The 72,089-nt window shown below is 40.0% G+C and overlaps 2 protein-coding genes and 1 pseudogene across 2 annotated transcripts; 1 reads left to right on the forward strand and 2 right to left on the reverse strand.

Moving 5' to 3' along the window:
- Window positions 1-14,099: 14,099 nt before the first annotated feature.
- On the reverse strand, window positions 14,100-16,150 carry LOC146608545 (uncharacterized). Its single transcript, XM_085348539.1, has 3 exons — window positions 16,049-16,150; window positions 15,794-15,856; window positions 14,100-15,443 (listed from the first exon to the last, which is right to left on the reverse strand). Exons 1-3 carry the CDS (start codon window positions 16,148-16,150, stop codon window positions 14,331-14,333), a joined length of 1,278 nt encoding a protein of 425 aa, XP_085204665.1. The 3' UTR covers window positions 14,100-14,330.
- A 1,697-nt stretch (window positions 16,151-17,847) lies between these two features.
- LOC146608546 (5-hydroxytryptamine receptor 3A-like) lies at window positions 17,848-23,119 on the forward strand (annotated as a pseudogene).
- A 3,039-nt stretch (window positions 23,120-26,158) lies between these two features.
- On the reverse strand, window positions 26,159-45,879 carry LOC146608547 (bile salt export pump-like). The gene is made up of 29 exons (XM_085348579.1): window positions 45,711-45,879; window positions 45,535-45,623; window positions 45,380-45,398; window positions 44,712-44,741; window positions 44,580-44,631; window positions 44,181-44,485; window positions 43,925-44,012; window positions 41,998-42,131; window positions 41,757-41,928; window positions 41,407-41,531; window positions 41,144-41,318; window positions 40,793-40,906; window positions 40,593-40,703; window positions 40,381-40,506; window positions 39,732-39,935; window positions 39,476-39,646; window positions 39,072-39,273; window positions 38,868-38,937; window positions 38,344-38,446; window positions 37,981-38,148; window positions 36,332-36,436; window positions 35,878-36,039; window positions 35,117-35,320; window positions 34,271-34,512; window positions 33,525-33,681; window positions 33,203-33,400; window positions 30,157-30,363; window positions 27,762-27,908; window positions 26,159-27,299 (listed from the first exon to the last, which is right to left on the reverse strand). The coding sequence occupies exons 2-29, from the start codon at window positions 45,611-45,613 to the stop codon at window positions 27,099-27,101; spliced, it is 4,071 nt and encodes a 1,356-aa protein (XP_085204705.1). The 5' UTR covers window positions 45,614-45,623; window positions 45,711-45,879; the 3' UTR covers window positions 26,159-27,098.
- Between the last annotated feature and the right edge of the window lie 26,210 nt (window positions 45,880-72,089).

Genomic DNA, 72,089 nt, shown 5'->3' on the forward strand with positions numbered 1-72,089 from the left:
AGGAGGACCCAATGTGCAGACACTCAGAGGCAGAACGTGAACTCAAAACAGCTTTAATGCTGAACTCAAAGGGCAACAAAACTAGGACTATAAAATGCACTTATGCAGACAGAACACACAGCTAGATTGGGGTAGATCACGACACCAACAAGCTGAAACACAAGGCTTAAATACACAGAGGGAGCAATCAGGGAATGAGTAACAGGGGGGAAACACAGCTGGGGCAAATCAGGCCTAACGAAATAGGGGAAGCAAAACCAGATACATTAACATCAGACATGGGCCTTCAAAATAAAACAGGAAACAACACAGATTGAACTAAAGACACAGACTCACACGCAGGCACTGCAACAGAAGGAACCGAGACGTAAACCATAAGACAGAACACAGACAAAGAGACCAAAGACTAGAAATGATAAATGATATAATAAACTCAAACCTCTGGGTCAAAGACCCAGGCATCCTAACAGTTTTGGAGACGCTATGACCCAGTTGTGTAGCCATTTCAATTTGGCCCTTGTCAGACTTACTCAAATCAATTCATCCACTTGCCCATTTGTTCTTGTTTGCAGAGACGGGTCTTCCAGCAGAATCTGCATGAATATGAAGATACTTATTAAGTTTCATGTCTTATTCCATGTTTGTTTAACAATGCCTGGTAACTCTTTGCCATGAACTCTGTGCCGTTGTCTGACCTGATACACTTTACCTTCCCGTGTGGGGCTGTATCGGCCAAAAAGATTTCAGTTGCTTGCATTGTTTCACTTTTGTTGTAAACAATAATGCATATCTGTGTCCATCTCATGATTCTGGATCTATCGGCCCTGCTAGATCCGTATGTACCAGCTCGAGACGTTTCTCGGCTCTTCTGTCAGGGTTTCTATTCCTAGACTGGACAAATTTTCCCTGGATACACACCTCACAGTTCAAACTTTGGTTGTCTGTTTTCCCCTTGATTTTCATACCTTCAACCACATTTTGTAACTTCAGAATGTCACTATGATTGCAATGTCCCAAAATTTCGTGCCATGTCTGCACATTAAGACAATTATTACACTTCTCATCATACTCACTTACAGTTTCAAGGTAATAAAGTCTGTTGTGCTCATGGATGTAGAACTATGTACCGTCTCTGTGTTGAAGGACGTTCCTTCCTTTCTTAAAGATGATAGTAGCTCCATTCACGGTGGCTGCTCTCACAGAGAAGATATTCTGTGGAAATGAGGGAATGTATAGAGCGTCTTTCAGTGTTGTTTTACACTGTCTCCCTCGGCTGTCAATCAAGCACACCTCTGCTTCTCCTCTGCCTTCAGCTACTCCTTTACACCTGGTGCCATCAGCTAATTCCACACAGTGTGTTCCCGGTTGGAAGTCGTCATTAAATTTCTTGAACGCTGTTTTATCATTCAGGATGTGTGATGTTGCGGCAGTATCCACCATCAGGCCTTTGGTCCTGATGTCCTGTTGCTGTTGAGGTTCCGCGTAGTCATTGCTCATCCGGAAGACATAGGTGTCGTCGCTCTCTGCGTTGCCGCCCTCCTCCGAGGCTGTGCGCGCTTCATCATTCCGTTGTCGTCTCCTGCAAGTCGACTCTCGATGAGTATTGCTTCTACAGTAACCGCACCTCTGTTTATAGCAGCATGCTCTGGCTAAGCCTCACCGAACACGCTGTACTTTGCGACTTTTCTGGTGGTAAACTTTCTCCTCTTCAGCCGCACTCGCCCCAACACTCCACACACTGCCCCACTTGGACAGGTCCGGTGATTCGGTCCAGAATCTACAGACAGAAGGTCAAGGTTAGTTCCACAACATAAAACACGCGTAAGCGATTCTTCTTTGAATATGCCGCGAGCACGAACTCAGGTGGTTCGACGTTCCAGCGGTGAGCTGCTCTGTGCCACTGCCTTAAATAAGCAGCTGGGGAAATCAGCCAGATCAGCCGCAGGTGGACACCATCCACAGGGGTGCGTGGGCCAAGAGTGAGAGCCCGTAATGAGCTCCACCCAGGCAGAGAGGAGGAGGAGAGACAAAAAACTAAAACTAACAACAACAAAACCTGTAGCCAGCGTGGGCCAACCAGAGAGACACGGGGACCGTGACACTTTCCCCTGGCGTAGCTTCAATATTTTCCTGGGCCCATAACCTGTTAGCAGAGATGGGTCTTCCAGCAGAATCTGCATGAATTTTGAAGATACTTATTATCTAGACGGAGGAATAATCACACGTGGAGCATCGGCTTTTACCGGAACATTCACACCAAAAGGTGACTTTGTTTACTGAACTCTGTGTATACTCTGCAGCATAACAGGAAGCATCCTTTCAAAATAAAATCACAACAGATGACAATGAGGGCATACCTATTAACTAGCTCAACAGTTCTACTTTTAACACACCAACTGAGAGATAAGAGATAATCACTTGGTGCATTCTCGGTAGGTACATTTCCAAGTAAAGTTAAGAAAATTATGTTAGTCAGGAAAGCTATTGGAATTTTTGTGGGGCCTCAGAATGAGAGTGACTGACAGTAATTTTCTCTTCCATTTGTGAACAGTTGTACTATAACAGCTGTCATTTTCTCAACCAGCTGCTTGCTGATGTTCTTGCAGCCCATTCCAACCTTTTGAAAGTCACCAATCTTTTCCCTGGCATCCTTAGACAGCTCTTTGGTCTTTCTGTGGTGGTGATGTTAATGATGTAGACATGTTAGGAGTGTAATTAAATACCCTTCAACAAAGTGGTGCAATTAACTGTGAAAGCTGGCTTGGTAACTGTTTATCCGTAAGTTGCTAGATTGTTTGCTTAAGCCAAATTCTTGCTAGTTTGTAATGGATCAAATAATGATTTTCCATACTAAGATGGACATTGATGTGTTATTGGTCCAGAATGTTTTTGTTTGCTTGATAGATTTATTAAATAAACATAGAAATTGGAAACTGATATTCATTATAAACAAAGTGTAACTCAACATCAACTTTAAATATGAACTATACTAAATATGTAAAAAAATAAATAAAAAAAAGTTTTGGAGCCCAGCCCACTCAGTTTTTTAAATCTCCAGGCATTTTTTTTGGGCATTGGCACTTCTCCACACCTGCCTCTCTGCTCTGTGCGTCATCAATTTTTACCTGTGACTGGACCAAATTTTCATGCCTTTTGATGTGTTGTGCTTCTCACACTCTTATTAATGGCTAACAAATTTAGGTCATTACATCCTGTCTGCTCTATTTCAGGCCCTTTGCCGTCCCTGTAGCCACAGTCACTCTGTTATTGCTGCTGTAATAATGATTATGATAATGAAAAGCTTTAACAGTAATGACTGCCATCATTAAAAGATTAAATTAGGCACATGTAATAGTGTAACTCCTTTTCACTTCCCCTTGGGTTAATGATACATTTTCAAGTAAGAATTTATTTTACAGTGACTGCTGTAATTTCACTTTTATGGCTCTCCCAGTGCTTGATCAAGACAGAGAAAAAAAAGGTGTGTAACCTAAGCAGTTTTTTATATGATCCTGTCCCATTACAGTTTTTTCAAGACACAAAGTACAGAGTCACTGTACAACTCTTCAGAAAACTAAAGTAATCACCAAACAAATGTCATGTAGCTCAGTTTTCACCAGCTGCCTTTTGCCTTTTAAAGGTCAGGCTTGTATGTTTAAAATTGATTTAATAATTCAAGTGAAGATGATACTTCAACAGATCTGTTGAAAGCATAACAAACTTTTAGTAAGAGTGAGTGTTTGAGTGAAGACACCCCGTGAGCTCATAATGAGAATATAACCTCCAACTGCGATCTCGGAGCCGGCATCTTTATGCTCTCTCTAACCTGAAGCCAAGTCTAATTTAACTTTCTTCTTTCTTTTTCCCCTGACTTGTGAACAAATTTAAATTCTGACTGAAGACATCACTGCCTTAAGGCCCTATTGACAAGGTGAAAAACAAGGGTCTCCTCCAGCTTATTTACTGCTCCTGTGAGCCAACCAATTTGCTGGCTATCCTCTCAGTGAGCTGTAATGGCTTCTTGGCTGTCAGCGTTTTAAATCCTTCAGAGACCCACAGTCTGGCAGTAGATGAGGCCAAGGTAGGAGGACAGTAAAACAAACTGTCCTCATCAGAGGTGTAGTCTTTCCACAGTCACAGCGATGTTCCGCCACTGTTTTTTCACCAGGAGAGGAAATAAAAATATTTAGTTAGCTCAAAGTTAAAAACAAAATGAGTAATCAAAGCTGTTGTCATGACGTCTAGAGCCAGATTCAGATTCGTGGGCTGCACCAGTGCAAAACCCTCTTTTGACATCAAAAAGCTATTGATTAGGTTTATCACAGAGGCCTGGTGTCAGTTTTATGACTGAAAGCCACCAGGCAAATTAATTTGATGTATTGCAAAAATGCACCCATGGGGATGAAAAGTTAAAGTTAATTTATATACAAAGATGCAATCAGTTCATTTCATCAATTACCTGCCAAGAGCAATACAAACTGGAGGCTTGGAAAGGAGCACAACCCATGAGAGGGATATGCAGTGTGAGGGAGCAGCTGTATGAAAATAATGCAGTGTAAGCGCAGGTTTTACGCCTGATTCTTTCTGGAAACAGAACGGCAGTTAAGATAAATCAGAAGAAGCTGAAGAAAATTCATCGTGGTTTCCTATAATGGTGAAGTCTTCTGTTAGAAATTGCTGGGAACTGTTTCAGATTCAGATGGAGTGCACAATTTATCCAGAGGCTAGCTGCGTCATTACAAACGACTCGATCTTAAACCTGAAATCTAACAGCTGGCGCGTGTGTGTGTAGAAAAAGACCAAACATTATTTACAGTGAGCTCCTGAGCCATTCCCGAAGATACTGTCTCTGCATGAATCTACTTTTTTTTTTATTTGTTTGCTTTTTAAAGCAGTAAAAACTTGTCTTGTTAAATCTAAAATGTCTTTAATTAATTACTTAATTATTTCGGTTCATTCCTTTTTGTGGTATGAATGGTATGAATCAGATAGTCTAAGATGCTGATTACCTTGGGGAGATCATTTGTTATGAACCAGGATTATGTGCCTGTTGTTTTGTTGGTGCTTGGGACATGGATATTCAAAGTTATCACAGAGTTTCCGAGCGTCAAGAACTGGAGTTAGAAGTATCATCAAAAAAATTCAAAGAGAGTCACACAGTACAGAACAAGCCTGGAAAAGCTAGGAAGCAAAACACTGAAAAAGAAAACTAAAGAGAGATGTGCCTAAAGACCCCAGGACAACTGCCAAGATACTAATGAATGACTTAGCCAACTGAGCAATTGTGGCCTCAAAGCAAATAACCGTGAGGTTAAAGAAAATCTCGACTTTTGCAGAAGAGACATCCTCAGCTCAGACTGAAGTAAGCTAAGAACAACTGGAGAAAGATTATTCAAACTGGAATGAGGTGCTTTGGTCAAATGAAACAAAACTAAAGCTATTTGTTCATAAAAATGTTGTTTATGTTTGGAGAAACAAGGGACAGGTGTATAAAAGAACCCTTTCCCCACGTTGAAACATGGTGGTGGGAGAATTATGCCCTGGGGTTCTTTCAGTACATCTGGACTCGGTAAAAGGAATCATGAAGAAAGAAGGACATGTTAAGGTTTTGAAAGTAAACCTTAAGAAGTTGGCAGCAAAACTGGGTCTCGGTCATCACTTTGTCTTCCAACAAGACAACCCAAAACATGCATTGCTTCTGATGAAGAACTACCTCCAGAAGACCAAAGTGAATGTTACTGAGTGTAATGTGCAAAGCCCTGACTTTGATCCCATTGAAAATATAAAGAGTAAAGACCAAGGTCCATACCAGAAGACCATCAAATCTAGAGGAGCTTGCCAAAGAAGAATGGGCTGAGATTGCTCACGAGATGTGTGATATTAATCTCTGGCTCTCTTCCACAGCATGTCCTTTATCCTGTCTTCCTTCTCTCACCCCAACCGGTCACAGCAGATGGTCCCGCCCCTCCCTGAGCCTGGTTCTGCTGGAGATTTCTTCCTGTTAAAAGGGAGTTTTTCCTTCCCACTGTCACCAAAGTGCTTGCTCATAGGGGGTCATATGATTATGGGGCGCCGTTTGTAAACTGAAACATGCCGAAATTAACAGCAACATTTTTCCACATTTAGCTCTAAATCTTACAAAAACATGTTTTTTCGAGTCATTTTTTACAACATTTAGTAAAATATTTGTAACTTTTCATATTTAAAACAGGATTTTAAATGTTAAATCTAAATGCTAAATGTTAAATCTAAATGTTAAATGTTAAATGTAAATATTATATTTAAATGTAAATGTTAAATGTAAATATTATATATAAATCTAAATGTTAAATGTTAAATCTAAATGTTATATATAAATCTAAATGTTAAATGTTAAATCTAAATGCTAAATGTTAATGGTTCCAACACCATCATTAAGTTTGCAGATGACACCATGGTGATTGGCCTCATCAGTGACAACGATGAGGCCGCCTACAGGGAGGAGGTGGATCGTCTGGCTGAGTGGTGCGACAGAAACAACCTGCTGCTTAACACCGAGAAGACCAAGGAGCTCATCGTGGACTACAGGAGGAATGCTGACCCACATCCACCCATCCACATTAAGGGGACGGCTGTGGAGCGTGTGAGCAGCTTCAAGTTCCTGGGAGTCCACATCTCCGAGGATCTCACCTGGGCGACCAACTGCTCCAAGCTGGTCAAGAAGGCTCACCAGCGCCTCTTCTTCTTGAGGACTCTGAGGAAGAACCACCTGTCCTCAGACATCCTGGTGAACTTCTATCACTGCACCATGGAGAGCATCCTGACCAACTGTATAACAGTCTGGTACGGGAACTGCTCTGCCTCGGACCGGAAGGCGTTGCAGAGGGTCGTGAAAACTGCCCAGCGCATCGCCGGAGCACCACTTCCTGCCATAAAAGACATCTACAGGAAGCGGTGTCTGAAAAGGGCTGGGAAAATCATCAAAGACCCCAGTCACCCATCACATGGACTCTTCACCCTCCTGCCCTCTGGGAGGCGCCACAGGAGCCTCCGGACTAAGACCACCAGGTACCGGAACAGCTTCTTCCCCACAGCTGTCAGACTCCTGAACTCTGCCTCCTGACATCTGACCCACGTTAAACTCATGGACTGAACATACACACACCCACAATGGACAACTGTACCCTCAAACACAATAATAACATGGACTGAACCACCACTCACAACCACTAGCACTTTATATAGCCTCTGTAGAAACTATCTACACCCTCACTTATCTTAACTGCACTACTGTATAGCTCTGTGTAAATAATCATTCTGTACATTCGATAATTTTTAATCCTACAACTGTTTACAACTTGCATAGTTCCCATTTCTGTATAGCTGTATATCCCAGATTCTGTAAAGTTATTTATTTCATATTCTGTATAGTTTTTCATATTTATATCCTGTTCATATCCTGTACATAGCTTGTACTCACTACAGCCTGTACATACTTATAGTTATAGAATATTCACAACATACTTCATACCGTGTACATTATAACATACCATAATAGACCCATTTCTGTAATATACTCACATATCTATATTATTGCTAATATATATTGTAATATATCTATATCACTAAAGCACTTCTGGATGGATGCAAACTGCATTTCGTTGCCCTGTACCTGTGCATGTGCAATGACAATAAAGTTGAATTCTATTCTAATTCTATTCTAAATGTAAATATTATATTTAAATGTAAATGTTAAATGTAAATATTATATTTAAATGTAAATGTTAAATGTAAATATTATATATAAATCTAAATGTTAAATGTTAAATCTAAATGTTATATATAAATCTAAATGTTAAATGTTAAATCTAAATGTTATATATAAATCTAAATGTTAAATGTTAAATCTAAATGTTACGGGAAACTAAATATTTAGCTAATATGCAAATTTATTGTACGGGTCAACGGAAATACCAAAATAAAAGCTTCAAGAAAACCTCCCGCGCTAAAGTGTGCCGGTCGCGGTCAGGTTCTGTGTTTGTGCTCCTCTTACGGTCACTTTTGACTGCCATGAGCTGCTTCGACTATTCCCTACCAGCATGTCCAGCGATTTAGCTGAAAACATTGGAAGAGCCGTTTTGTCGGCCATCCAACGATTCAGCGGTAATGCACCCTCGACCTCACAAACGCCGCAGCACTTGGTAAGTTTATTTTATAGCATTTTGGACGGGTTGATAGCAGTGTTAGCAAAACTAGCAAAGCTAAATTACTTAGCTAGTCCTCAATTATTTCATTTGGTAGGCAGCAGACAGAGATCGAACATCATACAACTCTATTTATTTATTTGGTAGGTAGGTAACAGTCGTTCTTGATGTAAATGTTTCCTTAGGAATCCAGCAATGCACCTGGACCAAGTAGACCTGCCGTCTCCACTGGGATACCATACTGCTCGGTAGGCCTTCTTACACATATCATTTAATTCATTTATCATGAAATTTCCCCTTGTGGGACTAATAAAGGTATGTTATCTTATCTTAGCTGACTGGTTTTGATATACAGTCAGGTTCATAAGTAGTTGGATACAGACACATTTTCTAATGTTGCTTCTGTACATTACCAGAATGAATTAAAAATGAAACTACTCCAATGCAGTTGAAGTGCAGACTTTAAGTTTTAATTCAGTGGGTTGGACTAAATGAATGCATAAAAATGTGAGAGGGAAAAATTAATTTGTAAACACAATCCTATCATTTCAGAGGCTCTAAAGTAATTAGACAAATTAAATAACTGAAAATAAAATGATAATTTCTATTACTTTATTCAAAACCCTTTGTTGGCAATGACAGCCTGAAGTCTTGAAGTCATGGACACCACCAGGTGCTGGCATTCCTCCTTACTAAGGCTCTGCCAGGCCTTTACTGCATTGGCTTTCAGTTGCTGTTTGTTTGTGGGCCTTTCTGTCCTAAATTTAGTCTTCAACAACTGAAATGTATGCTCAATTGGGTTAAAATCCAGTGACTGACTTGGCCATTCAAGAATATTCTATTTCTTTACTTTATTAAAGTCATGGGGTGCTTGGACTGTATGTTTTGGGTCAACTTCCATCTTTATTATTAAATGCTGCCCAATCAATGTGACTACTTTTAGCTGGACTTAAGCAGACAAGTATGTATCTGAACACATTCAGCTGCTTCAGTCCTGTGTCACATATTCAGTAAACACTACCAGTGCCACTGGCAGCCATGCACGCCCAAACCATCACACTGCCTCTGCCATGTTTTACAGATGATGTGGTATGCTTTGGATCATGAGTCGTTCCACCCTTCTCCATACTTTTTTCTTGCCATCATTCTGGTAGAGGTTGATCTTGGTTTTATCTGTCCAAAGAATGTTTTTCCAAAATTTAGCTGGCTTTTACTAGATGTTTTTTTTTTTTTTTTTTTTTGTTAAGTCCATTCTAGCCTTTCTATTCTTGAGGCTTATGAGTGGCTTGCACCTTGCAGTGAACCCTCTGTATTAGGGCTGTTCGATATGACAATATGAAAACATCTATCATTTCATATTATACGCTATCATTTGTTCTGTGGTGTCGCAAAATAAATTTTACGTCAATATTTTTCATCGTTTTGATGGTCACTGTAGTGGCTGTATTAATTTCTTAATTTTCTTTTTTCTGTTATGTTCTCTTTGACCGCATGTTGTCTGTTCACAGTAAAATTTTCAAAATGCGTCTCAAATCAATTCCAGGCCTTTTATCTGCTTAATTGGTAATGACAACATCATTTTAATATGGATACCCTAAATTAAAGCTGAGTCTGCACATCATGTCCATGATATAATTTTGATTGGAATATGTTTCAGTAAACGGGCAACAAAATAAAACTTGTTAGGGTCCAAATACACACTGACCTAATTGCAGGCCTTTGCTACTCTAATTGAGTGCTCAAAGAACTTTATACAACAGATCTCATTTACCCATTCACATGCACAGATTAATACAAGCACTTTTTCTGTCCAACATTCGCACACAGTCATAGTCGGATAAACTCATTGGGAGCTCTAGATTAGAGCACCTGGGAACTGAATCACCAACTTGACCAACAATCACCAAATGCTAATCTACAAGATACAAAAGGTTCAGTTTTCTGTGTAATGGGTAGACAATAGTAAGATGGTCTGAGTCTACAGTTTGTTTGTTTGTTTTTAATGAACAGATAACAGAAACCTTACGGATGTATTGTAATGCATAGGTGTCTATCTGTATCTGTGTTTGAATTCATTTCAGGTTCCTCTTCCATCAGTTCCTCAAGCTCATGCTACGCGCTCACATTTTGTGAGAAAAAACAAGACCTGCAAACACTATACAAAAGATGTTGTGTGCTTGCCCTTGTCTTCAGCATCAACGTTTCTCATACCGAGAGGAGATTCACGAGCAAAACTAGCACAAGATGGCCTTATTGAGAAGATCTCCTTTACATCTGACTGGTCTGAAGCACAACTTAGAGAAGAAATAGCAGCAATCTTCAGAAGAACATTTGCACTGTCAACTGGCCAGACATTCCCTTTTGAGTATTTGAGTACAATTAGAGGATGTAAACGACTAATGAAACCAAATGTTTCTAGCAAGAAAGAAGTTGGCTCGATTTGTTCCACCACCTGCCTCTATATAATGGCAGGGATACAAAAACCTGCACAGGTAAACATTTTATATTGCAGTGCAGAAATATTTACAGCCAAGGAGGAATATGTGCCCAACTTTCACTTAAACTAATATAAGGATATATAAAGGCTGTTAACATTATGAAGCAAGTCATGCTGACCTTCTTTCCTTTGTTCAGTGCATCATGCGTTGTCTACAACACCAGGTGAAAGTGAGGCCAAGCATCAGGAAACAGAGAGCTGCATTCAAGAGAGTGAAAATGAGGGACAGGCAGAGGGACAGCAGATGTTTCCATATAATGTGGCAGAATTTGTGTAAGCTGTTGTCTAGGGGTTAAAGAAATCCTTCATTTTAGATGTTGTTTAGGATATTGTTTTGATGCAAGTTTCCAATTTGCATGTTTGGGGTTTTTTTTGCTGAATGACTGCAACTTTAGGATTTACATTTAATTTTTTTTTTTTTTTTAATGATGTAGTGTGAGAAATTCTTCAAGGCTGACATGTTTTATGATTTCTAATATCTCTTATCTACTTAGCCCTATTTTTCTGGAGGAAGATGAAGCTCTTGAAGAGGCAATTCAGCGTAGCCTCCTAGAAGAGTCTGATAGACTTACCATATTTCAAGGTAAGATTTGAAAGTAACCTTTGATAATTGAATATTTTATTTGCATCTTTACTTGCATAATTTTTTTGCAGTTACACAATTACAAAGGTAATTGCTCATTTCTGACTAATTTAATATGGACTATCACAACATAATTATATGTTGTAACTCTGTGCACTTGAGTCAAATGTACAGCAAATTTCCATTTTTCCCCAAGATCTGTTTGTCATTGTCCCTTTTTTATATAGGTCTTTTAAGAAGCTCAGCAAAGAAGAAATTGAAGGTCTTCTTAGAGCTCATAGTGAGAAAGTCATTACACCAGGAACAAGACAACTCCATATCAGTCGAGCCAATGTGTGGTCGACTGCTTTGCGTCAGTTCAAGAGACCCAAGTTTGCAGAAAGCTGTGAGATGCTTTATGTCACATTTGCAAGCGATGAACATGATACAGAGGAAGATGCTGCTGACCTTGGGGGGCCAAGGCGGGAGTTTTTCCGTTTACTGGTGAAGGCCATCTTTCAGGACAGTGGTGCTTTTGAAGGTAATAGGATTTCACAGTCAAACTAACTAACTTACTTACTCAAGGCCTAAAGGCTTGTTGACGACACTCGTTTTTATAATGTTACAAACGCAACAACCACCTGATCTGAACATTGTTTGACAGAACATTAACAAGTTAATAAATGACTACAGATAATAAATCTGTTATGTTCTGTGTGTCTGAAACAGTAAAAAAAAAAAAGTAATACATTTTTGTCTGTCAATCTCAAGATATCAGTTTGGGGTCTGTACAGAATATACTTTTTTGTGTGTTATTTTTCAGCTACACCAAATGGATGCACACTGAAATTTAACATCCTACACTTGCAAAATGGAGTATATCGAACCATTAGCAGGATGTTGTCCACGATAATAGTGCAAGGAGGAGAAGCACCTGCCTTTCTCTCTCCACATGTAGTAGACTACATTGTGTCAGGAGACATTCTTCAAGTACACCTAACACCGGATGATATAGGTGACCCTGAGTTAAGAGAGAATCTGAAAAAGGTGAATTGCAATATTATAACAAGAATATTGTAATATTTCCTATATTCACAAGTCTTCTGGTCTTCTTTTATAATATATAATAAATACACTTTTGGTTATTAGAGGCAATTCCATGTATTATATTTTCAATTTGTTTCCTTTTTGTTAAAAAAAAAATATTGGTGAAATACAGCCAAATAAACCAAAACAAAAACGTTTCGAGTCCAATTAAAATGAACCATCTGCAGTATTTGTGTACACTGGTAAAAAACAAACATTTAAAGTGTTTTTCTTAAATATTTAGGTTGTAAATGCAACAACTCAACATGATTTGGAGGAAGCAGTCAGCTGCTGCAACTCATGGCGATATCAAGTTGAAGGTCTTCCACTCACAGTCACCATGGCCAATAAAGATCTGTTTGTGAAAAATGCAGCTCTATACCTTGCAGTTCTGCAACGGCAAAGCTGTTTCGATCAACTAACTGATGGCTTGTCCTACTATGGAGTGAGAGTTATATTTTTTCAATTGGTCATTATTTTATAATCATTTAGAGTGAGCTACTTTTTATATTTAAAACTGGAATTTAACCATTATTTAAACTTTTCTGTCTAGATTTTATCACTCCTGAGAGAGAACCCCAGTTTGCGTGTTCTGCTTGACCTATCGGGGGAGGACAAAGATCTGACAGCCAGTTTAATTGCTGGGGTTCTCAGGCCAAGCTATTCTGTCCTTGGGAGCAACAGAATAGTTAGAGAGGAGCTGATGGTGGTCAAATTTCGGGAATTTCTCCAGTGTGTCGAAAGTAAGCAGAAATTCACATAATGTAGTCTGGCCATGAAACAATTCGGGACACTAAAGTAAAACTTTGTCTTTTTATGTCACATGCGCACACACAAAACAGGAATAAAGATGTATGATAGCTTACAACTGACAAGCAAGGCAAAGACAGAACCTCTGTATTTTTTATAAAAACATTAGCCATCATTTAGTTGTTAGCTCAAGCTTTAACTATTTTAGTGTCCCCAGGTTAACGGTAGTTTTTCTTTGTTTTTAGATGAAGAGCTGAGAGACTCACTTGGAGAAAGGACTCTTACCAAGGATGAAGAGGCATTTGTGAAGGCTTTGAGGCCTGGTCACATCTTGGCTTTTGCCACCGGGAGCAGCAAGGTTCCAGCCATAGGTTTTCAACCAGCTCCTAAAATAACATTCATTCACGATGAAAGCAAACATCTCCCGATTGCACACACATGTGCAAATAAGCTTCAGCTTTTTGTGAATGAAACAACAATGGCTGATGATGATGCTTTTCATTACTGCTTCTTAGTAGCACTCATGAATGGAGCTTTATTCAGCACCATCTAAACATGTTCCAAAAAAGTGAAATTAAAATGGTGGGTTTGTTAACTCTAATCCTGTTCATTAATTGTAGTTTCAAGTAACTTTGCTTCATACAAGATAGTTGAAATAAATTCTGACTGCATTTAATGTTGAAATGTAATAATTTTCAAAGCTTCAATAGATTTATAAAAATGCTAACTCTGTATTTTCAACGACAAATCAATAAAGTCACTGGTGTAATACAATTTTATTAAGCTTTTCTTTTTTAAACAAGGACACTTCAAAACAGTTTATGCACAGAGTATACTAAACATGCTTTGTAGAACAAGCCAGGATTACTTAGACATCTAACAGCAACATTTATTAAGACTATTGCAACTTTACAATGATTAAAACAATACTGTAGATAATCTTGTGAATTGATTTAAAGACTGACTGTTCCGTGTTGATAATTTTCACTGTTATACTGTATTACAGTGTGAATTTGATCTTTACTTCAATCTGAATAACTGGTTTTACCCATAAACTAAAAGTGGTTGTAGCCTTCTGAATAGCCTATGAGTCACTGTCAGTCATTAACTCTGAGTCCTTATGTGGCAGGAGGCATCACTGCTAGAGGGGAGGGGCTTCTGCAGTAGTACAAAAACTGCATTTGCTGTACAGCATTTAAGAATATTAAGTGTCATCACTCTTTAGAACATCACTGGTATCCTGTGGTTGAGGTCACACATTTACAAGTTTGTTAAAAATATACTGCTGTGTTCGTTGAAACAATGTTTTACCATTATTGTTGTCTTCTTCAAAAGGGTGAATGCTTGTATATAGCTCTTGTAAATCGCTGTCATTTAATGGGACAAACCTACTTTCAGAGTTTGACAAGGAGGGTATGGAGACCTCTGCTGTAGAAAGTTCTGGGTTGTGACGATGAGACACATGAGTTCCGCAGGCAAAAAGCTGGATGGGAGTTCTATTACCTTCAGTGGAAACAGAGTGATTGTTATATCCAGCTTTGAATTCCTTCAAAGTGCGGTTGATTCGTGGTAGAAACACATAATGAAGGCAAAATAGGTCTGTTGCATTTTCTAAGTCTAGGATACCAAGTGATTCCAATTCATAAAATATAGGTGCATAAATGCGGCTACAGTTGTTGTTTAAGTCTCGGTTGAAACGCTCAATCCTCTGGTTGTGCACAGAACTTCCCATTAAGACAGAGCTTTCACCCCTGCTTGCTCGCATGTCCTCCCAAACCTGAGCATTCTCTCCTCCGTGATCAGTCCTGATATGCAGGGGTCTGCCAAATTGTCCAACAGCTGCAGTAAAGAGGGCTTTCACAGTCTCAGCTCGATTATTGCTGGAGCACTGAAGAAACATCAACATCCTGCTGTATCCATCTATTGCACCATGAACAACAAACTTCCAACGAATCAGTTTGTGATTTCCATCTATGTGCCATATGAAATTTGGATGAGGCACAGAATATACTCGCCGAGCAACTGCAGTTCTTCTCCTGGATAGAACACCAGCCGAGTCCACCCTCCGCAGTGACTTTCTTACGCGCCATCTTTGAACCACTATGTTTTTGGAACGCAGATGACCCATCAGCATCACTTCTCCAACATTTGGATGTTCAGTTTTTATCTGGGACACTATCTGATCTAACTCATGGTCACTGATTACATTGAATTTTGACTCTGAGATATTATAGTCTTGCAGTAACTTATACAGAATGGGCCTGGAGATGGAAAGGATAGATGCAGCTTCAGTAAAAGATGTTTTCAGGGAAAGAACATTTTCCAATTCCTCTTTGGAAATCTGAAGCCTTCCTTGGTAACCATCCTAGAACACGGCACAGAAAATCTCAATGAGCACAATTCTATAACAAAAGATGGGTAATTTGAGGCAATTGTACTGTGACAGATTAGCTAGAGTAATATTTTATCAATAGTTTTAAAATATGAAAGTGAGCAATCAAAAGACACTCACAGCAAAAACAGTAATAAAATATGACGTAAAACTTGTGAATGTTGTTGGTGGTGATGTGACACTGCTAGTAATGGACCCCTAAGAAGATGAAATGTATGTAGAATCAGAATCATTACTTTGACAGGATTTAATTTAAGGTGACATATTACACCAAAGAAAAAACAAAAATTAGTCAGCTAAATGATATGTGTAAGAAGGCCTACCGAGCAGTATGGTATCCCAGTGGAGACGGCAGGTCTACTTGGTCCAGGTGCATTGCTGGATTCCTAAGGAAACATTTACATCAAGAACGACTGTTACCTACCTACCAAATAAATAAATAAATAGAGTTGTATGATGTTCGATCTCTGTCTGCTGCCTACCAAATGAAATAATTGAGGACTAGCTAAGTAATTTAGCTTTGCTAGTTTTGCTAACACTGCTATCAACCCGTCCAAAATGCTATACAATAAACTTACCAAGTGCTGCGGCGTTTGTGAGGTCGAAGGTGCATTACCACTGAATCGTTGGATGGCCGACAAAACGGCTCTTCCAATGTTTTCAGCTAAATCGCTGGACATGCTGGTAGGGAATAGTCGAAGCAGCTCATGGCAGTCAAAAGTGACCGTAAGAGGAGCGCAAACACAGAACCTGACCGCGACCGGCACACTTTAGCGCGGGAGGTTTTCTTGAAGCTTTTATTTTGGTATTACCGTTGACCCGTACAATAAATTTGCATATTAGCTAAATATTTAGTTTCCCGTAACATTTAGATTTAACATTTAACATTTAGATTTATATATAACATTTAGATTTAACATTTAACATTTAGATTTATATATAACATTTAGATTTAACATTTAACATTTAGATTTATATATAACATTTAGATTTAACATTTAGATTTATATATAACATTTAGATTTAACATTTAACATTTAGATTTATATATAATATTTACATTTAACATTTACATTTAAATATAATATTTACATTTAACATTTAGCATTTAGATTTAACATTTAACATTTAGATTTAACATTTAGCATTTAGATTTAACATTTAAAATCCTGTTTTAAATATGAAAAGTTACAAATATTTTACTAAATGTTGTAAAAAAATGACTCGAAAAAACATGTTTTTGTAAGATTTAGAGCTAAATGTGGAAAAATGTTGCTGTTAATTTCGGCATGTTTCAGTTTACAAACGGCGCCCCATATATGATTGTTGGGTTTTTCTCTGTATGCATGGTAGGGTTTACCTTCCAATATAAAGCGCCTTGAGATGACTATTGTTGTGATTTGGCGCCGTATAAATAAAATTGAATTGAGTTTATACTTATTAAAAAGTACAATAAACAACTTAAACTGTTATCCAGCCAAAGTATACACAAATGGCTATTAGCATCAGGGAGGCTAATAATTTTAACCCTGGTAGTTTTTGTATTTTGTAAAATTAGTTTGTTTCTCTGCAAAATTATGCTCTTCTGACAAAGATCTGCAATCCTCAAACCTTCCTTTATATTACCATCCATGCCTGACCAACTGCTGTAGGTATAATGTGTAGGGGACCCAACTTGTCCATATACTGTATGTAAGCACCTTAAACTTAACTGCTTCCTGCTTTTGTTTTAAAAAGATCTATTGTATCTGGATAGTTTGTTCTTTTTTAAAGGCCCATAAATCAAGACATACATATGCAATTTTGGTTTATTTCCATCAAACCAGCCTTAACCATATGATTGGGGTTATATGTTTGTTGGGTTTTTCTCTGTATGTCTCATTGTAGGATCTACCTTACAATATGAAGCACCTTGAAGCGACTGTTATTGTGATTTGGTGCTGTATAAATAAAACTAAATAGAACTGAATTAACCCAAATTGTGAAAAAAATTGCTTGTCAATGGAAATGTTCCAAAAATAAACAAGCCCTTTACACCCTCACCAATATCCCAATATCAAACCACAAAAGCACAAAATATAACTGTGCAGCTGTGTTGTTATGTTATTTGAAACTGAAAAAGCTGTGACACCAGTCATCATGTTCTTACATTTGCTTTTCTACAGGTATTTGACTCATACAAACCCAAGTGCAGATGATTTAAAAACCTGTTTGAAGTCCAAACACTCACAGTGTGTGGATGAACATGTGTGTACCATCAAGTCATGGTAGATGCATCACACTAAAGCAGAACGCACGGAGGCAGAGTTGTGGTGAAGACAGTTTATTTACAGTGAGGGGGAGGTATTTACAAGGATAAAATATATACAGTGTATGAATGGGGACTCGGAGCCAGGACATGCAGGTGACGAAAACACACACAGGTAGTGCACTCGATTTGGTACTGTTTGATGCCAAAACCTCCAGACGGAAAACAAACCAGTCGAGGCAAAATCCTAGGGAGGAAACAAAACTCCTTACAGTCACCAAAATAATCCAAGGGCTCCAGCAGGCAGGGGCAGAATTTCAGACGCTCCAAAAAAACGCCAATACTCCAACACTAGTCTTCTGTCAGGTAGCTCCTAAAGACCACTTCTGAGGAAAGCATCTGATGAGTAACAGGTGTGCCAGGTTCAGTGACTCACTGCCCCGCCTACCTATACAAAAAGGGAGGCACCAAAAAACACATACAGACAAAAACACCACATAACCAGAACCCAACTCCTAACAATATTAGTCTCTGAAGGTGGTTATAGGTTTCACTTGGACATCCACACAACTTTATCTGCATATAATGGTGCTTAAGCTGTTTTATTTTATAAATCAGACACTTGTCATGTTAATAAGGGCTAATTAATGCTGAGACAGAAAATGTCAGGGGTGAGGGCTGCTGAGCTACTCATCATCAGCTCGGTTTCATGCTGCTTCATGACAAGACAAGAGAACATTTTGCTTACATTACTCACATTTTACAGAAAAGACAGCAAAGGGGATCTCTGAAAGGCTACAAATAAATTAAATTTCTATTAAAAGGTCAGTGTTAAGTAAATGGACTGGTTCTTATATAGTGCTTTTCTACTGTTCTGAGCACTCAAAGCGCTTTACACAACTTGTGCATTCACCCATTCACACCAGCACATTTTTCTAAGTGCTTTCTAAGTAACATTCACACACACTCATACTCCGATGGATGCATCGGAGAGCAACTTGGGGTTAGTATCTTGCCCAAGGATATTTGGCACGCAGACTAGGGGAAGCCAGGAATCGAACCACCAACCTTCCGATCAGTAGATGACCTGCTCTACCGCCTGAGCTAAGATAAACAGACCGAACTCTGGATGCTGTGCAGATGATTTAAAAACCTGTTTTAAAACCAAACACTCACAGTGTGTGGATGAACATGTGTGTCATGGTAGATGCATCACACTGCAAAGTCAATATTAGTCTCTGCAGGTGGTTTACAGATTTCACTTGGACATCCGCACAATGGCTAAGCTTTTTTAATCTATAATATCAGACACTTGTCATGTTAATAAGGGCTAATTAATGCTGAGACAGAAGATGTCAGGGGTGAGGGCTGCTGAGCTACTCATCATCAGCTTCATGCTGCTTCATGGTAAGACAAGAGAATGTTTTACTTACATTCAGTTTCATGCTGCAAGGACAACAAAGTCTTTGAAAGATGGTCGCCTTAATAAGTATCACCTTAACTTTTATGTATGCAAATTAACATATATTATCTGTTGTACTTTGATAGAGTTACAATAGTGAAATTGCTAAACAGTAAATACTGCTTCATAACTTTTATTTCCTTTTCCAAAAAAGAAGGTTCACCAAGAACATTATGTTATACAGAATCAGTTTTATTCATCCTAATGTGTGGCACCAGCAGATCCTGTTTTTTTTTTTCATAATGTCTCAGTACACACCAAAAGAATAAGTCAGCAGACTTGTGATCTCAAGATTTTAACTGTTGTGATCATATTCATTCTCTACTGTCTATGCAGGAGTAAAATACCAATAAAAATAAAAGAACTGGCCTATTTTCATTAGCAGGAAGTTAAGATAATTATGTTTTCTTTACTCTTTATTTTCTAGATCTCAGACTTTGTGGTTTCTTTTAACTGCACCAGTCCAACTCCTGTCGCCCTATTCGAAGAGCTTGACAAAGATTTGTTCTCTAAAAAAACTGATTCGTCCTGTCAAAAGCTTTTCAAATCCACTTAACATAAGCATCAGTATCACCGTGGTGGGAATTTTAGGAGTGGTAAGTCTACACAGTTCACACACTAGATATTAAAAGTCATCATTTTGGTAATCTTAATGTTTATGATTCTAATATACTAATTCATATGTCTCGTCTTTAGGATGAAAAAGCCCAAACCCTGTCTTATGTCTTATGTCCTGGTATGTTTTGAAAAGATCTTACAAAATCACTAAATTATACTTATTCAAGAACATTGTACGTGTATGTACATGTATTCAAATTGTTATCTATTTAAATGGCTCTAGCCTATTGTTCTAACTATGTGCTCTCTGTATGTTGACAATAGAAACCACGTATAGATTCTAAGTTATAAGGCTTTTAAAAAAAATTTCAACCAGTAAATCATAAAGTTGACTTTGTAGACCCCACTCCGGGTCGGGGATGAGTTCCTGCCCCAAGTGGAGGAGTTCAAGTATCTCGGGGTCTTGTTCGCGAGTGATGGGAGAAGGGAGCCGGAGATCGACAGACGGATTGGGGCTGCAGCTGCAGTAATGCGGACGCTGCACCGGTCCGTCGTGGTGAAGAGGGAGCTGAGTGTAAAAGCGAAGCTCTCAATTTACTGGTCGATCTACGTCCCTACCCTCACCTATGGCCACGAGCTGTGGGTAGTGACCGAAAGAACGAGATCGCGGATACAAGCGGCAGAAATGAGCTTCCTCCGAAGGGTGGCTGGCCTCTCCCTTAGAGATAGGGTGAGAAGTTCGGCCATCCGGGAGGGGCTCAGAGTAGAGCAGCTGCTGCTCCACATCGAAAGGAGCCAGTTGAGGTGGTTCGGGCATCTGACAAGGATGCCCCCTGGGCGCCTCCTGGGTGAGGTGTTCCAGGCATGTCCCACCGGGAGGAGGCCCCGGGGCAGACCCAGGACACGCTGCAGAGATTATATCTCTCGGCTGGCCTGGGAACGCCTTGGTATTCCCCCGGATAAGCTGGAGGAGGTGGCTGGGGAGAGGGAGGTCTGGGCCTCTTTGCTTAGGCTGCTGCCCCCGCGACCCAGCCCCGGACAAAGCGGATGAAGATGGATGGATGGACTTTGTAGACTATGGGACTCCGTTTGTAAACGGAAACATGCTGAAATTAACAGCAACATTTTCCCGCCCTATAGTAAACTTTGCCAGACCTAAGACAAATGTTAATGGGTTGCTAACATGACCCTGCTCTACACAAAATGTATAGTAGTAGATGTTGTATTTCCCTCTATTTCAGCAGTTAAACTGGCATTTGCAGGCTGTATACCAGTTTTACTTTTCTTCTGCTTAATGTAGGAGTGGGATATTGAGGGACTGAACTGGGATGAGAAGGATTGTGGCGCTGAACGAGTCTCTGTCCCTCGGGAAAAACTTTATGTCCCAGATGTTCAAATAGCAGAGTTGTAAGTTTTCCACATTTTGATTGGCTACAAGCTGGACAGTTTTGAAGTTATAGTGGTGGAGGTCATTGAACAGACTGTTAATTAACATGGGTAACCCTAATCACGGCTTACTGGAGAGACAGCAATATGTAATTTCAGCCCTGCTCTCTTAAAAGACTTGTCATTTCATATTTTTGCTACTAAAAGTTTTTTTTTTTTTTTAATAAATTGCTATTATTAATTATTAAAAATGTTTTGTTATCCTTTTCTATTCTATTCCAGCCTGGATGAAGTCAGCTCCACCAAAACTCCTTATGTCTACTTGTACAACACAGGTCATGTGTATGATGATAAGCCCATCAGAGTGGTCAGTTCTATGCTTTCCCCTTTGATATCCAGAACTGCTCATTGACGTTTGGAGCAGATATACACTTTGATAAGGCTTTCTGAAACTTAAAAAACTAAAAATAAATTATTGAAAGTGTGAACTTCACACTCGACAAATTTGAAATCCATATCTGAACACAAAGCTGTTTGCTAATATTTCCAAATAAAACCATGCTCTTAAATATCAACCTAGCTACTGATATTAGGATGATTCAAGGCACAACTTCCAAACAGGTCCTGAATGAGTCCAGAGACATGATGGTGACCAATGGAGAGTGGGAGCTCACGATATCAGTATAGCTGATTCCACCCTGGAATTAGTTGTGGGAAGCTACTCAGAGATCACGTACTATGTAAGCTTTATTTTTTTTTACATGCTTTTATTTAATTATGTATTTTTGAACTGTTAAAGCTGCTCACAACAGTGCTTTTTCATGCACTGAAAAACTTCCTTTGTGCTAGTTCTTAATCACTGAGGAATGACAACAAACTTATGGACAGCTTTGGGCTTCCCTATAGTAACACTTTCTGGTGGTGCAGCACTGCCCTTTTGGAAATACTTCAGTTTCACCACATTCTTAAATTAGGTTTATACAATCTCAAATGAACAAGACTGCATGGCATCTTCATTATCTTCCTGTCATTATTTATTATACTGTCATGGTCCTGGGTCATTTTGACCCAGCGTTTTGTGTTTTGTGATTATTTTCCTCTGTTCTAGCTATTCTGTGTCCTCCCCCCTTGTGTCCGGTTCGGGTCTAGATTTCCTGTCTTGTTCTGAAAGTCTTTGTCTGTTGTCATTGTGTTCAGCTTGTCTCCTCCGGTCCTCATGTGTATTAGGTTCAGCTGTTCTTCCCTCTTGTGTGTGATTACCTGATTACCTTGTGTGTGTATATTTAGTGGGTGTCGGTCTGTGTTCTTTGTCGGCTCGTCTGCGTTCTATGGTGTTCCTGTCTCTGCGTCTCTCTGCCCCGCACCCCTTTTGTATGGTCCCAGGTTTGTCACTTAGTTTCTTCCAGTTTAGGTTTCCGTTTGTAATTACTCATGCTTCATTGCCTGTTTTTGCCACTACCACCCTGTAAATAAACGTCACTCGTATCATCAGTTTGCTGCATTTTGGGTCCTCCTTTTCCTCCACTCCACACGGCTCTCCGCCAGCCGTGACATATACAAAAATTTGTTTTCAGTAGTTAGAACCACCTTTAGCCACTAATCTGTGTGAATGTATCAATGTCTCACATCACTGTGGAGGAGAAAACCTTTAAAATCTCAAAGGTTTGTACCTGCGTCTCGTCCCAAGATCGTGCTAAGACGGAGACCGGTTCTCTATGTGGTGAACCTGCTGATCCCCAGCTGTTTCCTCATCACAGTGGACCTCTTCAGCTTCAACAAGGTCATGCTTAACTTTTCAATTTATCATAGCATTTCACTGGCTGTTTATTTTTGACAGCACTATCAATGAACACCAGTGCCACAAACCTCTCGGACAATCAGAGCATCTACAGTGTTACACTTCCAGTAAAACCAGTGCCAGCTTCCGAGATGGTTCTGGATGAACTGAGGAGATTAAGCAGAGATCTCACAGCCATCCGACTTCAGATGGACTAATGCTTTCAAGGGACCAAAGCTGCACAGGAGTGGGAGATGATTGGAACAGTGATCGATCGTCTGCTGTTTGGCTTGTACATCGTCTTTATCGTCACGAGCTTCATTACAATAATGAGCATCTGGATATGAAATAATTTGTTTGCAACATAATTAGGTGACAGAAAGATGAAAAAACAACATAACTGGCGTACTGTCGTGGTAATTGGCATGGATCACAAATAAATACAGTGCTATGGAAATGTATTTGACCCCTTCCAGATTTTTTATTTTTTGCGTTACCTGCCCCTCCCTCCCATGTCCACCCACACCACACTATTCAGTTCAATTCAGTTTTATTTATACAGCGCCAAATCACAACAACAGTCGCCTCAAGGTAGACCCTACAATAATACATACAGAGAAAAAACCAACAATCATATGACCCCTATGAGCAAGCACTTTGGCGACAGTGGGAAGGAAAAACTCCCTTTTAACAGGAAGAAACCTCCAACAGAAACAGGCTCAGGGAGGGGCGGGGCCATCTGCTGCATCCGGCTGGGGTGAGAGATAGAAGATGGGACAAAAGACATGCTGTGGAAGAGAGCCAGAGATTAATAACAAGTATGACCCCCACCCCTACCTGATCTTCATCAGTACCAGCTTCCTCCTTTTGCCAGTGCTTTAGCTTTGTTTATCAAGTATCATAGGCTGTGTTGGAGTTGCAGTCAATACTGTTTTTGGTCCTGGTTGCTATTAGTTTTGTTTTTCTGGATTACGTTAGGGGAGATGCCGGAATTATGTGGCTGGGTCATGGTTTTCTTCATATTTTGTTTGTTTTAGCTGGGGCTCCCATCTCTTTTTGTTTCTGTCTGTCCTTTTGTGAGTTACTACATTCCCTTTATTGAAAGCTTGATGAATGGCAGCAGCGTTGTGTCATCCCATATTTCGAGCACCTTTGAGCCACAGATTCAGGGACCGTAGCAGCATGTGTAAAAATCACTGCACATTTAAATATTAACATTTTCTTACATACATTAAGTGTATTATTAAGATGAGGAATTGTTATGTACATTTCAGATCAGAGCTGCTTCAATTGCTTATTCTTAATTCTTGCTTTTCGGTGTGAATATTTACTAGGATCATACAAACCACACAGAGGACCTTGCTTATCACTCTCACACCCAACCGAGACACATCTCTCAGCCTCCCACGGCTGTTTTCATCAATCAGAATTGTACTGACATTACATGGCACAAAGTCAAACAGTGTCCTCTCTCTGGATGAATTGGCAGGAGAAGCTGCTAGATTAGATTGCATCTGAGGAATGCTAATTTTGCAGGAGTCTGGGTCTGGGGATGTCATGATTAAAGACTCAATTTCCCAGAGGTCAGTGTGGTGTGATCACATATTACCGCTAACTGATGGAGTGTCTCTCATGGTATGCCTGTCACAAGTGGCAGCATCAGCACCGGTGGAGGAGAGAGCAGGGTGTTTCTGTGGTGTTCAATATTCCTCTCACAGCTTGGAATTATATTCAGTCACAGATTTCTTAAGTAGCTGTGTTATTCTATCCATCTGCATATTTATTTATTTTTATTTATTTTGCCATAGTTTACCTAAAGTTCTAAAAGACGCTCTCTGCTTATCTCAGCATTGAAATACTGACTTTCAGCTTATCTTCTTATACCATGAAGCCCTGTCGTGCATTATCCCTACATGTGTCTCAGTGGAATGCATTTTAGAGCAGCAGGTTTTAATGCATTCATGCTGTGCATTGTTACTGAGTAATAGTGATGACACTAATGCAAACATATCGCGTTCGGACAAATTACAGACAGCTAGAAACAGAAATTTCAATTTCAGTATTTTAGTGTATTAAATACAAATGCTCCAAGCATATCTTCCTACAGCACCGACTGGGCAGCATGTGACTTTATTAGTTTCAGCTGGGTGCTGAGTCTGAAACTCACTTTATATGTAATCCATCATACTGACCATTTTCCTGCCCTTGTTTCTTGTCAGTTATTTTGCAATTATTATTTTGTAATACAGCTGAAAGCAGAAGCTATTTGCTTTCATTTAGTGGTGCAGTTTATGAAGCTTATGCATTCATGGTAAAAAGAAAACAGAGTGTCATGCTTATTTAACAAAAACTAAGTACAGCCTTAATGCTTCACTAGGAATTAAGGGGGTAATTATTAATTTAATGCAATATTGAGTTTTTTTTTAATGTTATTGTTATTGTCAATATTGCCAATTTGCAACACTCTTAAACAGATTCATATTTGAGTAAAGGACCACAGATATCTGACTGAAAAGAGCGTGTATTAAAGCAGACATACTGGCAGAATTTGATCTCATTCTCATGATAGGTTTTTGTAATTACTGTCCCATAAAACGTATTCCATAACTGCATTATTAAATATTTCACAAATATAAAACTCGTTAATGGGTTGAAAACAATGTGTTATCAATCTATTAAAGAAACAATTTCATTGAGGAGCACTACAACTGGAAATAAAACTGCATCTTATAAAACAATTATATGGGAGTCTAAATATGGATCTAAAGGCACCAGGTGATTAGCTTAACCTAGCAATGACAATTTTAGGTAAACCCCCCAAAACAACAAGAAGATAAATATAAAAATTAAATTGTAAGCTTTACAGAAGCTGGTAGTCTAATTCATCCTTGGAAAGAGCTTCTCTGGTAACACTATATTGCCTATAAAACTAAATCCTCTTCATTTTTTTACTCAAGTACAAAAGTATTACTGGATTAATATACCAAAATAGCATTTTTAATGTGCCCATTGGTGATGTAGCATATTTTTAGTTGCATTGGTCCTCTTAAATTGTTTGGGGGAATTTAAAACAAATAATCTGATGTTGTCTTTTGTTTGAAATTTTAATTTGCAAAATTACAAGTCAGTAATAAACATATAATAACTATGGTGAAACTTGAACAAGTAAAAGAAAAAAAATACAATTTCAAAATGATAACACAGAAGTAAACAAGTCTATGCTGTTATCAATGTGTTCAGTTGCTCAACATCACTGGTTGAATATAAAACCAGCTTACAAGCCATTTTCCATTAAAAACTGTATTGCAATGGTCAGCTGTGGACTTTTTTCAGTTTTTCTGATGTATAAAAAGAATATTTGGCTGCTAAGAGTGAAGGTGTAGGCAATGAGACAAAGCCAGTATCAACGAGATTAAAAAACAGAGTAAATAAAAGAAAGACACTGATTGGCTAGCTTAAAATACCACCATACAAGATGTGTGAATCACATACAGTATTTGCCTCCTTACTGATTTCTTAGTTTTCTGCATATTTGTCACCGTTAAATGTTTCAGATCATTAAAGAAATGTTATAATTAGACAAAGAAAAATCAAGTAAAGCAGTTTTTCAATGATGATTTAATTTAGGGGGAAAAAGGTTATCCAATCCTACCTGTCCCTGTGTGGAACTGCAATAACTGGCAATGTGTCTTTGGAGGCTTTACAAGCATGAACAGCCTGTTTAAGGTTAAAGTCTATTCTATTTATCTATTTGAATGTATTTAATAAGTCCTGTTGAATATCTTGTTTCAACAGACCTGGCCTGGGTGGGGTTCGTGATAATGAACTCAGTTGTACAAAAAAATGAGGTTAATCTCATTTAGGCCCAGTTGGGTTTGCATTGCCTTTTTTTTCTCTTTATAAATAAAATGATTTAAAAACTGAATTTTGTATTTACTCTGATTACACTGATTAGTCTGACCTTTGTCTAATAATAACATTTGTTTAAATTGGAAAAAAAAACCAAACTGTGACAAATAAGAAATCCGGGCAAATACTTTTTTACCTCTTAAAAGACTCCTTTCACAAAAATAAATACTGTAGAAGTAAACAGCTAAGTCAACCACTTCTTAGGTCTTTTCTACATACTTTATTATTTAAAGTATGGCATCAAGTCCTCACTTGACATTACAGCAGTAACAATGTTTCCCTGAGCGGTTAGCTGATCGGTGCTCCTGTTGTAACCAGCTTGTAATAGGCTCCCTTCAGGGCCATGAGCTGGTCGTGTGCTCCTTTCTCGATCACAATGCCTCTGGACATGACGGCAATGATGTCAGAGTTCTGGATGGTAGAGAGGCGATGGGCAATGACGATGCAGGTCCGTCCCTGTCTGGCTTTGTCCAGGGCTTCTTGCACAGTCTGTCACGGGACACATGAATTAGTGCTCACAAAGACACACACACATACATAGTCAGGAGCCATGATCAATTCTCTCACGTAGCAGACACACAAGCCTCACAATTATAGCAATTTCACAATCATGGGCTGATTACTACCATTAGAATGTTCCAGAGGCTCAGTACACTGCAGAGGCCTCTGCTCCTCAGCGTGGTTCAGCTATTGGAGCTGTAAAAGCTACAGCACAGACCAAACTGACTGTATTCATCTTAAAAAGGCTGTACTGGAGGGTTGGTATGAACTGTAAGCTGTTGGTGATAATAATAGGGATGATGAATGGTAGTGATGTTAATGATAATAATAATTAAGTGCCTGCTCTCTTTGCTCTGTGTGCCCGGAGAATATCAAGCAGCTGCACTACGCTGTGATGTTGAGTTTGTGGACTCAGCAAATGGAAGCTGTTCAGAGTTCAGCGAAGCATACCTTCTCGCTCTCGGTGTCCAGGGCGGAGGTAGCCTCGTCAAGGAGCAGGATCTTAGGGTCACGTATGATTGCCCTGGCGATGGCAATGCGCTGCTTCTGGCCACGAGATAACTGAGACCCCTGAGAGCCCACGTTGGTGTCGTATTTCTGAAGCACGGGGAGAGAACAAAATTTGTGTCTATAGGCAATTTTTCAATACAGTACTTAAAAAATAAGTAGACACTGAAAACGACATAAACAAACAATGAGAGTAAGCAGAAAACATCAGTAGTTAGTGATGCTTTTTTTTAAATTCTCCAAACATAGCTCAGCTGTTATGTCATGTACGTAACACTTGATTGCAAACTTCCATCTTCCATAAAAATGATTTTTGTGCAATCGCAGAAACAGCTACTGCTGATAACACAATATGAGCTCTTTCCAAGAGTTCTATTAGTGAAAGATCCCCGAACCCAGAGTGCTGTTAAAGCTGAGTGTATGTGGAACTCAGCCAGGAAGCCACATTTTCCATTTCAACAACTAACAAAAACACTGATGAGTAGTCAGGCTTTTGTAGCATTGTAGCCACCATTTCTACCTGTACCTGTTTCAATAGTGTGTCTTCATTAAAACTGGGATTTGTGAGGGTGTGTGGGCATTTAGCAAAGCAATTGTCATTGTTAACTTGAAGTTGTGTCAGTTACGTCCAGAAACGTAAAGGACATTGGCATCACATTGGAACATCCCAGACTTGACTATTAACAGCTTCCTGTTAAATTGAGAGTGGAACTTACAATACTTCTCCTCACATACAAAATCTTGAGTAATCAGGCTCCATAGTACCTTATTATCCTTACAGAGCACTTTCATTCCTTTCATGCCTCTCTACTGTGGGACCAGCTCCCAGTCTGGATTTGGAAGACAGGCACTACTTTTAAGATTAGGCTACTGTAGTTCGGGCTGGATCAGGTAACTCTGAACCATCCCTTAGTCATCGTGCAATGACCTTAGACTGCCGGGGGGCTTTCCTCATCTCTTTTCACTCTCTGTGTGTCTATACGCTACTTTATTAAATTATTGGCAATTATAGTTTGCTTTTTGCCCCGTATCTCTGTGCTCTCTTCTCTTTAACATCAACCTCAAGCAGTCATGGTGGATGGCCACATCGCCCTGAACCTGGTTCCGCTGGAGGGTTTTTCACTCCACTGTCTCCAAGTGCTTGCTCACAGGGAGTCATTTGATTTTTGGGATTCTTTCTAATATTATTTACCTTATAATATAAATGACACGACTATTGTTGTGAATTGGCACTATATAAATAAAGCTGAATTGAACTGTGATTTACATATTTGCTTAAGAAATGAAAGATTGTTGGTTCAGTTCAAGCTGGAAGGGCGTCTGTTATAAACATTCAAAATCAAAGTTGATGTTATCAAATGTGTTGACTATCTGTAACAAGGGAGCAGCTGCATGTTGGATTTTTAATACGAATTGTTTACTTTACTGTTGTTGGTAAACCCCACAAAATACCCAAAGAGTCCTTAATCGCCAGAAACAATGAAGTTAGGTGGCTGTGTTCATAATGTCTGGGGGTTTTTTTTCATGTTGCCTTATAATAAAACATCTCCCTCTGCTGGTCCTGCAGCTTAATGCAACTTACTGCAACTTTTGCATGCATGTCCATTTCACATGGTGTGCTGACGTGTCTATTACTCACTTTGCCTTGATACGGGTTGGATTCTGAGCTCATGAACAACTGTTTGTTTTCAGAGATAAGGTGGTCCACACAGGACAGTCACTACAAACATATGATTTATACCTGTCTCTGTTTGCCTTTCTATAAAAGTCAGCAATTAATGGTGAAGCTTCTTCGTCTAGTCTTGGAAGAATGGGGTATAAATGACACATTAATGGCTTACAGAATAAATTATTGAACCTAAGCCTTATAATGTGAAAACTAATGGATTTTACAAGGAACTTTGACATTTGGCATCTAAAGAGTAGGCAAAAGTTAGGGATGCATAATGGTAAAATTCAGGGCTGAGAAGGTATTTAAAACAATCATTTAGATAAGTAATAGCTGATGACTGACTGACTGTAATCAAACCCAAGCTGCCCATTGTTCATCTCTACTAAAAGCACAAGTGAATGTCCATATTAATGTGGACTAATCACATTTCAACATGCCTAATCAACATGTTAGAACAAGTATTATAATGAAGAAGAAAATAGGAGGACACTGCAACCTGTGCACTTGATCGTCACTCAGTGCATAGAGTCCTTTTTCCCTGTTGTTTACCTTTCCTGATTGACTACATGTTGCCAGCCTGTTTACTGCTCAAACAGTAAACTTCATTTAATTTTGTCTCTTTTTGAATCCCAGCCACAAGCATCATATACAAACTATTTATCGTACCTCAGGAAGGGCCATGACAAAGTCATGAAGCTGGGCCTTCTTTGCGGCAGAGATGACCTCATTCATGCTGATTTCTCGCAAGTTGTCGCCATACTTAATGTTCTCTGCGATGCTGCAGTCAAACAGGATGGGCTCCTGGGACACGATGCCAATCTTGGAACGCAGGAAAGACACGTTGATGCGAGTGGTGTCATGGCCATCAATCAGCTGCAGGAAGTAATTGATTTTTCCATTAGTACAAAGCAATGTAAGAATCAAAAGACTAGAAATACAATCCAGTTAATGAGCCATCAGACTACTATCTGGACTGTAATTTCTCTCATAACTATGCAGAGGTGATCGTGTCCTTTTTAAATCTCAGACAGAGAATCAGGACTATGTGTTTCCAAACCACTTCCAGCTCAATTAGGGCCATTTGAATCCTGGCATGAATATCTTCCTGGCATAAAATCAAAACGATCATCCTGGGTAGAGTGCTCCATTTTATAAAATACAGCACAGAGTCAGCAAGAATGTCTGACTGAAAGATGAAGTGACATGAAATACTTCCACCACCGTGCTCACTGAATGTCCAGCAATTATTCTTTGACTGAGACAAATTACACATTTCACTTTCATAGTGACATCAAAGTATAAATGAGCCTCATGAGAAAAAAAGATGAAAGCAGAGACTATACACACAGTGTGACTCATTCATTCCAAAATGAGATATCTGACATTTCCAAAAAGGTCAGCAACTGCTGTGACAGTATAATATTGGCAGTTTTAAGTCAGAACTCTCCATTTTGTGCAGAGTCAGATTTTTTTTTAAGGCTACAGTACACGTTTTTTTTAATCTTGTATTGAACATACAGTTATTTTCAAATGAAGAGCAGTACTTGTACGCATGAAAAACTGAATTTCAATTTCAATTCAATTCAATTGTTCCATTTTGTAGATTGTTGGTTACTTTAATTAGATAAAGTTACACTTTAAAACTTAAGTACATGGTTTTATATCAAATGAAAATTTAAAAAGTAACTTGTAACAGCACATATTTTTTAAGTTAAAGTAGCATAGAGTGGACTAGTGTCACTTTTTAAAGGATTGCTACTCTACAATGAAACTACATATGGTAATAATTCATCAAAAAGAAAGAGTTGTGGTAAAATGCAAAGCAAAACAACAAAAAGAAAAATGCTGCAAAAACACTGTAATACTGTAACCTTTACAACAGAAAGTCAAATGAAAATTCTATACTTTAGCATATGGTTTATTATACTTTAGTAAATAATTTTCTGCATCCTTAAAAAGACAGGAACTAATTCAGTTCATGAAAAAGAAGCAGGTAAAGCAGACTTTCACTAAAGGTAGCTAGCTTAGCAGATCTCAGTAGATGCAAATTTTAAGAGAATTTCTACCTTAGTGCTTTCTATCTACAGTGGGGCAAAAAAGTATTTAGTCAGCCACCGATTGTGCAAGTTCCCCCACTTAAAATGATGACAGAGGTCAGTAATTTGCACCAGAGGTACACTTCAACTGTGAGAGACAGAATGTGAAAAAAAAATCCATGAATTCATATGGTAGGATTTGTAAAGAATTTATTTGTAAATTAGGGTGGAAAATAAGTATTTGGTCACCTCAAACAAGGAAAATCTCTGGCTCTCACAGACCTGTAACGTCTTCTGTAAGAAGCTTTTCTGTCCCCCACTCGTTACCTGTATGAATGGCACCTGTTTGAACTCATCATCTGTATAAAAGACACCTGTCCACAGCCTCAAACGGTCAGACTCCAAACTCCGCCATGGCCAAGACCAAAGAGCTTTCGAAGGACACCAGGAAAAGTATTGTAGACCTGCACCAGACTGGGAAGAGTGAATCTACAATAGGCAAGCAGCTTGGTGTGAAAAAATCAACTGTGGGAGCAATCATCAGAAAATGGAAGACATACAAGACCACTGATAATCTCCCTCGATCTGGGGCTCCACGCAAGATCTCATCCCGTGGGGTCAAAATGATCATGAGAACGGTGAGCAAAGATCCCAGGACCACACGGGGGGACCTGGTGAATGACCTGCAGAGAGCTGGGACCAAAGTAACAAAGGTCACCATCAGTAACACACTACAACGGCAGGGAATCAAATCCCGCAGTGCCAGACGTGTTCCGCTGCTGAAGCCAGTGCATGTCCAGGCCCGTCTGAAGTTTGCCAGAGAGCACATGGATGATACAGCAGAGGATTGGGAGAATGTCATGTGGTCAGATGAAACCAAAGTAGAACTTTTTGGTATAAACTCAACTCGTCGTGTTTGGAGGAAGACGAATACTGAGTTGCATCCCAAGAACACCATACCTACTGTGACGCATGGGGGTGGAAACATCATGCTATGGGGCTGTTTTTCTGCCAAGGGGACAGGACGACTGATCCGTGTTAAGGACAGAATGAATGGGGCCATGTATCGTGAGATTTTGAGCCAAAACCTCCTTCCATCAGTGAGAACTTTGAAGATGAAACGAGGCTGGGTCTTCCAACATGACAATGATCCAAAACACACCGCCCGGGCAACAAAGGAGTGGCTCCGTAAGAAGCATTTGAAAGTCCTGGAGTGGCCTAGCCAGTCTCCAGACCTCAACCCCATAGAAAATCTGTGGCGGGAGTTGAAAGTCCGTGTTGCTCGGTGCAAATTACTGACCTCTGTCATCATTTTAGGTGGGGGAACTTGCACAATCGGTGGCTGACTAAATACTTTTTTGCCCCACTGTATCTTTCACTAGCATTTGTCTGCCGCAAACATTTACACTTCGATGAACGCATCAGAGAGCAACTTGGGGTTCAGTATCTTGCCCAGTCAAGCAGACTGGAGCAGCCAGGTATCAAACCACCATCCTTCCAATTAGTAGATGACCTACTCTACATGCTGAGCTACAGCCACCTCAATAATAAAATAAAAGCTCTAAGATACTATTGGTATCTCCATTTTTTACAATATGAGCCATTCATAACATACTCATTTGGTTTACATATTGAGCCTGTTGCGTATTAAGCCTGTTGTATTTTGTCTCTCTTACCACTTTGCCGTGGTTGGGATCATAAAACCTCTCCAGCAGCTGTACACTAGTGCTCTTCCCACAGCCACTGCTGCCCACAAAGGCCAGTGTCTGGCCAGGTTTCACTGAAACATTCAGCCCATTCAGGACTTGGATGTCTGGCCTAGAGGGGTAGGTGAACTTGCAGTCAATGAAGTCAATGTTCCCTTGGAAGTTATCCTGAAAACAAAGCAGAGTGAGGGTCAGAGAGGATAAAAACACATAAATAAAAAAGACATTCACCCACATTTCTTACACCTTCAAAGTGCATGGTACTTCACACATAACTTATGCACCACCTTACCCATTTTTCTCCCTTGTCATTGTAGACACTGATCTGAGGCACGCGGTCTAGTAGCTGGAAAAAACGTGCTGCTGAGATCTTGGCTTTGGCATAGTCAGGTGTGTAAGAGGAGGCTCTGCCGAGGGCTGTGCCACTGGTGACAATGGCTGAAATTACCCTGTAAGAGATAACAAAAGCACAAATAGACCCCAGCAACAATGAAAGCCCACTGTACTGCACCATGATTTGGGAACGTGGAAATACCACCTACACACATATGCACACGATACACATTGGTTAAGTGTGGTCAGACTTTTTCACTCATCGTGGGCAGTAACATTATGGTAACTTTGGACTTAAATTAACCCTTTGAATTGTTCTTCCTCCAAGATGCATTTTTCATGACTTTAACGAAACAATCTTTTTTGCTGTTTTTTTTAACAACTCAATTGTTGTTCACAATTATATACAAGTTTGAAATTATACATACAGGCTCAAATTTATACTTACACTCCCACTAATTGTAGGCTAAATGTACATTAGCAAGTTTCACTTTGACCAAATGCTTTTGGGAGCCATCAACAAGTTTATGCACAATTTACAAGAAGAAAAATCTACAAAGTTGTCTCGAGTATGTGTTTTGGGGGACCTTTAAAAAAAGATGTCCTTATTACAAATCATTTTTAACCCTTTACTGAAGTTATCTTTTTAGGATGATGCAGACTAGTATTAGACATATACATCATATACATTGACTTGACTCTCACCTGAACACCAAACTGAAATGGAGCCCCTCCTTTTGCACCAAATAACCTCCAAACCTGTAGGAGCCTGAGTTTGTCAAGAAAATTATGCACTGGGAAAAACCATAGCAAGCTCCATATACATTCGCCTTCTTCAGGGCTGCTTGATATGGCGCGTCCAGCTGGGCCTCATACATCTCCACAAAGGTCTTCTCCTTCCCCAAGCCAGCGATGGTGCGAATGTTGTTCAGAGCTTCACCAGAAATCTGGGCATAAAGGACTAGAGTAAAGTCTAAAGCAAGCCTAGTTGTTGTGTGCTTTAATGTGCAAAGGAGAAAAGGATGTAGATAACGTAGCTGCTCTTTCTTATCTATGTCCTGTTTTTTGCAGCTACAGTTATCTAGTTTCCGCCCTTAGGTATTATTAAATTTACATCTAATCCACTTTACTTAAATGGGTTGGGCTTACTGCATTAGGATAATTCACATAGCATAAAGAAAGTTTGTAGTCCACTTTTTACTGTGAACTTTTCAGCCCACTGTATTCTCCTAAAATTTTATCAGTAGCATCCTGACTGCATTTTGAACATGGCTGGCCCCTACACCATTGGAGCCTGATAGTATTAACTGAATACTTCACTCCCCAAATTACAGGAACAAAAAAATTATTAAATTGAACCCTGGACCCCGATAAATGTTCAGCTGCAGGTTTTTGCAGGGATGAAACCTGCAGCCTAAAACTGTAGTTCAGGACTGTAATGATGCATTTTACTTGTCATTCTATATCTGAATAATGCACTTGTACTATTTTCAGACTGGAGGATGACGTAAACTGATATGAAATGCAAGTAAAATAGGAATCATATCTGACCTGTCCAGCCGCTTCCATGGCCTCCTTGTCCTGTTTGGCGAAACCTGTGAGCATTGAAGCCTGGAAGCCACTTGACAGAGCAATGAACGGCAGAAAGCAAAGGATCAGCAGTGTGAGCTTCCAGCTGAAGTAGAAGGAAATGATAAGTGCAACGCCAATGTTTGCCAGAGAGTTGACGATCATGCCGATCTGTGAGCCCGTAGCCTTGGAGGAAGAGAGCAATGATGTCACTTGACTCAGACTTCTGGTGATTGTCCACATGGACTGAACAAAATTTTAATACATATAAGATTCTATAAACAACAAACAAGCTATTACACAATTATTTCAGTTGTTTATTCTCAAACTTGCTAGAATTAAGAAACATGTGCAATTTAGGCTAAAATTGTGATTTAAAAAGAAAAGACATAAACTACATAAATGATAGAAATTACATTCTAAGCTGAATATGACTTTTTAGAATTTATTGAAACGTGTAAAAAGAAACAGAAAGCTCAGCAGCTTAAGCAAGAGTTCCAGTGATACCAGTGATATCAAGGAATGGCTAGCTGATAGCCCAGGTTAGGCTAAACTAAAGCTAAAACTATAAATAATCTTATCAGAAACAATGTGTGACATCACAGCATATCCATTTTTTATACTGTGTTTAGTTTCAGCATCCAAGTAGCTGATTTAATTATAAGCATAACTTTATAGCCCAATATACATGAAGATGTACTTTATTTTTTTGTTTTGTTTTTTTCATTAAAGCTATAACTCACTCCTTGCACTTGTGAGGCATCAGTGGCCAGACGTGTGGTCAGAGCTCCTGGACTGTTCCTGTGATCATCAAACCATCCAACCTCTTGGCCCAGCATGGCTTGGAAGCCAAGCCGACGTAACCTGCGGGTCAGCAGTTCTCCAGACTTAGAGAAGGCGTAACCCTGGAGACACACGCACACCCAAAATATTAAATCCAAAACACTTCCACAGTGATTTCATACCGAATGTGATCTACTGAATGAGTAACCTAAAAAAAAAAAGGTTTCCCACTCATAAATTGAGTATAAAGCCTTTGCTTTGCAGGATGTAAGGAAATGTTTTCCTTCAGCAGAAGGCATTTATTTACCAAAATAAACAGGTCTCTTATGACCTTCCTTCAACCTTGACCACCAGCAGGTGTTAAGGCTGCAAAGAAGCACTAAAGAAATCAGTATTGCAAGTGAACTACTCTACCTGCAGCAACTGGGTGAAGAAAGAGACAATGCCAACCACAACAAAGAACAGGCAGATGCTGTTGATCTCCTTCCTCTGAGCCACAGGATCTTGTACTGAGAAAGTCTAAAACACATATAGGCATTTAAAAAGTGCTTTCAAATAAATGAAGAATTTCATTGACTTATTTGATTTTATTTTATTTCAGCTCACAGTGTCACTGTACTTAAAAGAATCTGATGATGGTTTAACAGGACCTCAAGGGTGGGATAGCACGAAACATTTACACTGGAAAATATTTAGTGGGTATTAAAATTCATTTTAATAAGTCAGCAAACTAACGGCAAACCAAACTGACAGGGCTAGAGTTTTTAAAACTGTCATGTGATTAAACTCAGAGTCATAGAATAAAGGGCTGTTTGAATATTGGGGTTTGAGTGATTAGTAAGACTAGGAAAATGCTATATAAAAGCCATTCCATTATACTAGCCAGCTAACATATCATTTACACAGATAATGTATTGGTCACTGCTGCTAATTAGAAGGAAATTTGCAAAATGAATATCACAGTTCACTGTCAAACTAAACCAGTCGTTTGTCAAAGTCTTCTGATTTGAAGTAAGAGCTTGAGTCTCATGTACAGTTTTACATGACTTTATAGCCATATTTCATGTGCATATGTCAGTGTCATAAAAAAGATAAGAGACACACAAATCTAAAAGTGCTTAATACACTAACTCACACATGTCCAGCTGTCATTTACAGCTGGACATGTGTGGATATGTGTGAGTTAGTGTAAACTCTGGGCTGTAATTGGTCCAGCCCAGAGTCGATCATGACCAACTGGCCAATCCACCACCGTTCATTTATACCGTTAAAAAAGGACAAGAAATAAAACCCCATCGGCCCATAAAAACGAAAAATCACGAGCAGCACCAGGCAAATGCCCGGTATGCCCAATGGCCGGTCTAGCCCTGCCCCGAATAAACAGTGGTTTCCTGGGGACTTCTGGGTATTTTACAGGAAAAGAGAAACACATTATATAGGAAGGAATTTTAACTATATTATAGGATTTAAAAAAAGGGCAACTGAATAATTAAAAAAAATTATCATTCACATCAACATAATGAATATTAAATAACAATTTTTAAAAATTGTTATTTAACAATTAAAATTTTAAAAAATTTTTGTTTATTCTATTGTACCTAACGTTAATTATTTGTATGTAAATATAATTACATTGTTTTTTTTTTTAATGCACTGAAGTCTATGCACTTAGTTGTTTCGTGCATGGGAGCATACATTCCTTTCCAGCAGCACTAGTGCACCTGGCAATAATAGATTTAACTGAATTACATCTAACTGCTAGCTTGGTGATTGTGCAACCATTTTGCCACTTCTGTTCTGTTCTTCCTGTGGAAAATGTCAGTACTAGAAATTCACAATATTGTTGAGTGAATTATATGAGGTTGACATAAATGCTTTCCTGACATAAACTGTATGCTGAACAATATGAAGGGAACACTGCATTTTCAGCTTCTGGTGCGACTATATGTTGACTGCTGCTTTTGCCCCTCGTTTGATTTGTACATCTGGTTTGGTCCAAAACTTAATGCCTACATTCTACAAGCTTTTAGATTCAGATTCAAAACATGAGACTTGAACCTCACCGCCAGGATTTGACTGAACAGCAGAGAGTAGACGGGGTTGACCCCTCCATTTATTGCAGCCCCAATGGATCCAAAAAGCATATATGGCCACTCAGGTGTGTTGTACTTTAGGATCCTGGCAGCTGAAGCAGGTTCCACAAGTTCATCGTCCTCTTCTAGGAATGCATTCTGAGCATAAATATATAAAGTTATATTACGCAGGAGCATTATAATAATATAATGTTTAAGCATGGATTAAAAAAAACTACAAATACAAACAAGTAGTTTTATACTCCACTGGTTTGTAACTTTTGTTGGCTGTTTGTTGGCAAACGTTTCATACATAAAAGAAACACAAACCCACTCACACCCACACATACACACCTTGTCGTTATCTGGTCGAGATATAGAAATGTCTCCAGTTGGAACGGAGGCTTCTGGGATCAGGTTTGACAACTGGGACCTGGACCGCCTGCGGATGGAGGCTCTGCAAAGAATTAATCAGTTAATTACAGAAAAAAAAGAGTAATGCACATTATAGGTTACTGAATATTGTAGGTACTCGAGTTTGTGAGTGGTGCTGCTATTGTGGCACTGATTACTGGATGCTTGTATTGGGGTGACAGAGTACCTCTAGCCTCCTCTACTGTCGTACCTGTTGTATAGTGGCTCTGGATGATAGTGTCAGCTAAATGTTCCAAATGTCAGATTAAATGCAAAAGGGTGATTAAGAAAATTAAGGTGCCAGTTTATGCACTGACAAAAGTCAATTTCAGCTACAAAATGACTACTATAATAATCCTATTTAGATGCACAGTCAGGCCCAAGAAAATGGATAAAAACTCAACCAAGAAAATGAGCAAATGTGATGAAGAGAAGGAGTGATTGGGCACGAGTTTGTGTAATACCTCAAACTGTCACGGTAACTGCCTGCTCTAGATAGCTTTAGTCTCTCGGGCTCGTCTTCATGGTCGGCCACTAAGAAATAAGAAAATCAATAGAAGGAGATGGTCACATTCACTAGATTCTTGTAATATCTACATGCATAAGTCTTTCAAAACATTTAGATTGAAGCAGAGTGGATTTCGTCATTCCCAAAGGGCTGGACCTACTTTGCCGAGCCTTTTCATTCAGAGCCTTGTCTCCTTGGCTCTGCAGGGTGACAAGAGTGAAGTAGACACCCTTCCTCTCCAGAAGTTCATTGTGTTTTCCCCTCTCTACGGCCTGGCCGTGCTCAAAGCCCACAATCACATCAGCGTTCTTTATGGTGGACAGACGATGAGCAATAGAGATAGTTGTGCGGCCCATTCGTACCTGTGAGGAAGTTTAAAATACTTAAATACTTACTTATATTTGATCATTTCTTCTTCATTCCCAAAACAGAGGCTGAAAATTTTAGTTTTGTCAGTATTTGGCCCTTGTAGTGACGGTGGCAGCCATTTTTTTAAGAAGTCTTACAAATTTTGAACCTTTCGTCATTAAATATCTAATTTAGTCGTAGATGAGCCAGACATACTTTATCCAAAGCTGCTTGAACTACAGCTTCACTCTCGTTATCAAGAGCTGAGGTAGCCATGTCCAGCAGCAGGATACGAGGGTTCCTGACCAGCGCTCGTGCTATAGCAATCCTCTGTTTCTGCCCGCCGCTCATCTGGCCTCCACCCTCCCCGACCAAGGTGTCAAATTTCTATCAAGAAAGGAAAAAAGTTGTCAGCCAGTGCTTAAACGTTGTGATCACCTATAAAGCTTAAAAGCCTATTGCTCATCTGCACCTGTGGCAGGTCCATGATGAAGTTGTACGCGTTGGCCTCCTTTGCAGCAGTGATGATGTCCTTGTCAGAGACACCAGGGCGACCGTAGCGTATGTTCTCTGCAATGGTCGTGGCAAACAGCACAGGCTCCTGCTCCACTATACCGATCAGAGAACGCAGCCACTGGATGTTCAGCCCTCTGATGTCATGACCATCCAGGGTCACCTGAGATGGAGGCCACAGAGAGCAGGTGCTTGTGCTAAAATTGATGGATGATGCTATTACAGCACTTTGCTGCTATAATGCATTTCCTTGTTTCTTTCTGTCTTTGCAACAATCCTAGTTTCAAATCATAGGGTTGTTAGTCTTATGGATGCCCTTCATCGGGCAATAACAGGCTATTTTCTACTCAAGAAGCTTAAAGAAATAAGACAGTGTGGGGTGTATGGGCCTGTAATTCCAGTAAAAGTGAAAAATGAGGCTGTTAGGATCCATTTGCTGAATAATGAAACGGATTATCGTGTACTTCCATCAGCTTTAGGGGATGGTTATTTTAAAAATAGCTAGAATAAAGCTTCAAAGGATGGAGGTGTGTATCCAGGTAATCATCACACTCTGATGAAAGAGTCTGATGAATGATGAACGTGACCATTTGGAGCTTCACACCTACCATCCCCTCTTTAGGGTCATAAAAACGCTGGATGAGTTGAATGGCGGTGCTCTTCCCAGCTCCGCTTGACCCCACAAAGGCTGTGGTCTCCCCCGACTTCACTACAACATTGAGCTGGTCCAGGATCTTAGCAAAGACAGGACACTTTGTGACAAGATCCTGAAACCAGAACCATCTCAACTATGCATATGTGTGTAGATGTCTGTAAGTACCTTTACTTCAGGTCTGGATGGGTAGTGGAAGGTGACATTGTGAAATTCAATGTCCCCTTTGACCCTGTCGAGCTTATATCCAGCTTCAGATAAGCAGTCAATCTCTGGCTCCTGGTATCATTTTAAAAGGTGCAATGTTAAAAAAAGGTCAATGGTTTTCTGTGGAAAGGCTTAAAAGATATCAAGTCAAGTCTTCTCACTCTGTCTATAGTCTCAAAGATTATAGTCGCAGCTCCACGACCTGACGCAAAAGCCTCCAGACACGGAGAGGCTTGCCCCAAATTCATGGCTGCTATCAGAACCCCAAAGAACACCTGAAATAACATATAAAAGTCAGTATATTATACTCTTCAGTGTAACAAATCTGGATTTTATCAAGAGCGATGAAAGGTTATTTTAAAGTGCCACTTTGTTGTTTTATCTTGCACTAATAAACACGTATAAAGCAAAATAAATAGGGCAGAAAAGTCAAAAAGTTACAAATTTAGATAAGCAGGATTTACCCGTTATTATAGGCTGCAATTCATATTTTGGCATAATATATGTGATACCTGCAGCAGTGTTCCTGGTGTGTATTCTTTAGTGTCCACAACCAGTGAGGAGCCATACCAGAAGGCCAGACCATAACAAAGGAAGATAACCAGCCACATAAAGCCAGTGAAAAACCCCACAATCAAACCCTTTCTAATGCCCCAGCGCTGAGCGGAGACCAGGTTCCTGTCGTACCTTTAGAAGAAAAGAAGAGTTCATTTGAGCTACCCTTAGAAGTACAAAGAAAATAGTAAACATGCTGTACCTTTCTTGTATACCTCACCTTTGCACTTCCTTTTTCTCTCCTCCAAAAGCAGCCACAGTTCTGATAGAGGACAGGACCTCATCAGCTACAGACCCAGCTTTAGCATAGGCCTGCAGCTCCATCCCGGTTAGCTTAGACACAAACTAGTTACAACAAAGTGATGCCAAGTTAATGGAGAGGAGAAGTGAAGCTGAAATGTAAAGTTAAATCAAGTCTTGACAAGTCAAGAGAGGTTTGTTCAACAAAACAGGAGAAATGAATTTGACGATTTACCCCCTGAGGTCAAAGTAATCAACCCCAACAAGAATAGTCAAAAAGCTGTTTTGTCATAAAATCAAGCTGGAATCTTAATATCAAACAAGTCTCACCAGAGCCATAAGACCTGCTCCGACACCAATCAGCGGACTTGCTGCGATTATGACAAGTGTTAACTTCCATCCTTTGACAAAGCCAACGCAAAAACCACACACAAAGGTGGTGAAACGCTGCACAAATATGGAAACTTGATCCGCAATGGCATCATTGATCTTGTTTATGTCACTAGAATAGAGATATAACAATTGTAATACAGATAAACCATAGTAGTCCATATCATCACGTTCTACTCACTCTGACATGCGAGTGTTGAGCTCCCCGACAGAGGTGCAGTCGAACCAGCCGATCTCCATCCTCATCACTTTGCTGAAGTACAATTTCCTGATGAGCTGAATCTGCTTGGCAGCAGCAGTCACCCACAGGGAGATCTGTCAGTTGTTGAAGAGAGGTTATGTTCACTTTTGTTAATTAGCAAATATAAAAGCAAGCAGGGCAGCAGGGTGTCATCAGGACCTGCACTCTTCCTCCTGACCTTGTTTTTGATTTATAAAAAGACAAATTACACCTGTGGAACAGCTAAAGGGGCACTTAACACATGAAAGGGCACTCATTGCTTAAGAGGTAGGTTAACACTAAGCATTTGAAGATATATGCACATTCCACATAGTCTTCTGATGCTCAGGAAGAGCATTGCTGAGAAAATAATCCAGATGGTTATTTTGCAATGTTGTGCAAAATTTCTTTTTATTTTTTACTAGCCAACAGAGTCATGTGATATTTCCTGAGCAGAAACCAAGGGCATATTTGGGATTTAAAAAGGACTGGAATATTTACATTTGCTCTCATTTGGTTGGTGTGTCAGAAGTGTTACCCTGTCAGCAGTGACATTTATGAAAAAATAAATAAATAAAGTAAGGAAATAAAGAAGGCATTAGTAGAACAGTGACTAATGATTTTCAAGCCATCTTATTTCTTAATTGCTGGAGGAAATCAAAGATGACCTGGAATCTTTTACTAGAAGAAGCTGCTCAAGTCCTGCACCAGACCTATTTGAAATCCTTCACTTTTTATCCTGTGCAGCTTTTCAAAAGGTAGAATGAGGCTTTTAGTAAACTCTCAATTTACCCAGGGTTTTTAGGTTCTATCATCACTTACAGCGATCTTCAGATTCAGTTTAGCCTGATCATGATAAATAACCTAGAAACCATAGACTGTTGCTCAAATTTCAGTGCTACGTAGCCTCCCAATACAACTTCTCTTTAGGTCATGCCATTTTTTTTATTTACTTTTCTTCCACGAATTCACATTTCCCTAGTATTGTTCCAAATGTCCTTTTGGCAGTGAGGTTAGACATCCCTCCACTAACACCTACACTTCTAAAACAGAAAATGCCACAAGTCCAGGTTGTTACTTGCGGTGAACTGGACATAAAATAGCAGTAATAGAATAGCCTCTTACTGTCATTGTACATGTACAATGAAAAAGCATAAGAATAAAGAAACAGCAGCACAGAGCAAGGAGAGATAGTGGAAAGCCACGTTAATAGATTAGACCTAGGCTCATCAGGTTTTCCTGATTGTGACTCTAGGGCAGGGGTGTCCAACTCCTGGCCTCAAGGGCTCTTGTCCTGCAGGTTTTGGATGTGTCCAGCACAGCTGATTTAAATGGCTAAATGACCTCCTCAACATGTCTTGAAGTTCTCCAGAGGCCTGGTAATGAATTAATCATTTGATTCAAGTGTGTTGACCCAGAGTGATATCTAAAACCTGCAGGACACCGGCCCTGGAGGCCTGGATTTCCCCCCCCCCCCCCCCCCCTGCTTTGGAAGATTGCATTGTTCGCTTTCAACTTACATCTTCACTTCTTTGTGGTTAGAATTATCACAACCTGTGCTGCAAATTACAATCAATCATTACCTGTGTGTTGTGGTAAAAAAACTAAACAAAAAAAAAAACTGGAAATGAAAAGAACAATACAAATAAATAACTACTGTGGCATTTATAAAAAAAAAGTGTTTTACTCTTTTTCAGCTTTTTGTAAAATAGTAAAATACAGGGATCATAATTTAGCATTAAAAATATCAATTTCATTAAAAGAAAAATTTTTCGAGCTGATGATGGATGAGCTGATCTGAGTCACAGTGCAGTTGATGGGTGTTTTTAATGAGTAAAGGATGACTTATAACACAAGTTTGTTTATATTAAAATATTCCGTGACTAACCTGAAGGTATCCTAGCAAAAACACAGCTGCTCCAATCCCAGCGTAATAGAAGGCAAACATCATCATTTCATATTCAATGTCAAGAAGCCTGTAAGTTAAGTCACACATATTATTCAAAAGTCACAGTTCCGCTTTGCCACGTGCAAAGACATACTATAGGACTATAAAACACATAGAGATTACAATACAGAAGCCACAGCTTGAACTATATTTCGTTTTGACAAATGAAATATTGTATTTCTCACAACCCACTTACCCACATGTTCTGTTCTCCAGTGGTACGAACATCTCGAGAGTTGAATTGAGAAGGCCGATATCTGACTGGTTTATGGGCGCTGACAGGTTGTACGCTGCAGTGTAGTTCTTTTTCCACTGGATGGTGTTGTTCACGCACTCCTTGCGGTCGTCACTCAGTTCTTGTAGCTCAATGTCGTACTCGATGAAGGCATCAGTGAGCAGGCCGAACACCAGCAGCATGAGAGGCTGGGCTGAGCCATGCAGCAATGCGCACAAGCAACCCACCACCATCATCAGTATGTCTTTGCACGTGGCAAAGCGGAACTGGGCAGGTGCATCAACACAAAGCACACACTAGATTAGGTGGATCCAAATTGATAAAGGAGGGGACGTTGCAAACAGTGTAAGGCATTTTTACCAGCTCAAAGAAGCCGACTCTAATGGCTGGTTGCTCTTCATTTTTCTGAGCTCTATTTGACATAAAAGTCCAATGAGTTGATTATTTACTCAAATGTGACAAAGTATTCAGAGCCTGCTCCTTGCTACTTACTTTTCATCCTTCTTGGAATGTGTAATTGTTCTGCATGGAAAACAGGACAGTGAGTAATTAGACAAACAGATACTTGAGAAACACATTCATGCAGGGCATATGACGAATTCATGAGTCTAATGTATTTATCAAGAAATGAACAAGTCATATCTTTATACCTAATGGGTCATCAATTGATGATTGCTTATCAACTCTCTCTATATTTATTGTACAATCTACTGTACAATATAAAGCGCCTTGAGGCGACTGTTGTTGTGATTTGGTGCTGTATAAATAAAATTGAATTGAATTGAATATTTAAGCTTAACATTTAAAGTAAATTTGATATTAAATGATCTATTAAATATTCAGGAAGATCAAGACTTCATAAGAAGTGTCATTTAAGGAAAAATCAGATTAGATTATTATGTAAAACAGAGTACTTTTCTATCCTTTCAAACTTGTATTAACAAGGTTGCGATATACCAAACTATCAAGTGATTGAGTTGAATCTAAAGACAGTGATGTGTTGAGCAAAAAGAACAGAAACTACTGACACAGTCTTTTTAAAATGCATTAAATTATTAGTTGATCCAGAAAAAAATAATAAGACTGATAATGACATTTTACTTAGAAAATTCAGATATTCTAAAATTTCTCATGATCAATAAATAAAACATTAAACTTACATATATGAGCCAGTTGGTTCTGTAAGACAACAGATACATTATTTATATCTGTCATTGAAACTAATTTTTATAAAATGAAGTTTAACATAATTTTCATTGTTGATTATATCTCAGTTTTCTTAATAAGTTCTCTACATTAAAAAATAGCACGTTACCTTCATCTGAAACCTCATAGCTGTGGTTTTCCTGTCCTAGTTGTTTTATGCTTTGCAGTTTCACAGATCCTGTTGGCATGTTGAGTCATCTAGGAAAAGAAAAGGAAAACAAAATTGAAATCCCACTAGTACCAGAGTGCTTTTTTTGTTTGTTTTTTGCACAAAGAATATCTTACAAATCTGTTATCCTATTTATCCTTGATTGAGGTGTATCATAAATCCAAGTCAGATTAAATTGGCAGTCCAGTATCCTAACATGAAGCTGTTTAATCCCTGGTGATTGTCACAGCTTGCCACTTGCGAAGAAGTTGAAACACTGAATACCTTGGCAGCTCTTTGCGTGCTGTTATTGAACAGATTATGCATTTGTTGGAACAGGGGGTTGGATTGTTTTGTTAGAAGGTAAGTGACCTGAAACGGCCAGTGACCTGAAATGGTCAATGACCTTGCAAAAGCAAACCTTTTACTTGTAAAGGCCAACCACCGTTTATCCTAGTCTAATGTCAAGCTGAATATTAGAATCCATAGCTTTTTAAACTGTGTACTGTCACGGTCTGGCTGGCAGACCGTGGGGATGTGGGGAAAGGAGGACCCAAAACGCAGACTCTGCGATGCAAACAGTGCTCTTTATTCACAGTGAAAAACTGTAAACACAATAACTCCCCGTTGCTCCCTTGAACCCCGTGTGCGTGCTTCCCTCCGACGTCTGTGCTCGTGCTCCCCGCTGTTGTGTTTCCGCACACCCCGTGCGTGCTGCCTTTCTGGACCACTCTTCCTCCTGCAGGGAAACCATAGAGGCAGCCGTCAACACTAACCCTCGGCGGGCATATACGAACAACACAGACATATGCTGACACACTAACTTGGTACGATAACTCAATGATCCCGCGTCGGTGGGAGCTCCAAGACTCTCCTAAGTAGCTCCCCCGACGAGCCCTGATCAGCGGCAGGTGTGTGGCTTCGGGTGTGGCCAGTCCCTCCGCAGGGCCACACCCCTCAGGCCTGCAGGTGGCCGAGCTCCATCCTCCAGGCACACCCGCAGACATACACACCCATACCTCGCCTAAACATATGAGTGGGACACAGACTAACACAGCACAGAGAAACACACATATGTACACGCACAGAGAAGGAGAAACGACACCAAAAATACATAATAATAATACGCAGGTCCATGACTGCCCAGGGATCCTGGGTCGCCCAGTCCCAGGACCCTGACATGTACAGCTGTAGTAGGTTATGGTTCTATCTCCATAAACTATCATAATCCTCTACCAATTATAATCATACTGTAATAAGTAGAAAATTATGGTAGGCCAATTTTAGCATTTTAATAAATGCAATACATATAAATACATATTAATGTGAGCCACCCCTCATTTCTTTATATGTTGCTTTCATGGAGCCAGACAACACTAAGAAAATGCTATGGGGCAGTTGTCGTATTTGAATATAAGAAACTTGTATATCCAACATGACTGTTGTGAGATTATTCTGTTATCATATGTTATCTTATATCTGTACTTAAAGTAGTTGAATTATGTTAACTGCTGTAGGTCATATAATTTCCTTTAGTCTAGATTGTGTGCTGTGTATGTAGCTTAGTTTCCATTATATTTTTGGGTTAAAAGAATGTGACCATTTTTGGATTTGTTAGACAGGTGTGCATTACCCTGTACCCTTGATCTGCTGTGAATGTGTTACACTGTTTCTTGACATTTCATACTGCTGAATCATGAAGAGAATGTTGTGTGCAGAGGACCTTGTGCCGATAATAGAAGAGACAGACCACATTCCATACCCCCACCTTTACAGAGAGCAGAAAGACAGGGAGCCGAGGCCATAACTTAGGCGCCGTAACAGAGAAATAATGTGAATGTTTAGGCTTTTACGACTAGGTGGGGGGCCACTAAAGGCTATAAGAGCTTGAGTAACCCTCCACCAGTTTGAGATTTGTTGTGACCCTCTTCATGCATGTCTCCCCATCATGATGGCTTATGCTCATAAGTGTTGAATTGTATGGAAATAAAAGAATTGTTGATTGAGCATTTATACACCGAGTATTGTCCTTCCTTCAGCCCAAAGATTAAAAGAATTGGGAGATTTTAACACTGTCAAAGGAAAATTGTGTATATGTGATCAGCTACATGAAATGTATTCCTTTATTTATCACTAAGCAAATGTCTACGTGACTTTTGACATGAAACTCTTGTGTGATAAACAACTAACAGCTCCCTCTTTCTGTAAGAACATACAGATCTAGAAAAAGGGGAACCTCAGCTCAGAGTTCTTAGAATAACTCTGTTTTATTTGTACATACACACACACACACACACAGACACACAGAAAAGTATAAATAAAGCATGCAGACAGTGATGAGACGCAGGTCGTGCGTCCATGACTGCCCTTGTGAGTGAAAGACAACTGCAGTGTTTGTGTTTTCTAACTCAGGTGTCTCAAGCTGAAGAATTGCGGGGTGGTTCTTAGAAATCCCCTGATAAAAGGTTAAATCATCACGCAACCTCGAATGTTGCTGTCATCTTTCTGCTCCTGTAAAAGGAAACACACATAGATTCATCTGCACCTTTGTCAGGTGGGGGTTAACTTCGCACAGTCGTGTTACATCAGTAAAGTCTCGTCAGCTTTTGTCAGCTTTTACCAGTCAGTCAGTTTTTTTTCTCTTTCACTCATTTATTCATACATTCATTCTTTATTTCTTTGCTGATAGTGGAATCGATTGTCGCATTTTAATGTGGAGTAACTCACTTGTAACAATTTTCTCGACGACGTGTCGTACAGCGCTTTCTGTTCTAATCGTGCAGATCTGCTCAAACGACAGAGATTATCAAACAAAACTTTCAGTGCACTGTGAAAGTATCAAAATAAAAAGGCCTTGTTAAGTCATGACACAAGCTCCTCATCTCAGGAGGGTAAATCATACCATTAGCATGATTTATCATACCATCATACTAATTGGCAGGCTCAACTTCACAACAAAAGAAAAATCATCAGCTAGATTCACTCCAAACCAACCATCAGCTGCACAACACACAACACAAGCCTAATGTCTTATTAGCTATGAGTTTAATCCCCAGGTCTGTGCTCTTCACTCATTTAGGCCACAGATTTTATTCAGTTTTCCTTTTTCCCCGTCATCACAAAACATGTGACATGTTGTCATGCACTTCACAAAAGAAGTTTGTTCTGACGTATTCAGAGTTGTGTATCTAGGTACAGGATTCACTCGCACATCAAAACAGGAAACTCAGTGTTTTAGTCTCCACTCTAACAAACTCCAACACATCCCATTCACTTGTGCTAGAATTCAATCATAATCTAAGAACGATCAGCTAATTTGCATATCAGCTATTAACCCACTAAGATGACAGGACAACAGAAATGCATGTTGAAAATGTTATCACTAAAAGAGAATTTCCCTCATACAGTAAATTACTTGTGCTGCATCAATCAAGCAGGAAGCATCTCCCAATTTACTATATCACCGACTAAATTTATTGTCTGATCACTAGTTGGTCAAACCAGAATCTTTTTTCCCACAAAGTTAAACTGTTGTCCTGCAACCTAGAGAGTTAATTGTCAGCATTGGATAAATTCAGTATTTGATAACAAGTGTCTGCTAAATTGACACTATTTTAACACTGATGAGAGATAACAAGCTGATCTTCATTGCATGTGTGTTTGTGTCATTAGGCAGGTTTAATGCATATCTGTGGAGCTGCATCTCCAGCAGGGCATGTTCTTAAAGCTGCCTTTCCTACACATTTCTCTGCTATTATTTGATCATTTCTTAAGTAATGTGCTATGAGTCCACTGGTCTTTGCATCACACTAAGTGACTTGGAAAAGATGATAAACAGACTCACATGCTTAAGATGTTGTCTAATCTTCATGAGCTCTCTTGTGTTTGTGTTAGTAGGGTTAATGCATGTTCTGCTTGTGTGTGTGATTTTGTATATGTTTCTATTTTCGCAGTGTTTCAGACCCCTTCTCAATTTTCCAATTTAAACAGTCAGTTTTCTTTTCCCCTGGTTTGCTAACCCAAATTTTGATTTCCCACATTAAATAACAAAATTCCTATGTGTTCTCACCACTCCTCTCACTCTGTTGTCCTCTCACTCTGTTGTCCTCTCCCACTTCAACAGTCCAAAAGCAGGCAGTTCTCCTTCAGCTTCGTCCTGTGTTCCACTGTCTCTTCTTGCCATTTTACTCCAAAGGTGGCAAATGTCAAACTCCAACAGTCTCCTCAGTTCTCCTCCTGTTTGTCCACACCGCTGCTGCTTGCTGGGACTCTTTGCTCAGGACTTTGCTGCTGTCTCTTTATCTGCCATGTTATTGCTCTTTGGAGCTGCATTCCTTGTCTTCAGGGAGGAGTGAGAGCTGCTTGTGAGTTTGAGAGACACATGGTGCTGTAAATAAGTTAGCCAGGAACTTGACTTTCTTCCGACCGCTGCATGTGGAAAATTGATTCAGGTCTGCTTTTCACCTGAAAGTGACAAACTAAGACATGTTCATTATTATTATAACTGCTTAATCAACACATCTCTCTCTGTTTTTGAGCACAGTCCTTTCTTAAAAGCAGAAAATGAGATTGTAGTTGTTCTTGGCTGATCAACACAAAACCTTTTTCCTATGATTATTTTTCATCTACAATGTAAATTTTGTCTCTTTCTCACTCTTTTTTTTCTCTTTACAATAGCTGGTGACCTGCAGAACCACCACTCTCACAATTGGAGGCAATTACTTTTACACAGCGCACAAAAACACTGTGACGTCAGACACATTCACACTCACTTTTTCATCTGCATAAATAAATCATATGGCTGGTGATATGTGCCATGGTGATCCATAGGTATGATCACAAGTTTATTTATTTTTCAACCCAACAAAACAAATAAACAAAAACATGATGCTGATGCTATGAACACTCTACACACATGAGTCAAGATGCAGGAAAACTGCTCACGGAAACGCTGCACACTCCAGTTATCACAGTTATCATAGTTCTGTTTCCCTCTCTTTGAGGAGTTCTCAGCCAGCTCTCGATCTGATAATGTGTAGCTTGCTCATCAGCTCAGAAGAGACCACAACGCAACCTCACACAGTGGTTGCTTTGCCACACAGTGGCAAAGACTTGCACTTTCATATTCAATTCAGCTTCTCCATCATGTACTTTTAGATGTTTCATACAGGATTCAGCATATTAGTTGTTTTCACAGGTGTGCTCTACATCTCAACCATGGCTCATAATAAGACGACAGTCTTTCAAACCGGTCAAGTGCCTCTATGCACATCATTAGTTAAAATATTTACCTATATCACTTCACCTCATATGTCATTGTACTGAATTTGAGAAACCCTAAGCTTAATGCAGATTACTTTTAACAATTATCCACCTCAATTAAATCTATGGTCTGGCACACAGGCTGTTGTCGAACAGGGCAAGCTAAAGAATAAACATTTTGTGTCAGCAAGGGGTGGGGGAAAGCCATTCACCAGAGCATATCTCAAGTGCTGCTGATGTGGACTGGCCTTCTCCGCACGCTCTTCAAGGCTGGTGTGTTTTCTAAAAACTTCTAACATTTGAATCTCTTCCATTTATAAACCTGCGATTAACCGCACGGCTCAGGTCCGCGTGAACCCGCGCAGCTAAGGAGCTGTCGCTCTCTTTTATTTAAAGTCCAGCATAAACGTCTGTCACCCTCTGACACACTCTTGGTTGCTTAGGAACCCATGATAACAACAACAGCGGGTGTCACAGACCACGTGTTCTGCTCCACACCCACTCACACAAACACACTCAAACACAACAACAACAACACAAAATAGGCCTATTGTCCAGCACAATCTGGACCCCGCTGAACTTCTCAATTCCCCACAAAGCGGCGGATCCCACAAAGCGGTCTACATTTCTCCCCACTAAGACGGCGAACCAAAAAAGTTCGAACTGCGCAACTCTGCGACTTAATGCTTCTGTACAAAAAAAACCCCACTGAGCGGCTTTGTACATCGCCCCACTAAGACGGCGAATTTTAGCCCCACTAAGCGGCCACGGACAACGCCCCACTGAGCGGCGAAGACGTACAGACGGCGAATTTTAGCCCCACTGAGCGGCCACGGACAACTCCCCACTGAGCGGCGAAGACGTACAGTTATAGAGTTGGACTCTAAACTTACTCGGTGTTGCTTAGCATGTAGTATAGCCTCGGATCCCGCCGATCGTCATTCATCAAGGAGAGAAAACAGACAGCTAATCCACTGGCCCGATGACAAATTCTCACGTCTCGGGACTTTACTACAGGAACTTCCTGGCTGACGTCAGTCTTTCAGCGTGTCTCTTCTCCCCTTGGTGAATGTCGACTGCAGGGCTCCGGCTCTCGAAGGACCAATTAATGATAGGTTTGTAGCTTGAACCTATTCGCTGGAACGTTGAAGACAATATATTTACACAGCAAGCAAGACACGAAGTAGGCAAAGTTCTTCATGTTTCTCGTGCACGGGAGAGAACCGGACAAACGCCGTTCCTTCGCTTGACCCCAGTTACTCTCATCTGCTCCCCCATAACACTGCTCTTTTATTGAGGTTATATGAATATGCATAGAGGTTCATTAACATATGACGTCTACATACAAACAAAAAGTACCTTGCCTGTGTGTGTGTGTGTGTGTGTGTGGGGGGGGGGGGGGTGTCAGAGTGTGACCCCATAAATGACTTCCCTAAACCTGCTGGTCTGGAAGTCCAACAGTTCATCTAAACAAAAGGCACTTAGCCTAAAACAGATATAGCCACATTTATCCTACCATAAAACAATAAAACAAGGTACGACCTCTTCCCATGCTCCCAGGATGTAGGTGTGCATTCCTGCTAAAGATCACACATCCTATCACTACACAATTGATTATACACCTCTAAGCATATATGGTTAAATATTTCTAAGCATAAATGACAATCAACAATACAAAACCTAACATCCCCTGTCAATGACTAATTTAAATTTCTCATCTAAACTTAGTTTAGTCTTGCAATTTTCATATATTGTTTAAGGGCTTTCAGTCTCTTACAATGAATTATGCTCAAATCAAACAAAGTGGTCATGTTTTCCCTGGAAGTTATGCCCCTTGGAAAGGAGTTCCGCAGGAAAAAGCGGCTGCACTGTTGCTTTGAAAACTTTACTGCGGTCTTGAGTTCTATACTTTGAAAAGCTAAAATACCAGTATGAAAAAGTGTAAATCCTTTACATTTTGATAGGTAACATTTTGTTACACTATTTGGGATAGTTACAGAGCAACATGAAAGGAAAATGTAGGCTCCAGTTAGCTAACATTAACCAATATCAAATGATGATGTGATAATCAAACACAAGGTGAGTTGTGAGCCATAGCTGTGTCTACTAGAAGGCCTTCTTCTAAGAACTGTCTGTTAGTATTATTATCAGTGTGGCTGCTCTGTCAGAAGTGCATCAGCAGTTACATTACCAGCAAAGGATGACATAGTTTCTGCAGTCAGTAGCTATGGGAATGTACACAGACCGAAGATTCAGTGTAACAGTTATCCAAATGATGTAGATCCTCTTTACGAGCCCCTAAAATCAAATAACATTAAATTAAATCAAGGACTTGAGTTTCCAGCTAATCTAAGCTCCATGCAACCTCTGTGGTCACTGTAGTAATGACCTGGCCATCCATTTATTTTGTGGGACAGTAAACAACATGCACAGCATTTAGAAAGCTGAATACTTCTTGCTGTACATCTTCCACATGTTACACACAGTGGCAGTGGTCGACCAGTAATAACAAAAATGAGTTCATTATAATAATAATTGTGCTAGTGAAAGCTTTTTTGTTTAGTAGCAGTTTGTTTGTTTAGTATGACTTGGTATTTTGTATCTTTTCTAACGTCCCCAATACAAAGAACATTTAATTTTGTTGCTGTATAGATACCTCGTATTGATCCTGCCACGCCATGTTTCTCCAGAGTGATCGCTGCTGTGATTAGGTGCTGTACTGTTGTGATTTGTCAGATTGTTTAGCGGGGTTAACTTACGTATTTCATTGCCTATTTCTAAAAGAAATCAAAGATAGTTTTGAGGGAAATCTCAATTATAAATAATATCATATGGTCCAATACAAAATTAACACTATGCATAGATGTGCATGTCTGTGGAGATTTTTCTGCTCAGAGCTTATAAAGACTTGTGTGAAACACAGGTTCATGCCACAGCACTGAAACTGTCCAAAATTTTGAAAGTTTTGAATGATTGGTCACTGCACGTAATAAACTAACTCCCTGCCCTACTGCCATTCCCTCGTGTCTAAAATGTCCTGTCCCTCCCTCACTTCCAAGGAAGCCTCTAAATCCTACTTCACCTGGGCCCAGGTGAAGATCCCAAACAAACGTAGAATACTTAAAAATAAATCTTTGCAGGTTGAGTAGGATGACAGACTGGTACAGGGAGAACTCAGTCCTCAAAATAAAAGATCCCATGCTGATTAGTAACAGGAAAAGACCTGGGGCCTGGATCTCCTCCATACCTGCTTCATGCCCTGGGGAACAGGGCTATGGCTCCCCACACTCCCTAGCAGATCATTATATGGAGAAACCTTTGGAATACAAGCATGCTGATCCACACAGGTATGCACACAGGTGTACACACGGGTGTTCACAGACGCGGACTACACCTTTCTTGGCTGCTGCCTCAAAGCACATTGTGTGCTGTCTATCGTGCGTGCTGCACAATATCATTTAATATTTAGTATCTACTGTTATCTACAGCTAGCTAGTTTATCGGGGTGGTGCTGTATTTATTATGTTGCTCTTTTTTTGTTTGCTTTCTCTTGTTTTTTTTTTCTCCATACAGGTGATCCAGGTGTTTTGTTTGTTTTTCTTTCTTTCTTCCCCCCTTTCTCACCGTCTCTTCTCCCCTCTGGTTTTCTTTCTCTCCCTCTCTTTCTTTCATTCTCTCTCCCTGTCCTATCCCCCTGTCATGTCTGTCCCGTTTGTAGCAACCAAAAATAAAATAATTACATAATTATAATAAAGGTCAATCAAATGGACCAATAAGGCAAGGCCATGATGATCCACTTGGTAAAATAAATCCGCTTGGCATCTTTCTTGGCCTTAAGACAACAATTCTGATGGCTAAAGATCCAAACAGGACAAAAAAAAAAAAGTAACAGGAAAAGACCTAAGAAGGTACATAACACTTGCAACACTTTTAATTTAGTTGTCAGGTAAATCATTGTTAATTAATGATTTTATTATCATACATTAACTTAATTTCATGTTTTTAATGGAGACTTGGCTAGATAAAGATACAATTACAATCATTCTTACTGAATCAGTCACTCCTGACTTCAGTTTTGTTCACGAGAGAGAGGGAAAGAAAGGAGGGCCTATTGACCAATCTAGTCAATAATTCCATCCAGTGCAAACATATGTACTACAGAGAATATACTTCCTTTCAATATGTTGCAATCAGGGTTACTATATTCAGTTTTTCTAAATTTTATAAGCCACCTAAATATAATATTCTTTGATGAATTTGCTGAATTATTGTCCATAATTTGCACTTAATCTGATTATCTGGTAATCACTGGTGATTATAACATCCATGTTGACATTTCCCATGTGTAATATTCTGGTTAATTATAAGTTGATCCAACATGTTACAGTGCCAACGCACAGGGCGTAGACTGGATGTAATATTAAAACCAGGGGTTTTAATATTTCTAAGATCACAGGAAGTGATGTGGCTCTCCGTGACCATAACTGTGTGTTTTTTCATGTAAATGCTCCAGTGCACAAAGACGCAAAATTGAGGTAATCAGTAAGTAATATATTAATGAAATGACAAGGGAATTATTCTCCCACACTATCTCCTCTTTGCCTCCACTTTGTGGACTTTGTCCACTTAACAGTTAACAAGCTTGTAGATGAGTTCAGTTTCCAAATTACAGATGTTTTGGAGTGCATTCATCCAACAACAGTAAAGACTCAAGTGAGTTTCTCCATGGAGAAACAAATCTTGATATCCGCTATCAAGACATTCGACCTTATCCTTCTGGGTGTCTTGTGGGAGGTGCTTCAGGAGTATGTGGTGTCTGGCCTATTGCTACAGGCCATTCAATCCTTATAAAATCATTGCAAGAGCTTGGTCCCCATAGCTGGCAATAATTCAGACTTGTTTCCAGTGGGTGTTGGACACTGCCAGGGCTGCCCTTTGTCACCTATTCTGTTCATAATTTTTCTGGACAGAATTTCTAGGCATAGCCAACTGACTAAAGGCTTCCATTTGGATGGTCTCAGAATCTCATCTCTGCTTTTTGCAGATAATGTGATTCTGTTGGCCTCATCAAGTGACCGCCTCCAGCTCACACTGGAGCAGTTCACAGACAAGTGTGAAGCGGTGGGAATGAAATACAGCATTTCCAATTCTGATCCCACGGTCCTCAGCTGGAAAAGGGTGGCGTGCTCACTCCGAGTCAGGGACGAGTTCCTGCCCCAAGTGGAGTAGTTTAAGCATCTCGGCCACCTTCTCCCCTCACTCGGGTACTTGTTCGCGAGTGAGGGGAAAAGGGAGCGGGAGTTCAACAGATGGATTGGTGCTGTGGCTGCAGTGATGTGGACGTTGTACCAATATGTCATGGTGAAGTGAGGGCTGAGTGTAAAAGCGAAGCTCTCAATTTACTGGTCGATCTGCGTCCCTACCCTCACTTATGGTCACAAGCTTTGGGTAGTGACCGAAAGAACAAGATTTTGGATACAAGCGGCAGAAATGAGCTTTCTCCGAAGGGTGGCTGTCCTCTCTGTTAGAGATAGGGTGAGGGCTTAGGCCATGCGGGAAGGGCTTAGAGTAGGATGGATGGATGGATGGATGGATAAAAACAGATGAGGGTCCAAAGTACAATGCCCACCTTCACTTGCTAGAAAGCTGAAATTCTGCCTGAAATCTTGGTGATATTTTGGAATCTAAGCTAAATTTTAAAAGTCATATCAAAGCAATAAACAAATCATCCTTTTTATCACCTAAAGAATATATCTAGAATAAGGGGACTGATGGCCCAAAATGATTTAGAGAATTTTGTTCATGCATTTGTTTTCAGTAGGCTTGACTACTATAATGGAGTTTTTTTCAAGTCTCTTTTAAAAATCATTAAGACAACTGCAACTAATTCAGAACACAGCTGCATGTTTCCTTACAAAGACCAATAAAAGGGAACACATTACTTCAGTTCACAGATCTCTACACTGATTTCCTGTGCCCCAAACATCTCATTTTAAAAGGTTGCTGCCAGTGTATTTGTCACACTGCCGCCAGGTGCTGAATGGTTCTGGTCCAGAACTAAACTCTACTAATTTGGTCAAATAATATCAAACTACCAGAAAACCTGAACTCTGATCAAAATCTGCTCAAAAGTCCTTTAAATTAGGTCTTGAAACTTTTTTGTGTTATCACTTTTAAATAATATGTACAGGTTTTTTTTTCTCTTTTGAATATATTTTCATGCATATGTACACTGACAGTGGTGGCGATGATGATGATGATGATGGCAGTGCTGATGATGGTTGTGGTGGTGATTGTGGTGGAAATGATAATAGTTACGATGACGGTGTATTTGCCATTGACCTCTGTTTGTGTTGTATATAACTCACTGTGTGTTCCGTTGATGGTTTCTCGCTATCTGTTGTTTAATGTTCTTTGTTTTTAATGTAATGCCTTTTAATGTTTATATAAAGCACCTTGAGTTGTCTTGTGCATGAAAATGTGCTATATAAATAAATCTGCCTTGCACCTCCCCCCTCATACTGGTCACCAGCTTTGTCACACACTGCTGTGGAATGGCATCCCATTCCTCAACCAGCATTTGTTACAAGTCTGCCAGTGTGGTTGTGTTGGTCCCTCTGGCACAAACAGCAACCCAAGGTGATCTCACATGTGTTCATTGTGGTTAAGGACAGGACTGGAGGCAAGCCTCTTCCTCCCAAATTCTGGAGATAGTCTGATAAATCTCTCTGATAAACCCACTCTCTGGGGGCAAAAATTGTTAGGGGATGGAGTTTGGTCCCAGACTGTGGAGATTTGGCCACTGGTTGCAGCTTTGTTTTTCAATGGAGGGAGAAGCCACCCCACACCATCACATTGCTTCCACCAAATCCTGTTACCCTGTTGGAGTAATTATATGCTTTTTGATAAAGCATAGTTAGGGCTGAATTAGTCTACCTTAAATAATTCCTTAGATACATTGCAATACCTCTAATCTGCTGGGGCATTCCCATGATGCATTGTTTCTTTTTCAGTCACATTTGGTTAAGAGTTCAAAACAAGTATACAAGTAGCTGAGGTTGAGTGGTTTGGAGACAAAGTTAAAGAGGCCAGGCTGAAATGGTTTTGACTAGTGTAACGTCGGGTTGCGTTTAGTGGTTGAGAGGAGGCGGCAAAACACCTAGCAGGGTAGCCAAAAGAATACACACTCACGCTGGCGTTGGGGATTCCACAGTGTGTTCTTTAATATACCTTCTCTTCATCAACCATATAAGCCCGGTTGAACGGCTGCAGCTTAACAAACATAGCGCACAGTGTTCGTACAACCCATAACGTTGCAAACAAAGGTGTCTGGAGAGGTAAAACATAAAATCCGTCCCTCCTCATGTACTAGCGTGCAAGCACATGTCCACACCATCACAGAGAGAGAGAGCAGAGAGACCAGTGGCACACACTGATGACACCATCAACCCTCGACTTGGGTGTCTTAAAGGGACACCACACCATAGTGGCTGTTACACTAGGGCTGGGCGATATATCGAGTTTTTTAAAAATATCGATATATTTTCATACGAGATATAAGATGTGACAATATCGTTTATATCGATATAGTCTATGTTACGTTATGATTATACTTGTGGAGCCACAGGTTTGCCTCTCTTTCGTCCACTTTTGTCTCTATGCAACGTTACTCGGCCTCGCCTCTCCTTCACTGAACACAACTCCGCCTCCCCCATAGCTTCACCTGCAGGCAATGACAAGATGAAAGCGGAAAATCTCCGTTAGCGAGTTACCGTGCGTGGGGCTGGACGGTGTCAACGTGTTAGCGAGCTAACCGCGCTAACGACATGCAGCCAGGAGGGGCTGCACGGCCTAAAATCCTTTCATTTTCTCAAAAATCGACAGTGCGCCTTATGTATGAATTCTGGTTGTGCTTACTGACCGCGAACCGATATTATGTGGTACACAGCGCTCAGCAATCTGTCAAAAAATGTTTTAATATGACTTTGCTAAGCTACGGAGCTGCACCGCTTGATGGATTGTCGGAGGATTACGGCTACCGGGGAGGAGCCTCGCGGAGTGATACGTACTGTGTGTGTATAAGGATGGCACCTGTTCAGAGACGTGGTGCAGCTGTGAAATCTGTCTCTTTGTTATTATGCTCAGCGTCTATTAGTTTACATTTTCACTGCACAATTGTGAGCTTTTTGTTATGCACAAAAACAACATTGTTTTCTTTTATTTATGGACCATGATTATTTAATAAATGCTGATAATTTATTTTTGAGTAATTTCTTCATGTACATCTACGCTGTATGTAAATAAAAGTGCCCGTGTGACATCTGGGACACAGTGTGACTAAGAACTCTCTTTTTGTTCTTAACTTATGGCTTTAAAAAAAAAATCGAGATATATATCTTATATCGCCATCCAGCTAAAAAATATCGAGATATGAATTTTGGGTCATATCGCCCAGCCCTAGTTTTGACATGTATGGAAGACAAATATTGGATATACTGGACAACTGATGTTAAAAATGGAGTTGCTGGGCAGAAGGAAAAGAGGAAGACCACAGAGCAGGTTCATGAATGTAGTGAAGAAAGATATGCAGAAGATCTGTGAGACAGAGAAAGATGCTAGGGATAAGGAGAGCTAGGGGCAAACTCTCTGCGTTAGCAAGCGCTAAAGTGAGAAGGCAACACGTTCTCACTCCCAACTCGTCAAACGTGTGACGCATGGTCCTGTTTGGCTTTTTGTTATTTTAATTCTCTTTTCTGTTTTCCAGAACAGTTCTTCACAGTCACTGTCCACATGGGTCAGTGGGACCAAGAAGCACTCTGCTAATGTGTGGACCCTGACCAGCAATATCCAGCAAGACCCAGACAGCGTTTTCTATCTCCCAGCTGGAGTTTTTTGTTTGTCTGTGACTGGAGAGTCAGATTTTTGTTGAGCTTCACACTTGCAGAGGTAAGTCAGTTTGCAGAGATCCCTCCCACCCTGGCTTTTATGTCCTAGATTTCTTATCTGAAACAGTAATATTTCAGTGACTGCTGCTTATACCACAGGTTAATACACTCTACTGATCCCTGATAGGAGAATCATCAATTTTGCCAGCAAAGAAGCCTGGTGGATGTTTGTTTACAGTCTGATGATGGGACATCATGCTCTGCATCTTCAAAGTTTGCCTCCTCATTATTATTCATACCCAGTAATGTGAAGTATGCTTATATCTAGTATAACTGAACCAACCTGGTGCTTTTCATTTATGGAGGCTGTTGAGTCTGAATGTTGGATGTTGTGTATCTCGTGTTCTCTGGGCTTTGTTGTCCTCAGTCTTTTCGCAGGATCAGAAAACAAAACCAGGAGGCGCGTAAATGTTTCTTCTCCATGATGTTTCTTCAAATGTTTCTTCTGGATGATGATATGACCGTGACACGGGATGCCACCTTTGGTCTTGTGATGAAGCAAAGCTCAGGAAGAAGTGGGATTAAATGGTACCCACATGTTGAGAAGGATGTACAGGGGCACCTGCAGCCAAATCCAAGCTTCAGCTTAGTTGTAGTTGCAGAACGCTATAGACTGAGACAGCTGAGGCATCAAATGTTTGATTAAACGGATGAAAAAGAGAAGTTTTTTCCCTATAATTATCACTTCTTAAAATCTGTAGCAGCTTCAAGTTTGTCAGCGTGCTGAGCATGCTCAGAATGTGACAATATATTTTTGTTCAATATTTAATTTCTTTCAGTTGGAATTGTTAAATGAAAAAATATATATATATATATATATATATATATTCTTATAATTTAGCAAACTAATTTATTAAAAAAATATATATACATATATCTGTATTAGTTTTAATAAATTAATTTGACACCTGTATTGAAAATACCATATTGTATTCATACAGAATCAGTTTGGTATCATTGTTTGTCTGTTCACTGATTGCTGAAACTAAGAGCTACTTTGATCTGTTTAGATCTAAAGTATCCAAAGTTGAGCTCTAATGTTTCTTCACCCCTGTGTGTGTGATATGTGATTTCCTACATGCTAGCAGAGCAGCAGTTTGTGCTCACAGATGGTGACGGTGTGGAGAGACGGTGGTGTTTCCTCAGAAGAACCAGCAGAGTCACAAAGGACACCAGTCCATCTCACCACCTTGACTTGCTGACTGATGTTCGTCTGCACTGCACAGAGGAAATCAACTGACCGAGGTTTGTCCAGTGACGTGTTATGAAATGTATATTTGTTTTATGCTTACAGATATGTTTTTCTTGACAGAGGCTCTGCAGAGGTTAGACAAAGCAGAGAAAACATGTGCTTTACATTTTACTGTGATTTATTGAGATATTTGTTGCCTGATGTTCAGCAGGAATGGAGAAATAGAATCAAAGGGAGATGTTTTTGATGTTTTTGTAATGATGTAAGTAAATCTTCAATATTATTTATTTGCTTGGTTATATTAGGAGTGTTTCTGAGTGAGGGGGAGAGGAGTCATCATCCAGGTAAAGTGACGTGGATCAGTGGATACACTTGTCTCCCCTTTAAAGGAGACGATCCAAGTCATCCTTAAATGTTAGTGCTTTCAAATACACAAACATTTTTAAAGGACAAAAATGAACATCCAACTTTGACTGTAATACAAAATAAATCTTTGCATGTGTGTTTTCAAACTCTCAGATGGGCAGGATATCAGTCTTGGACTGTCTAACCTGCCGGAGCAGCACTGAATGACCACCGCACATGAGCATGTTCCTGCAACATTCAGCATCTGATCCTTCATCTGTGTGCTTCTGCTTTTGGTAAGTAGAGTTACCCAACTCCAGTAACTCTAAACACATGCCATCCATTTCTAACGGCCTGGTTACTTCCTGTCAGTTACTTTAGAAACCATGTGGTCACCTGACCTAACACTGTTTCTTCTCCTTCCCCTTAATGTTCAAGTGTCACATGTCAAACAGCTGGAGAGGAAACTACACCAGTGTACTGAGATGTTTCACCAACACGTGCCAGATGCTGTTCCTTCATGGTGACATCACCAGAGACAGCCCCACCCACCTCAGGACCCATTGATTATGATGATTATAATGATGACAGCGAGCGGAACTAAGACTGTAAAAATCCACGACCAGAATGTTTCTTTCTAATTATTAATGAATACTGAGAGCCTCTTTCTGTGTTTTGTCTGTTTTGGGGTTGTTTTTTTTACCTCATTTGTTACTAACAAAGTTCACCAAACTCACACAGTTTACATTCTGTATGTTTCCATCTTTACCAGCCACACTCTAACTGCATTTAAGAAAATAATCCTTCGAAATCGTCGTTTTTCTCTTTTGTAATTGATGATAATTCAGTGAATATACTGCGCTGCTTCCTTTTATTGCGTCACACATTGCTTTAAGTTTTTCAGTGTCCAGTTATTTTTTACTGCTGTTTGAATTCTCTGTATGTTTGACCCTGTGGACTGTTTGATGGACTGCTTGTCTTCCTGTTCGTTACCGCCGCCTGTTTTTTAACTCATTCACTGCCAGGGTTTTTGAGCATTTTTACTCATTTTTGAAGAGCCACAGAAAACTGTGTGTTATGATCATATAAACGCTGAACCTACCAAAATGAAGAACAGACTCTCTTCTTCCATCCAAAAAAAAAAAGCTTGTTTCTACCATTTTCCATTCTTTAGTAATCAGCTGTAGAAGAGAGGTGGGTTCCACCAAAAATGCCTGTTTTGACCACAAAAAGGGAGAAAACGAGCTTTTTGTGAAAAATACATTTCAAGCAGTCTGATGTTCACTGACAAGCTGCCCGAGGTTGTATTCTAGCCCCTCCCATTGAAAAACGTAATTGACGTCTATAGACGTCAATGGCAGTGAATGAGTTAATAAAGATTTGGATTTCTGACTTTAACACAGCCTCTGCGTGTCCTCCCTTTGTGTCCTCTTCCTCTGTGAATGTGTTGCATGTGTCACAGATTCATTTTATTAACAGCTTTCCCACAGTGAGTTGCATCAGCATTCATTCACAGCACATTTCGGAAGGATTCAGATTAATACAGTGATCTTACAGTCAGAATGATCCTGACAGAGTGCCACTGTAAATGATCTTTCATCAGGTAAATTTTAAAGTTCAGTATTTCAAAGCAGGAGTTATGAAGAATCATACTGGCATTAGGACTAATAATATGTACTTACAAAGTCAAAGTTTTTTAATTATGCTAGAATATTGGAAGACAATCAACTTTTAGTGTTTTCCGCATATTAATTATTCTGAAATAGAGACGGTGACCCTAACTGTACAGAAGCACTAAACAACTGACAATCTAACAGACATCATTGGCCTGAGCCGTCATGCACAGTGAGTTTGATCCTTTGCTGTGAGAGTATGACAAGCATGTTTCTGGTCAGTTTGGAAGAAATAATATCACAATGTTGATCTTTTTTTCAATATTCCTTCTCTTTTACAACATAAACTGTGATCAAAGCTACTTATGTTCACAGCATGTAATAATACTGACAGTCCAGGGCATTGTGGTCTGTTGAGCTAGGGTTAGGGTTAGCAATTCAGACATATGTAATAAATATTAAACGTCTCTGACGTGGGCCACTGTCCGCAGTGTTGGGAAATCCATACCAGGCTGGAACGAGTCAAGGTAGGTGAGCATCCACGAGAAGACACAGCAGATGTATCCTACTAATACTGACAGGACCAGGAGACTCCAGAAACCGAGCATCTTCTCTTCAGTGCCATCCTCTCCTGTCACCCTCTCTGCCCGCAGCTCTTTGAGTATGGGGTAGATAAGGGCGCAGAGAAACCCTTATTACTAATTTGTATTATAATTCAATTTTCATGAAATATTCATATTCAGTATTGGTCCTTTTATATTATAACCACACATCCACCCAGGCTCATGGTGGGGCAGGGCTCTGTCCTGGGATGCTTGAGTACAAGGTAATGTACACCTGACCAGGTATCCAGTCTGTCAGATTTGTTTTCAATATTTGGTTCAAAAACATGAGTGACAACAAAAATCCAACTAGGATTCTTGCATATGATGAATGAAGTCTGTCTTTGACTGTATTGTCCAGCTGATCCATCAAACCCCCAGCAGGTGAACCTTATTCATGACATAACACGGCAACAATGCAAAAAATGAAACAGCAACAGTCTAAATGTAAAGTGCATTCTAAAGTCCTCTTCAATAAATCATATGAAAAGAGTCATTCAGGACTGTAAAACGTGAACTACAGAACCCAGAGTCTTCATCATTAAATCTCTGGTTGCTTCATTTTTCTATACTATATCAGATATTTTAAAGGTTAGGTTAGGTAAACTTGCATTCTCATGGTGAGGCAAAGTGCTTTATGTGTGTGTGTGTGCGTGTCATGAACGGCTATAAAAGGCCTATAATTAAAGAACAAAGCGGGGTTTGAGTTCGAGTTGCGGCAGACTGTCACTACTTGTAAATGGAACGCAGCCTTCCTACGGCGGACAGCTAATAACAGGAATCGGACGCGGTCCAGCCAAGTCCACAGCAACCACCATAGCAACCGCCTAGCATGACCTTAAAAACATATTCTGTCTTCATAACTATCAAAAACGTGAAATGATTTGCAAAGTGTGAAAGTGTTACAGCTGCAGAGAGCTATGGCGGTATCTTTGGAAGCTGTTTACATAGCTAATAATATACGATGTAACCATGGAGACAGTCAGTCACGTGAGCTAGCGGTGCACGTTTACTACAGTGAATAAGGTGATTGTGTGCACCACGTCCACACGCTGCAGGGGGTAAAGACATTACTTCAATATTGTTTTATATTGATATATATTTGCCTTCTGTTGACCATCACCTCAGGTTCACCATTACAGTTTCAGCAGACAGATGCACACTGTCTAAATATCAACACATTCGAAAACTCATGTCTCAGAAATAAGCACAGCTGTTCATGTTTGTCATTAGAGTTTTATTTGTAAGAAAATTATGAACTTCATATTGTGTATCAAATAAAAGAACATTTCACAACTCTGAGTCAACAGAAACAGGTAACAGAAATGTCTCTAATGTGTACAGTGTAGTGTAAGCATTAAAAGATCATAAAGGAAACACTAACATTCATGTGAAACTAATTGTAATAAAAAAAATGAACAGGTGGTTTATAGATGTAAAAGAAAGAATCTGAAAACAACACTTTTTTGGTCTAAGTGATCAAAGTAGAAAACAGAACTGATGTTCAAGAACAAACCGTAGCTGCACTAATATTACACATCTCGATCGTTGTAGTGAACAGACATGTTGCTTTAAAACCACATGCAGTGTGTGACCATGACTGTTCACTGAGACCATGAACGCCACTTCGCTGAAGCTTACATTCAGTTATTTCTTTGTTGAATCTAAATAATGAATGTGTTACAGTTAAACTGACACTGGTCAGTGTAAATGGCTCATTGGGACACAGAAACCTTTAAATTAAACCCTATCACCTGATATTGAGTGCCAAACAATATCAAAGTTGTAAAAGCTGTTTACAGTCAGAATTTATAAAACTATGATTGTAAATAAATTCAAACAAGTGAGCTTTTCTCTTTGTGCTGAATATCAACACTGTGATTTCTTAGACTGTAAGCTTTACTTTAGCACAACCAGTTGTAGAAGCTGCCACTCCAAATGTCTTTTGATAACAAGAAAAAAAAAAAAACCTTTTCAGTCCACGGCCTGAAGTTCTTCTCTGACATCTTCTGCAATCGGCTTGGTCTGCTGGTTTGAAGTCAATAAACCACAAAAAAGATGATTTAGTCACTTTGTCTGTGTCATGCAGCTCGAATGTGTCGTGTAACGATGTTGAATAGCCGTCGTTATCCCTCTGCTGCGTCAGTAGGATTGTACTGTACAGCATCTCATTGATATGTGAGGAATGTTAATGTAACACGATAACAGACTTACATCATTAAAATATAAAGGGCAGGAGATATTTAGATATTTTTATATTTATATTACATTTTATAGCTGACGGATATTACTAAATAGATAGAATTTACTAAATAGCTGGATGAACATGAAAAATATGTCTATAATAACAAATGACCATGAGAGCCAGTAGAATTAATTCAACTGGACACTCAAAAGACGTCCTTAAATGCTCTTTAAGTGGCAGAACAAACGAACAAACAGTTAATCGCTTACTTGAGATGAAATCTGCTCAGCTACTTTGAAAACAGCTTCTAAGTGGTTCCTCCTTTAACAGGATGACTGCTCAGGGGTAAGGCCATCATGCAGTCCAGCAATCTTTATGGCTCAGATTTGTAGAACTATTTAAACAAATGTCTTCTGAATATTCAATTCAGGTTCACAGTGGGAGGGGGGGAGGTGTCGTGGAATTTTTTAAATAAAGTCTGCAACACAGAAAGAGCTGTGATCAAGCTATTTGTTACTGCGCCAACACACATCAAACATCACAGTTCAGTCATGTCAGTGCTGCCACAGAAGTTGTGCTCCTCCTCCTTTATGCATTCCAAGGAAGAGGGAGGAAGTTACAAACTGATCCTACCACACTTCAACAGATCAATGGTTATGCTGTTTTGTGCCCTTGGCCTTATCAGCACCCGTAAAGGGAGTTGTTCTCTCAAACTGCTGACGCTGAAGTAAGTTCATCTAGTTTTAGAAACTTTCACTGAACAGTCCATAACAGTGTCACAACTAAGCATATGCATAAGCACTTAAATACTTTAAATGAGAATAACAGAAAATTTCTATTAAAAAGGCTAGAGCCTGTCCCAGTAGTCATAGGTAGGACACATCTGGACAGGTCACCAGTCTGTCAGAAGACTAACACAGAGACAAATCTATTTAAAATTAATGTAAGTTTGCTGCAGCTGTATGTATGAACATGTGTTTCTGTGCTCACAGTCCACCTCTCAGGAACCTGCAGTTCACTTTTAGTCAACTTTAAACAGACCTCACAAAAGGCTGATGTGGCTGGATCAGTAGTCTGATTTAAGTACGATACCTTTGGCCAGGGATTAATCTGGTGCATCGCTTCACTGCAGTCTTACGTATTTTCCCCACACCTGAATAAAAAATACTGATATATACAAATAACAGCTTCAGCTGATGCAGCCTGACTCAATCCTAAATGTTCAGCACACAGAGACACAGAGGTGCCGTTTAAAGTTTAGTGATAACCTGAGTCACTGATCATTTGCAGTATTACAGAGTCTGGCAGTCTTTGCATGATGTCCACGACACTGTAAGTTTCTAGCTGACTCTCAGGTGTAACAGGTGTGCCAGCAGGAAAGAGTAACAATAACCTGCATCCTGAGGTTTGTCATGCAGGATTAAATTTACAGTGGCTTTGTTCACACAGCTAGGATTGTATTTTACACTGACCCTGGGTCAGTATAAGTATCATACAGTTTAAACGAAGCACTGAAACTTGCACATATTTATTATGGATGCACTGAAGCTAATCGAGATATTTGCTGTCAATCTGTGGCTGCGATTAAACACTTTACTGAAAACTTTATTAACTAGTAACTTCATCAGTCATGACAGAAGCTAATATTTCTGTGCTAGCATCGTTTAAACAGTAACAGCTTTACTCCAATATAAGCTAACGTTTACACCGTAACTTTAAGCTAGCACCATAAAGACGGTAAAACACGTAATAACATCTACAAATGCATCTTAAAGCTGTTATATTAGCACTCGGTGTATTACTAACATAACCACATTAACATTACTGACACTCGCTGACTTTTAAATGCTGTCCGTTTAAATGGTCTTACCTGTACACACTGCATATCCACCGGATTCCAGCCAGAGTGGATTCTGGAGTCTTCCACGCTCCTGTTAGTGATCCTCCATCTGGATGGATGAGAACAACCTTCTGAACAATCTAGCAGGAGATGGCCCATATCTATGGGACTGGTTTGTGCTTATAACGCCCATTGTATGGACTGATAACAGCCGAAGCGGGTGAATAGTGACCCAGTAGCTATGTTGGCCATTACCCAGCATACATCACTCCCTCCATAAATGCAATAAACGATACAAAAGTATCGTTCTACCTGTTTTTCAGGTAGTTGTTTACATTATATAGTTTATTGTGTTCTGTATACGTCACTACAATGTGATTTGGAAAATGTCTAAATATCCATTCGCTTCCGCTTATCCTTTTCAGGGTCGCGGGGGGCGCTGGAGCCTATCCCAGCTGTCATAGGGCGAGAGGCGGGGTACACCCTGGACAGGTCGCCAGTCTGTCGCAGGGCCTGGATGGATGGATGGATGGATGGATGGAAAATGTCTAAATATACCGACAACATGCACTTCCGCGGCAATCTCTTCAATCGGAGGACCCTTCACGTCAATTCCCGACGCGAGGGGGGTACCCTGCGCGTCCATAAGTGAAGCAGAGGGAGCCTGACCATGCGTCACACGTTTGACGAGTTGGGAGTGAGAACGTGTTGGAGAAGGAAGAAGAAGAAGAAAATGAATGCCTTTAAACTTAATGTGGCAGGGTGTGGTCTGCTGTTCAGCTGCAGAGGAGGGGTGCTGCAGTGGGTTTGGGGGCAGTGCCAGGGATGCTGGCAGGGCAGGTGGGCTCAATCATCCAATCATGCTTTCCCTGTTTTAGTAGCCAGCTGGGACCACAGAAGACGAGAGACCTGAGCCAGAGCAGCCGCAACGGCTGAAAAGGCTGCAAGTTTGTTCACTGAAAAGGAAAATAAAAGGTTCACTTGCCCTGCAACACTGACGTGTGTGTGCCGGGCCAGACACGCAGTGTCACACTTATAAAAAAATGAAGTTGTTCCAACTTATATTTATATTTACTTACATTCTTATTCATGAGGACCTTACTATCAGTACATTTCTCTGAGATTAAATTGAATAAAGGGATAAACACAGGTTGCTGAGTCTGGTAGTTGCAAAAAGTCCAACTTCTAATCAAAAACGAATGAACAGTCAAGGCATTGCTGTGCAAGTGTAGATAGTAAATTTAAGACATGTTTATAGATGCTGTTGAAGTCCTCTAACTCATATTTTAACTATGTGGAACACACAAAATTCTTCTTTTTTGTGTATAAATTTCCCTCTTCAGTCATGAATGATGGACAACTTTAGTGATTTATATTATTTATATAATAATGGCTGGCAATTGGATATGCATGGTTGCACATTTGAGGGTTTGATGGTTGTGAACTTTAGGTCATTCACCGCAGCTTTCAAGTGCATTCAGGAAACCACAAACAACAAAATAATGTGCATGTCTGGGAGAAGCCTTTCAGATTAAGAGGTCATGGTAACATAGCGATACTCATTTCAAGCACAGTGTTTTAAAATCTCCACTGCATGTCAATTACTTTATTCAGGCTGGCAATACCACAAAAAATGGCAAATGTACCAAGTGCAATATCACTAAATAAATAATTTAAAGAATGGGTACATTTAATAGCTCTTGTTTGATGTGTTTTTGACATGTGTCATGGAAAATGTATTATCTTCGTGCACATAAATGATGTGTAAAGTCAACCTAAAGGGAACTGTGGTTCTCTCTGTAGGCTTAGAAATGTTGCAATGATTAACAAAATCCCCAGAAACTTTAAGTTGCTTGACTTGGTGAGATTTATTTAGAGCTGGGAAATGTGCATTAACAGCTTAGTGTACCTAGCAAGTAGTCCTGTTTTATTATATTCTGTTAAAAATTTGTCGTATAGCATTTACATATCCGTGAGTTTAAAACTTTAAAAGTGGAAATCTTCTAGGGGTATCTGAAAGCAGCCTCTGCAGAACAGCAAATGAGTCATTAAACAGCACTTCTGCCACCTTGTGGTACAAATGTATGACCCTGATCCTTGTCAGGCGAATATAATTTTGAGGCAAAAACATGGAGTTTTCAGAAGAGATTCAGGAAAAATTAAACCAGTGCAGACCAGCATTTTTTTAGGGGTCAAAAAAGAAAAGTTGTATCTACAACCAGTTTTTGATACGGGCGGTTGCCCGGGGCGGCATCACGGGCATCGGCAAAAAAATAATAATAATAATTTACTCGTACTCATGCTGCCCCGACGTCATGCCAGCGCATATTGGGATAGGCATAGGCACCGATCGGCTTACTATCGCCCATTTGCTAGGAGTAAGGGCACACCGTTTGCGAGGTGCGCCTGCTGCTTGTGGCACAGGGAGGAGAGGGCGGGGCGGCGGGTGATTCTCTGGCTGGCTGGAGCTCGCGAAATAAAATAAAATAAAAACAAAACAGCAAACATGAAAACACCGGACATTATGATACAGATTTATAATTTGCACCGATGTCTTTTTCGAAATTCTGTACGCGAAAAGTGAGCGTGAGAACCCTTGGTGCGCTTCCTCGCTGAAGTCAAAGTAAACTTTATTGTCATCTCCGCTACATACAGTCCAGTATATCAATATATATAAGAACAGTAAGAAAATAAATATACGCTTTATGACTAGGGTTAAATGGATCGCGAGCCGTGTTTTTGTTTTTTGTTTTCTTTCTCTCGCACTCTTTTTCCACTTCACTCCTCACGCGAGCCTTGTGCTTTGCGCTGGGAAGAGGAGGGAGGGGCGGTAGTTAGACTTGCACAGGAACAGAGCAGGAGGGGGAGAGAGAGAAAGAGGAAGGTAAAAAGAACCACTAAAAGTGCAAAGAGGGACTTTTGGAGGGGGTTTTGTAATTCAGTGGGGAGGGAGACGAGAATACAGAACATTTGGTCGATGATTAGAAGGATGAATGGTATGAAAAGGGAGTGTGATTATCCAATCCTGAGGGATGGAGACGTCAAAGCTGTAACAGATGAGGAAAAAGCAAATGTGTTGGCTAAAACTTTTGTTAAAGTCCACAGTTCAGGCAATGTTAGTGAGGAAGGGCGACGAGGCAGAGACATGACTATTGCAGAGAATAGAGGCTTAATGGACCTGGTAGGGGATGCAGATGATTCATTAAATATCCTTTTTACAAAGCCAGAACTACATCGGGTACTACAGAAATCTAAATTATCAGCGCCGGGAAAAGATCAGGTATGCTATACCATGTTGAACCAACTCAGTGAGTCAGCTAAAGAACTTTAGGGTTGTATAACAGAGTTTGGGAGGGTGGGAAACTGCCGCAAAGCTGGAAGGAAGCTGTGGTGGTACGGAAACCTGGAAAGGATGTCACAAATCCAGGAAATTTTAGACCTATAGCGTTAACATCGCACATTTGTAAAGTGATGGAGCGTATGGTAACTGAAAGATTGACCTACTATTTGGAAACTATAGGCATAATTATTAGGCAACGTCCTTTCCTTTGGCAAAATGGGTCAAAAGAAGGACTTGCCAGGCTCAGAAAAGTCAAAAATAGTGAGATATCTTGCAGAGGGATGCAGCAGTCTCAAAATTGCAAAGCTTCTGAAGCGTGATCATCGAACAATCAAGCGTTTCATTCAAAATAGTCAACAGGGTCGCAAGAAGCGTGCGGAAAAACCAAGGCGCAAAATAACTGCCCATGAACTGAGAAAAGTCAAGCGTGCAGCTGCCAAGATGCCACTTGCCACCAGTTTGGCCATATTTCAGAGCTGCAACATCACTGGAGTGCCCAAAAGCACAAGGTGTGCAATACTCAGAGACATGGCCAAGGTAAGAAAGGCTGAAACACGACCACCACTGAACAAGACACACAAGCTGAAACGTCAAGACTGGGCCAAGAAATATCTCAAGACTGGTTTCCTAAGGTTTTATGGACTGATGAAATGAGAGTGAGTCTTGATGGGCCAGATGGATGGGCCCGTGGCTGGATTGGTAAAGGGCAGAGAGCTCCAGTCCGACTCAGACACCAGCAAGGTGGAGGTGGAGTACTGGTTTGGGCTGGTATCATCAAAGATGAGCTTGTGGGGCCTTTTCGGGTTGAGGATGGAGTCAAGCTCAACTCCCAGTCCTACTGCCAGTTTCTGGAAGACACCTTCTTCAAGCAGAGGTACAGGAAGAAGTCTGCATCCTTCAAGAAAAACATGATTTTCATGCAGGACAATGCTCCATCACACGCGTCCAAGTACTCCACAGCGTGGCTGGCAAGAAAGGGTATAAAAGAAGAAAAACTAATGACATGGCCTCCTTGTTCACCTGATCTGAACCCCATTGAGAACCTGTGGTCCATCATCAAATGTGAGATTTACAAGGAGGGACAACAGTACACCTCTCTGAACAGTGTCTGGGAGGCTGTGGTTGCTGCTGCACGCAATGTTGATGGTGAACAGATCAAAACACTGACAGAATCCATGGATGGCAGGCTTTT

Source organism: Diplotaxodon limnothrissa, linkage group LG23 (assembly GCF_057381915.1).
Source record: "Diplotaxodon limnothrissa isolate DT_005_m linkage group LG23, D_limnothrissa_male_GT1.1, whole genome shotgun sequence".
Taxonomy (NCBI): domain Eukaryota; kingdom Metazoa; phylum Chordata; class Actinopteri; order Cichliformes; family Cichlidae; genus Diplotaxodon; species Diplotaxodon limnothrissa.

Bases quoted from the DNA above. Each gene is read 5' to 3' on its own strand.
- LOC146608545 (XM_085348539.1), bottom strand. From the start codon at position 16,150: ATGTCCAGCGATTTAGCTGAAAACATTGGAAGAGCCGTTTTGTCGGCC. The intron at 15,857-16,048 runs GTAAGTTTATTG...ATGTTTCCTTAG, and splicing joins CACAAACGCCGCAGCACTTG to GAATCCAGCAATGCACCTGG. The intron at 15,444-15,793 runs GTAGGCCTTCTT...GCCGTGTTCTAG, and splicing joins CTGGGATACCATACTGCTCG to GATGGTTACCAAGGAAGGCT.
- LOC146608547 (XM_085348579.1), bottom strand. From the start codon at position 45,613: ATGCCAACAGGATCTGTGAAACTGCAAAGCATAAAACAACTAGGACAG. The intron at 39,274-39,475 runs GTATGTCTGGCT...ACTTCCTCACAG, and splicing joins TTCAAGCAGCTTTGGATAAA to GTACGAATGGGCCGCACAAC. The intron at 34,513-35,116 runs GTCAGATATGAT...CTTTATGCCCAG, and splicing joins CCATGGAAGCGGCTGGACAG to ATTTCTGGTGAAGCTCTGAA.